The 72,089-nt window shown below is 39.1% G+C and overlaps 1 protein-coding gene across 1 annotated transcript; it reads left to right on the top strand.

The window, feature by feature from the left end:
- Positions 1–5,163: 5,163 nt before the first annotated feature.
- SLC17A6 (solute carrier family 17 member 6) lies at positions 5,164–39,247 on the top strand. The gene is made up of 12 exons (XM_009935999.2): positions 5,164–5,954; positions 8,873–9,125; positions 10,019–10,137; positions 26,597–26,711; positions 28,550–28,637; positions 28,739–28,825; positions 29,739–29,881; positions 31,953–32,102; positions 34,264–34,396; positions 35,111–35,221; positions 36,644–36,771; positions 37,114–39,247. The coding sequence occupies exons 1-12, from the start codon at positions 5,869–5,871 to the stop codon at positions 37,444–37,446; spliced, it is 1,746 nt and encodes a 581-aa protein (XP_009934301.1). The 5' UTR covers positions 5,164–5,868; the 3' UTR covers positions 37,447–39,247.
- Positions 39,248–72,089: the final 32,842 nt, after the last annotated feature.

Here is a 72,089-nt window from a genome sequence, read left to right on the forward strand (position 1 = left end):
GTAAAATAATTATAGATCAATGATATAACGATCATATTAATAAAATATAGGACAGAATGCTGCAATCCTTGGCTAAATCTCGTTGTGGGTAATTGCATCCCCCTCACCAAGTGTTGCATAGCTTTCTTGTGTACTAAGAGAGTCGTTTCTCCGGCTCACCCCCCAAGGTAGGTGCGTTTCTGTCTGTGTAGCATGACAGATGGCTTGAGGTCCTTCGGGATCCTTTGCATTTAACTCATGGGGCAGTACAGGAATTCAAAGGAACAGATGTTCCTGCAATATCTGGGAAGAAGATAAGCACCCCCATTTAGTTTTGAGATAAACATATTTTATACTGTCAGTTTTTTCCACAGATATACCAAAAAAACAGAAGCTTTTTAATATGAATATAATTGCTTTCATGCTTTTAAAGGCATTTGCTGTTGGGTGGCTTTTTATTAGATTTTTTTTTCCTAATCTAGTTGCTAATATTAAAAACAGCTAGATTTTAGACAGGAAAGCGAGGACAGAGGAAAAAAAATAAATATTTATGTAATGTAACAGGAAAATTTCCAGCCATGCAGTCATATACGGTAACTGCAGATCACCTAGTGTTGGGGGTTTTTTCACAGTGAAATCCACTATACTAGTAGAAAATCTCCTGCATTTCGAGTGCCATAATGGCTTTTACCACTAGAGGGCTGAAGCAGCAGCTTTAACAGGAGAACAAACCTGTGCTGCTATGTGAGCCCAGCGCACCTTGGGCTATCTGAAAATCAGGCATTGTCATTACACTTAACGCTATGAGTCTATATGCTTAAAACCAAGATACTCCTTAATACGAAAAAGGGCAGCTTTCAGACACTTTTATGTCTTTTTTTTCTTTTTTAAAGTGATTGTTTTTACCTTCACAGAAAGCAAATGCAACTTTCCAAACACCAGGGTTTGTAGCAAGTCATTAGAGTATTTCATCAGCTATATTAGTGCAGAGATTTCTGAGCAAATAACCTCCAATTTGGCTTAAAACTAGAAATCACCCTGAAAAAAATTATGTGCAACTTCAATCCTCTGTCCTGTAACATTTCTTGTGCTTGTTAGGCTATTGGTAGAGCAATGTAATAATGTTCCAGCAACTGAATGGGGCATCTGAAAGAGAGCAGCCCGATTTACAAGCTCTAAGCTGTCATATATCACCCTTAGCTGAAGTAGTGGAAAAGCTACATAACTTTGCTTGACAAAATCCAGAGTCATAGTTTATTTTGCCTCTGCAGCCAACTTCCTGCTAGATTTTTCTATTTGTCCCTGTGATCTTGTCCCAAAGTTCCAGATTTCTATTTCCAGCAGCATGAGCTGGTTAAGAGGGACCTTCCTTGTGAATGCGTATGTTCTGCCCAGACACATGCATTCTTTAGCATGTTTCAGCTCAGGCCTGTTCTCTTTGGGATGCAAACCAAGAAAGATAAACAATCTTTGTGCTGTTGTAGAGATGCAGAGCATCAAAAGTGTTGTCAACCCAACTTCATGTGGTTTTAGCTGGGACTGGGGAATCATTACAGGTTGGAGTGTAGGATTCAGCGTAGACACATCTTTAACGTGTCAACACGTGGACACGACATCTAAATCCTCACAACGCTTGGTTGTGTGATGTTTCAAGAGACTTGTCTAGTTGTTGCTGTGAATCATCATGACACTGGAGGATAAAACAAAAGCCCGCCTAAGTTGTTCTAGGGAGTGACCCTCACAAACTTCCCGGGAGAATGAGGAAGCTCCTGGTTTAAAGCAACCCCTTTGTCCCCCTTTTCTGCCTCTTCAGTAAAGGGCTTCGCACAAGATTTTATTTCAATAACTTTTTGAAATATTGAATATTTGTTTTCACTGAGAAAAGAATTTGCAAAGCTGTTGCTTCTTCAAGACAACCTTATTCCTGGTGGCCTGACAAGCAAGATCATTATTTTGGCATTGCTTTGGGATTTTGCAGTTCCATAGTCCCAAAGAAAGTGAAAAATTGCTTTGTTTTTAAGGTGACATCAAATTCCATTAGATTCAGTGGACAGCTACCATAAATAGGAATGAGAATTAGATCATAATTTTAGAGGCATGTTGATCCTATCCTCAGTCCCAAAGGACTCAGTATTACAGACGTGCATTTCATGGCATAACTAAGATTTTAAGCACATAATTTATTTCTGAAGGTGCTACTGGACCATTAAGAGCAGTTTTTTGTCGCCTTTGAGTAGACGTGGAAAACAATATCTCTTCAATTTTATCTGTGTGACCATATGAATTTAAAGTAACACATATATGATTATTTTTCAAAATGGATCATAAAATATATATTCATTTATTAGCCTTGCATTCATAACACTTGGGAAAGAACAAATCCATATTGCAGTGTATCAGCAGCAAAGATAAGGTCAAAAATTGTATTTAAATAATTTGCATTTTTAAATCAGTGGTATGTGTCACTGGTGAGAATTTTAGCTTAGAGTGTGGTTTGCCTCAGCAAGATTAAAACTTAGAGAAATGTATATTGCTGTGTTGACTTTGTAGTCCTTTAAATGGATTATACTATATTTAGACACTATTCTGAGGGTTATTGTGGAAAATTTTGAGAATAGATGTATAGCAAGAAGAAAAACCAAGCTAGGATCCACATGTGTATTTCTTCGTCTCTTTCAATTAACTTGTGGAAATAGCCCAGTCAGAAACTTGTAAAAATAACTATTTATACAAATGAAAGGGCAGGTAAGGACCCAATCCTTCATCCTTCACACAAGCAAAAGTAAAAGAAAATCTTATCAGGCAAAGAGAATTGTATTTAATTACAAGATCTCAGGATTAAACAATAAGCTCTGTGTGAAAAACTGCAGGCATCTGCAGCATCCTGCATCATACCATCTGATCCCACAGACATTCTTAGAGCTTTTTCAGAACTGCATTTTTGACTGGGTGACTTTTGATTGAATCTCTTTCCTTCTGGTCAATACGTGAACATTCAGCAGTGATATCTGGACTAGAATTTTCTGCATAATGTTCTGTTTCACCTGCCACTGACACCAGTGGAAGGAACTCACAGTGATTTCACTGGAGTTTGAACTAGGCCTTTTGTGAGAAGAGTCTGTCTTTGACAGGTACTCATTGTAGAAATAGTTATTGATAACACTTTTGATAACATAGAATAATGCTATATGTTGTTTCTTCTAGAAATGGCTTATTCTACCAAGGTTAATTAACTAATAAAGAGTGTTAAAAAAGCTGACAAGTCTGTACATGTTTTTTAACACTAATGGCATTAGCTTTCTACTGCTCTTATTAGTGCCTCTTGTGAAACCAAAACAGCTGAGCATGGTCAGGATGTGACTCCATAATATCTGGATGTAACATGTGATAGACATAAAATTTCTGCTTCAGATGGCTACAGCAACAGCCTAGTCACTATAGCGTTTTAATATACCAAGGTTGTTTGCTATTTTGCATATTTTTTCCAATTAAGGACTAACTAATTCTCCTCTAGTAAGAGTCTACACCCAGGAATGTCTCACCTGGCCTGTAAATTCATTGTCGTGTGATATGACAAATTATTTATCCTTCCCAAAGCAGTCATTGTTTACTTATTAAATGCTACTATTTTACTAATAATTCTTGGTGCTACTTCGTAGCCATAGCACCAAAAACATGCCAGTGCTGAGCTTTCTAAAAAAAGGACCAGAGCTCCTTGTATGTAGTGTGCAAATAAACAAAGCACCCTTGCCCTGCAGGCTTTACAGTCTCAAATTCCAGCTCAGATAAGTGCTCGGTACTTTACTGAAGGGCTTGCCTTGCAGAAAGCAATCCCATTTCATCCCTGCTAAACAATTTCCAGTGCCTGCTGCCCCTCAGAAAAATCTGTTAATACGGGTTTCCTTCCAGCATCTGCAGTGCCACACTGGAGCCGCGGAGCACTGGGAAGTTCCTTATGTAACTGCGCAGCCTCACATGTACTGGGGAAAAAATCCTTTCGGCAGCGTAATGGTGGTGAAGTTGCTGTGCTGAAACCTCTGCTGAAAACCACATTCAGTACCTACCAGGATTTAGAAATCAGCTCTGTGTTATGATGCTAATTAGCAACATTTTAATTACATATAGTTTTGATATATTTCCTACTCTAGTGCTTTGCAGTTCTTTTACAACTTTGAAAGGAAATATTGGAATTCTGCACAGATTAGTCTTTATAGGAATTTCAATATTAAAATAATTGGTCTTTCTTGTACAAACGTGCTTTGCTGCCGTAAAACTTCATTAACCCTCCACCAGAGGGCAACATCAGAAAAAAATATTTGTATAAATCCAAGAAGCAGTTTCTTTTAGGATATTACGGCTACAACACACGTTTTCATCAGTGAATCTTACTTTCAAAATACACTGTTTCCATTTTGTCACCAACTAGGCAAGTGAAGGAGCTTAATAATTTTAGAAGGATTTGTTTAGAGCAAAATTTATGCTTTCTTTAGTTAACAAATCTACAGAAAATTTAAGATTAACATGAAGCCTAAAAGAAATACCACAGTTATGATTTTAGAATGAAATACCACGCTTTGCATCTTCAAGCTACTTCAAAGTGATTAAAGTCAGGAAATTACTAGAATAATAATTAGAACACTAGAATTACTAGAATAATAACTAGAAAAATAATTCTGTTCATAATGTGCCCAGCTCATTGCAGTGCTGTAAATACCACAAATGAAGTCTAAATGTTATGCTGGCCTACTCGGAGGCGTGAAAGCAGAGGACACAAAACAGGCGGAAAATATTAAATGCCTAAGAGAAGGCAGTCGCTAATGGATGCCTAATATGATATAAAATAAGCTGTGCGAGTAAACACGGATAAAGAGATAAATACACCTTTAGAATGGGGGTTCTCTATTTATAGCCAGAGCAGCACTATTTGCGGTTCATGCCCTGCTTCCCCAGACGTGCGACGGACTGCGTGAAGGCCGTGCCCCTTCCCCACGCGAACGGTACAAATGGATCGGCGACTCTCGCCCCAGCGCGCAGCCAGCCCCCCGGCGCGGCCCCGGGATGGCCCCGAAGAGGGGCGCGAAGCCGCCCCCCCTCCACATCCCCCCGAGACGGCCGCGGGTGGGAGGCGGGGGCGCGGCTCCCCGCGGGCTGCGGAGCGCGGTCCGCCCCCGTGGGCGCGGCGCTGTCCGCGGTGCTGAAGGGACGCGGCGCTGTCCGCCGTGCTGAAGGGGGCCGGGCGCCCTGAGGGTGCCGCTCGCCGCCGCCGCAGCCGCCTCCTCGGGACGAGCCCTGCGCGGCCGCGGAAGGAGCCCCGCTGCGCGGAAGAGCGGGCGGGAGGGGGGCTCCTCGCCGTCTGCGGCATTCAGCCAGCGGTTCCGGGGCGCGGGGTGCTTCGCAGCTCCCTGCCCTCGGCGGCGAATCGCACCCCTCCCCCTCCAGCTCCGCAGCCGGGGATACCGCCAGCGCCACGCCGAGAGCGCTTCGGCACGCTCCCGCGCCGGGACCTCCGTCCCCTCCCAGCCGGGCATGGCCCTGCCGCCACCCGCCGCACCCTGCGAGGCCGAGTAGACTTTCTGACCGTGCCCGGCAACTCCGCGCTGCCGGGAAACCCGGGGGCCGCCCGCCGCGCGCTCAGGCTCCCCGCTCGCCGCCGCACTCAGGCGCGCTCCCTCCCCCCCCCCCCCCCCACCCCGGCTCCGCACGCCGTCTCCCCCTCGCACACACACACGGGCGCGCACGCTTCCTCCCGCTCTCCCTCCTCCCGGAGGTGCGCTGCCAGCCGCTTGATGAGGGGGAAAAGTTAAAGAGATGGGACCGATATGAACCATCGCCGCTCGTAGCGGTGCCCTACCCAGAGCAGAGCAGAACCCAGCGAGCATCCCTGCAGGAATGGAGTCGGTAAAACAAAGGATTTTGACCCCCGGCAAGGAGGGACTGAAGAATTTCGCTGGCAAATCGCTTGGTCAACTCTACAGGTAAGGCTGAGATCTCTTACCGGACTCTACTTCCCAGAAATAACTGGGAGCTTTGCCCAACGGCTAGCTGGGGAAGGAGGGCGAATGCCTCGGGGAGGTTCGCGGCGGAGGGGCCGGGGGCTGGTGAGATGCTGCTGATGTGAGCTGGAGCCTGGAAACTGGTGCTGAGGCTTCACAATATGGCACCCTCGCAACTTCGCTGTCTGATTCGTGGAGGGTGTCGGTAAACGTGTAGCGAAAGATTACCCCACCTTTCTCCCGCAAAACCGGGATCCCATCTTGAAATCATAATCAGGAGAGAGGGGCTCCCTGTATTTTTGTTCTGTGTTAATTTTGCAATGTGGTCGTAGGATCTTTGCCCCTGCCTTTACCAATCATTAAAAAATAATAATAATAATCTTTCCTGGTTTCGATTAGTCTCGTCCCTTGTGTAATTCGTCGTCAGAGGAAGATAAACATGGAGGTGTATAAATAATTGATATCCGAACGATTTTTTTTTTCTCCCGAAGCTGAAACATATAGAGAGATGTATTTAATTATTTATCAGTCTGCCTTGAGAAGCATCCACTGGTCTTATAAGTAATACACAGATGCAATTGCTAAACTGAAAGGCATCACTCAACAGTGTGTTTCTATGTGTACAGAACATTTCTACCGTCTAGGAGCCCTGCACACACAGGTAAAAAAGCCCAAATTCTCGCATACCTAAAAAGTCTATGCACTGAAGTTGACACACCGTGCCCCATCCAGTCTGGCTACTACTTTAGTGACCTCCAGGACGTTTGAGAATAGTCTGTGAAATCCCAATGTATTTTCGATCGTCCCCTCTGCTAGAAATTACCCCGAAGCTGGGGGTTTTATTTCCGAATTACAGATTAAAGATAACTGCGGCTTTATCTGCCGAGGGTAGGTCACGTAAAAGTCTTTTTTCCATACCTATGCGGCAGTGTTGGGCACAGGCACAAGGCTGTTCCACAGCATGAGTCACAACTTCTGCTGCCATTGGCAGGAAAGGGGACATATCAGTCAAGTGATAAAGGCAAAATTAAGGTTTGCATTTTAGTAGGAAGGGTACAATTTTGAAAAGCCGAAAGCAAACCCAAAGCCATCAACAAACGCACTGAACAGCCTACAGATTTTGGTCATATTTAAGTCATTTTCAACGGTCAGAAAAATAAATATTCATCATCCAGAATAATTGCTTAAAATACCATTAAGGAAAGAAGCCCTTTTTTCGTCCCCAAAGACTCTACAACATAGAAATATAACGATCATGCCTACTGCTTTTTATATAGTCACACAGTGAATAATGGAGAAACGGTGTCTGTATTTTCAAAAAAAAAGTCCGTTTGAACTCTCCCCTTGATTAACAAATGCGCGATTTACTCATCTTTTTCTACTCACGGGACTGAACTGTTTTGTTTCCGATTCTCAGAACTGAAATAGTTTTCCTGTCCCTTACGCACTGATTTCTAGCGTCTTCCCGCAGACGCGGAGCCTATTCAGGGAGAAAACGCTTCTACACCATCCTTTATTCGCACGAACGAATTCTGAAGAAAAACCCCACGCAGGTTTATTTTATTCACAACTTAAAGACATTTCTTAATGCTGCGGTGTTTAAGCGTGGAAATAATTCTCCCAGCAAAGAAAAATCGGGAGAATTTCAACTGAGCAACTAGTGGAGAATATCCCGGTATTTTCTCCAAAGCACGGAGAAGCTTTTGAGCCTTTTCCTGCTAATTGTTACTGCCCCATTAGCCGGATGAGTTAACCTCAAAGAGATGCTCCTCCGAGGAGAATTTCTGACGTGAGACAACACGCCCAGAGCAGGGGTGAGGGCAGCGGTAGGAGAGTCCCGAGTGTCGGGAAGCGGTCGCATATTCGCTCCTCAGGACGGTGGAGCTTGGATGGAAGCCGTTATTTTTTCTGTCTTTTAAATATCTCGATGATAAAAGAAGATGAAGACATTCGGCATGCGACGCTTGTTCGATAAACCCGGTCTTTCTTACTACTGACACGGGATTTTTAAAGCTTTTCCAACAAAGAAGAAATAAAACGAAATGTTCTAAGTTGCTTCCCGTGGATGGCAGGGGTTTCTTCTCGGTATTTTTCTGTTGATTCGAAATTGCCGCATCTAACCGTTCCCCTTCAGATTCCTGCACAGTGTTTTCTAGGAGACAGGGTTCTCGTGCTAAACCAAGGGAGCGGGGGCGTTGGGCTGGAGCTGGAAGCTGCCCTGGGAAGGTTAAACCTGCCGGGCGGCCGCACGCTCCCACCGCGGAGCTAAGCAGATGCGATCTGCTGGGAGGACTTCTCCGGAGCTGGCAGTTCTCTGCAGGCGGTCGTGGTTTCTTCCACTGCATGTGACAGCCATTTTGCAAATCTAAAATAAGTAGCAGTGTCGCTACACCCCTTCCCCTCCCTCTTTTTTTTCTGTTAACATTTCTTTTATTCCCAGACCTGAAGCGAGATGCACACCAAGCTCATCCCCCTTGGTGTTTCTAACACAGCAAGGAGGAGATAAAACCTTCTCCAAAGGACTGTTTCGGTTTCCATCCTATGCCTCTTGGGCTACTCAACATGGCGCCTCTGCAGTGGTTACAGATGATGTCTTCTTCATGCGTCCTACATAGCGAAGGAGAAGTCTTTAATGATAGATGAGCAATTCTCAGCTGGAGCTCCTCCCCGGGCTTCTGCGGCGGGGCGTGGGGGGGGGGGGGGGGGGTGTTAGGGCTGACTAATCGTGACTCCCACAGGTCACTGCCAGAGAACTGCTGAAGGTGAAGGGAAAACAAGGGCTGAGTCCTCAAATCACTCCAAACCGAGCCCGAGGGGCGGGGGGAGCGGTGAGCTTCGGGCTCCGGCTGCCCGAGCCGGTCGGGCGTCCAGGGCTGACTTTGCCTCCCCGGGTCGGGCAGGGTCCTGGAGAAGAGGCAGAAGCCCGGGGACACCATCGAGCTGACGGAGGATGGCAAGCCCGTGGAAATGCCCGAGAAGAAAGCCCCGCTGTGCGACTGTACCTGCTTCGGGCTGCCCCGGAGGTACATCATTGCCATCATGAGCGGACTGGGATTCTGCATTTCCTTCGGGATCCGCTGTAACTTGGGAGTGGCCATCGTGGATATGGTCAATAACAGCACCATACACCGAGGAGGAAAAATTATTAAAGAGGTGGGAACCCTTCCCTCGTAAATCCCGTGTCCTCCCAGTACAGCTCCCAGGTCAAGCACCTCAGGGCAGGCGAGCGGGACCCCCCACCTCTGCCCGGCCCCGCCGCCCCCCTTTGCAGCACGGAAGCCCCCTTCTTGAAGGAGAAAAAATTTCCACCCATTATTCCTATTTTTCCTTTTCGGTTCTCAACCTCCTTTTGCGGTACTAATTTGCGGGGACTTTTTGTACTATTTTTTTCCCATTGCCCACCACCTTGAAAAGCGCAGATATCTCGCAAAAATAACCGCAGGGCACGGGATGGAGAAGGAGGGCGTCGGATGAGGACTGCCCGCGGATGCGGGGGGGGGGGTCGGCGGTGCGGTAAAGTTTGAAAACACCGGGATGAAGGAATTTGCCTTGATAAAAAGGCGTTAAATGCCAAGACCCGTTTTAAAGCGAATTATCGCGCAGTGAGATAGAGGGGAATGCTAAATACGGTTGAGTTTCAAATACAGAAGTCCGGAGACAAACCAGCCCCTACTCTCGCAGACCAAGAAGTGGGTGCCCCCAGCTCCCCGGCCGAGCCGCCCCGGGCACTCGGGAGCGACCCTGCCCCCCCCGTGTCCCACGGAGGTGCTGGTTTTATTGCTGTTACCGAATTTGTTTCGCTGGTTATCTATCCGGTGGGCAGCTGGGGGGTTTGCTGTGGCGGGCAAAGAGCGAGCGGGTCCCGGTGCTCCGTATCCCCGTCCCGGTCCCTGTGCCCCGGCCATCAAGGGCCACCGCCGGCGTCAGAAATCCCAACCCCTCCAGCCCCAGGTATGAAGTTCCTGCGGGTGGATGCTTTATTCTGGCCCAATTACAGCCTTCCTCTTCTCTTTCTCTCCTCCTCTCCCGGTGCCTCGCATTGGAAGAAAGCGAAGTTTAACTGGGACCCCGAAACAGTCGGTATGATCCACGGCTCTTTTTTCTGGGGATACATCATCACCCAGATCCCCGGCGGGTACATCTCGTCCCGGCTGGCAGCCAACAGGTAACGGCGGCCCGGACAGCCGCAGGGCCCTGTCCCAGTCCGAGCTGGGGGGGGGAGCGGGTCCCGGCCCCCAAACCCTGACACCCCCCCCCTCCCCGGAGCTGGGGCTCCCCCGCAGCAACCCGCCCCGGCTGCCAGGGCAGCGGCGTTGAGCCGGGGGGGAAGGCTGTGGGCTGCGGGAAGGGGGGGGGGGCAGTGGTAAGCTGCCTGCCAGCCCCCTTCGGCTTCGGCGGGGGGAGGCTCGTGTTGGTTTCTTTTTCCTTTAAAAAGTCGTTGGAGGGGGTTGCGGCAATGATCTTCGCACAGCCCCTATTCAGAGGCAAATCCAAAGATTCATTATTTCATCAAAGCTTGAGAGATTTGTTTTTTTTTCCCGTGATTGAATGAAAGAATTTTATGATTTATGTTGTAATGAAAAGAGAAACCATCAGCAGGAATTTTCCATTAACGCACAAATGATTTTAGAATGGTAGAAAAACATGTTTCAATGAGACTTCCACAATGAAAAGAAAGTGCAGATGGTGCGAGGACTTAAGGACTCGTTTCTATGGTGTCTGGCAATTTTTCAAGCACCCTGGGTGCGATTCTACCTGTTAATTAGATCCACTGAGTATTCAAGACACATGAGGCTTTCACATCCATGCTTAATGCCATAGGCTCATCTTTTGCAGAAGTAGCGAAGGTCCTAGTGCCACTCTTCAAAACAATAACAAACCAAGTGCAAATGGATACTAAAACCAGAAATATCTACTTTTAACTCTGCTCAGGAGCGTGGGACATCAAAGGTAGGCCTGGATAGGCAGAGACGCTTTGCCTGGCGAGCAAGATTACTTGTGTTTGTTTGAGGAAGAGGGGGAGGAGAGAGGGGAGCTACAGAAAAAAAAGCTCTCTCCAAGGTAAATAACTTATAGACAGAGACCTACATTAAAAATGAGGAGTATTTGCTAATGGAGAGATTCTCTGTAACTGAGATAATCCTAATATCCCTCTTTTTAAAGCAAATAAACCAAAATAGAACATTTATTAAACTGGGGTATCCATTGCCTGTCTGTTTATAATTGCCATCTTTCTGATAACGGTTCAGAAACGTAAAAGGCTATTTCAAATAACAATTAACACCCAATTAAAGAGTTCTTTTCCTTTTCTTCCCCCTTTGAGCATTTTCGTATCTTCACACAGTCATTTGAATCAGTCCAGATTTAAAGTGGTGCAACTACAAAGATTTGCAAGACAATGGCAGGGACATTCCCAGGCAAACTCTGAAAGAAAGACACAACTTGGCATATGTGAATCCAATTTTCCTCTTCACAAACATTCACGTTTACAACAGTAAACGAAGACTAGTTCCAGTTATTAACCTGGGTGTGTTTTAATGCAGCAATTTTCACAGATTAGTGGTTAGTTATTACTGTTGTGGAAGCCTCTGAGACAACTCCAACACAAGGCAAATGGTTATGTAAATCACAGATTTAATTAAGGAACTAGGTATGACATACATGCCAAGAATTGCAAATAGTGTAAGAGGGATAGTGGCTGTGATTTATATTTAGTGTGTAGATAAAAATGGCAGAGTATAGCGTGCTGAGTGGTTAGATGTAGAGGTTGTTGAGGAGGTGAAAAGTCAAGTTAGTGCCTGAACAGTACAAAGAGATTTTGACATCTATACATTCAACTTGAAATGAAAAGGATGACTGTAGGGTAAAGCGGCACCCAAAATTGGGTGCAAGCCTTGATGTTCACATCCTTTTCCAGAAACTGCATGAGGAAAAGTCAGCCAAGTGAGTATGCAGGCCTAGAGGCCTACAGCACCAATAGAATATGAGCTACTATAGAAGTCTCTGCTGATTTACATGTCTCGTGCCACAGCCACAAGCGGTTCCTTCACACAGTGATAGAGAACAGCCAAGTAATTTTGTTTTTTTAAACAAACTTCACTGAATGTCTTTGTGGTGTCAATAGTTTCCTTTGCATTCAGAGTAATTCTGAATTTATACAGAAAACCAAAGTTCAGATGTGCTCTGCATAAAAAATAATAGACTCTAGAACAGCATCACCAGATTCAAGATGGTTTGTGAGAAACAGTCTTGTGCTCAAGAAAAAGGGTGATTTTCCAAGACATTTGTTCCCTGGAAGGAAAGGAGATCACGATCACATGGAAAAGACAGCATGAATGAAAAAATTACTCCAGGATGCGAAGAGGAAGGAAACTGGGAGGAAGGTTAAGGTGTGCTTTGTGAGCTTAATTTGTTATTGACAGGGAGCTGCTGAGCGTCTGGCACTGAGTTTGACTGACATTAAGATTCAGTCTAGCAACCAATTATCGAGATTAGGTTGACATAATTCAAAAGTTCTACTAAGGTATAAAACGTAAAAGAAATGACTCTACTGTGGTATCAAGAAAACCTTTCCACACATGGCGCATTAGGTTCAAGCTGGGCTGAAACCGTTTATTTTGATTCTACTCCTGTTTTAAAATGCTTACTGCCAATCAAGAATTAGCGACCCTGAGCTAACTGTCTAACATATTTTCTTCAACTGAGTCTGTTGATGGGTAGCATTTTACTGAAATCCTTTGTAGAACTCAAGGCTGTTGCTGCATGTTATTCTGTTCTGCCTTGACCCAGTGCTCTTATCACGTGTAGCTCTCCGTTATTCCTGACAGATCAGATTTAGTGATTTACAGATTTGCAAGTAGCAAATGGAGTTTCTCAGGAATTTACACTTGATAGCTTGTATCTCAATTTATCTCATATTTCATCACTGAGAATACTCTATTTTCAGATGAACACTGAGAAAAAGGCTTTTTTTAAAAGAGGTGTATATATGCTGCTGTAGTACCAACAAGGTCGAACAAAACTGTGTTCGAAAACTCCAGAGAACATTCAGAAACAGCACATCTCCCGAGCACTTACCTCTCAGGTGGTCAGTAGGAGATGGGCTAGTATGTTGCAAAGGTCAGTGCTCCTGAACACTTCAACCTCTGCTGACTTCTGCAGGAATAGGGAACCCTCAGTACATTGCAAGGCAACAGAATTTTTCAAAAGACACGCATCAGGCCTGAGGTGCCCCCTCATCTGCAACCGGTGAAGCTTAAAACTTGCATCCCTTGAGTAGTGTGTGAAAATAGAAGAGGATTCCCTTTTGCCACGAGAGGCTAGAGACCTCTTCTCCCAGAGGAGAATCTGCCTCTGGAAGGTGCTGCTATGAAAGCACCGTGCAACCCACCACAGCAGACTGGGGGAACAAAGGACGCGCAGCGCGGGGTCCCATGGGTAGGGTTTATTACAGCTATCCTTTTTCTCAGGGTTAAGTTCTCAATGAACAACGAACAATTAACCTTGCCATGGATTAAGCATGACATGATGATAGCAGAGAGTACTGAGCAGGCTCTAGTAGTTTAGAGCAGGCATCTTGTCACGTGGACATCCAGGTTTGCAACCGATCTAGGTTATTTCTCCTATTTGAACATACGTACAGTCTTAGACTAAAAACAGTGCCCTTCTCCCCAGGCTGCAGTACATTGGGAGCAGAATTCATGGTCCACGCAGAGATGTTTACGTAACTATCTTTATCAAGAGGAAATCAGCTGTGATTCAGAGCTTTTGAGACTTTAGGGGCCAGAACAGACAAGCAGATTCCAGAGACAAATCCAAAATAATATAAATGTTTATTTATTAGTAACAGTAAAGTGTTTCTGATTAGTAAGCAAAGTTTTTCCCCAAAAAGGGAATAAAGAGCGAGACTTTGGTTTTCGGGGCGGATTGTTGTGGATTCAATGCTGTGTTTTTCACTAAATCACAGTGGATTTTGACTAATGTGAGCAAGGTTTTCAGGAGGAAGGAACTGAGATGCTTTTGCACTGTTTAAAAGTATTTTTCCTTGAAAAATACAAGAAAAGAAGAAAATTCAAGTGTGATGCCCTAGTACCATGTATCCACACTATTTAATCAGATGAGCTATTACTCATAATGGCAGTTAATGGCGTTTAAAAGCACATAAATCTCATTTGAATGCTTTTAAACTACAGGTTTTAATGTCAGCATTACAGAGGCTCCCAGCAGAGGGGCTGTCATTATATGATTACGATACGATGTGAACAGAAAGGGTATGAAATGCTGACAGTCCTCCAACCCCACCTAGCCTTAATTTCCACTTAGTCCATGAAAAGAACTTTGGCTAGGGCTAATCAGAACTCATCTCATCTTTACAAATTTTAAAAAACAATCATCATTCTCAGTGACTAAAATCTTATTAAAAGAAGGAAAAATAAATTTGTACCTTGGTGGTTCTTCAACTCTATCACTCCAAATTTGGCATAAATGGAATGCAATGGCTAAGGTGTTTAAATGTTCAAGAACAAGGCAAGGAACGCAAAATTCTGATATGAAATTCGGAAATGTCATTTAATAATTACGTTTTTTTTTAATATCTGAACAACCATATTATAAAGAGATTTCACTGTTCCGATGCTTTGAAAACAGCAAACTGGAAACTGGTGCATTTTTTCTTGACTCTGCGCTCCTCCAGGAAGATTTATTCTGATAACTAAATGAGTTAAGAAGCACTTCAAACCTCAGGTGTATTGTGTCATTCCCAGCATATGCATATCTCTGCCTGTCTACTGTACAAAGATCCCGGGTTACCTGGGGTATTTGCATAGGTCACCACGTGCTGTGATGAAATCCCTTAATTTTGTGTTTTTGCACAACCAAGTGAGTGTCTGTAACTGGACTAGTGATACTTATCGCATTGGGAGACTAATGATTAACCGGCTAGTGTATATGAATTTTTCAAAAATACGATACTGCTGAATAGTCCTTAAACAAGACCTACTGTGATCCTCACATTTCGTCAGCCATTTTAGGAATATGTATAAAAACTGATAAACTTGTGGGTGCAAAAAGGACCAGACATCAGATGACGTATTAAATACCATTCGGTAAACCCGGTTCTGTTCAATACATACAACACTCCAGTGCGAAGTAACAGCAGGGAGTGGAGATCCACCCTGAAAAGCCATCATGCTGAGTGGCATCTTAAGCCATGCTGGACCAGAAACCCACCATGAGCTGCCAACATGATGCTCTAATAAGGAAGTCGATGTAATCCTGGGATGCTTCTTTTTCTGTTTAGTGCAGTGAGTGTATATAGGGGGATGACACTGACCTTGGATTGTTGTGGGTAATTTGGGTACATGTGTATTGATACAAGTGTCAAAAAATTAGAGATTTATTTAGAGATCTTTAATTGCTTAGAAGATCGTCATGTATAATTCCACACAGTGAAAGAAACAGCAAGAACTCTGTGCTGAGAATGTCAGTACATCAAATAGAATACTAGAAGGTAATCTGATCATGAAGTATGCATATAACTCCACTGGAAAAAATTGCTGGGTGTAAATATGTGCTTTAGTCCCAGGGAAAGATTTAACAAGAATCAGTAAATGACAGCCATATAAATGAAAAAAGCATAAATATTAACAGCACAAATAGCCACTACTGGTCCAACCACAGAAATTATATGATAGATTCTTCTTCTTTGGGTGTTAAATTCCTGCATTGGAAGTTATATTTTAGCTACTACAAAACATTTTTAGTACAGAGATGATTAAGCAAAACATAAGGGATAATCAAGTGAAACATAAAGATTAATGCCATAGCGACTGTCAGGCTAGGTAGCCTTAAAATTAAGCACTAGTTTTGTTTTCACTCTAGAAATGTAATAATTTTATTTAAATTAATGTTTCCTATTCCACATTCATGCTATTGTAAAGCTGCAGCTGTCTGTGAATAAACTACCTGCTGTGCTGTCACACATATATGGAAAGGTGTGAAACTGTGCTAGCTTTTACCACCTCATCTCAGGATCATTTAAATATCATTATATTTTAACTTCTGATACACTCGTTAAAAATTCTTCAAAAACCATGCTGGAAATCTTTAACAAACCCCTTGCCCTACCAAAAGCATTACCAAAATGCTGTGGCTGTGTTTTCTCACTGGTTTCCTAAGTGAACAGTTTAAATACCTGCTGTAATTCAGGAAAGAGTCTCTGAAATTAACGGGTCATGGTTAGATTGCACAGCATAGGGAATTAACTGCCAAGTTTTCAGTTTTATATTTAAAACACAAACACATGTTTTGACTGTATGTGCCAAGTACTCTTCCAAAAATAGATCTGCGATAATCACAAACTTTTTTTTGGTAAAACACAGCTGAAGGACACTTTTAGCTCATTTGTGTATACTCAAACATTAGAACTTTCTTACACAAAGAAATACAAAGGCCAGAATAGAATGACAATTTAAAAAACATTAAAGTCATCTTATCATTCTATGGTAATGATGTATAATTCTCATTATCTGTTAAACCACAAAGCCTGGCACTATTCTCCTTAAGAATCGTCACTATATAACTATACTAAATTTCTCTACAAGACAATTATCTCTCATCTGTGTTGAACTCTTCATCATTGTCACATTCTAGCCTGAATGAAAACATATAAATTAACCTTTTGCTTCAAATTCATCTTTGTTTTTAAAGTACCATTCATCCTGTTATTAAGGGCTAAATCCTGCTTCCCAGCAAGTAATCTGATAGGATTATTTGCATGAATAAACGGAATGATATTTCAGACAACTGTGTGTCAGTGCATCTCATCTCAGAGTCCCAAACATACTCACTCAAACTCTGCTGTTAGTGTGTCAGTGAAATCAGGATATTTCTCCAGAACTCAGCCTTAATGACAACAAGCATAAAAAATGTAAGGTAAAGGTATTTAGAAACACAAGTATAAAGATTTCCTAGAACTTTACATCTTTACATTTTTCTGTTTTAAAAAGAGAAAATATTCACTTCCCTTGAGCAGATAGATATATTATGTGCTTTTCTGATTTGCAGACAACGTATAATTCACAGCATGACCAGGGAATTTGTGCCTGGTTAGGCAAGAACCAGCTTCTTGACTTCTGAAGACATAAGCTGACCTTGTGCTGTCAGAGTGAACCCCCCAAGCTGTACTTGCCAACCCCACCTTTCATGTTCAGCTCAAAATCCTGCAGATTCGACTAGGCTCCGATCCCGGGCACTGGCATTGGGTTCATCTGCTTCCAGGCAAAGAAGCCAATATTGCACAAAAACCCCAAGATTATTTTGTCACCCATTGCAGGGTATTTTAAGCACCAGTCACCACAAGAAGGGGCCTGGGGAAGCATCTTGGGGTGGCTGGTACCTCTGCTCCCTCTGCCATATGGCTCAGGGTCCTTCCATTTTTCTGTCACGAATGATGAAGCTGTTTTCACAATTTAATGATGCAACAAGGGATTTGGATGGGGGTTTTGGTTGTTAAAACGGGGCCTCAGATGTGTGACAAAAATTAATAATGTATCCAAGCCCTTATTATACTAGATTAGATGGCGGGAGGTCGGCTTTTACATATTAATGCTTCATGAAGGGTTTATAATAGGATTTAGTATGAAGGGCACACAGGCACATCCCCCTCCTCCCTTGTACACATATGAATGAAAATAACCTGTTTTATCATGTTTTTAAAAAGCCAAAGAAAGCTGCTGTCCTAGGGCTTTCAGCCACAGACTGTTAGCAAAGAGGATCGGTTTTCAGTGATTCTCTCAAGAAGCGTGTTCAACCTAAGACTGGCACTTGGGAACAAGTGTTCCTTTCTAATGTCAAGGTAGCTTACACTGTTTTGCTGAGCAGCTGAGTTCATCAACCATTCCAATATTCATGGCATAATCCCAGCTTTGTTAGCCCTGTGTCATTTTATGCAAATTAAAGGCCCGATTCAGAAAAAACACTACATTCTCTCTATCATTTATGAAGCCATAAAAAATCAGGGTGAGCATTTCATAGGAATATGTCTGCAGTAGAGGAGTCAGGAGAGTCATCAGGAAATTAGCCTGTACCAGAGAAAAGTCAGAATGATGATATATGTCACTGAATATCTAAACAGCATCTCCCCATACCGGGTTCATTTTCATGTAGTCCATTTCAAGTACATAAACATAAATAGAAGTTGTCCCAAGAAGAGCCATCAGCATGATACAGACCAAAAAGACAACTAGCGTAAGAGAAATATTATCGGGAGCATTTGGGTTACAAAGGAGACGAACAAGTGACATGATAGGTACACACTTGAAAAACGTCATTATAGGTAATGTAAATATTCCAAATGAGTGGTTACTCACAGTTCGCAGTCAAGGAGGTAACCACTGACACACACCGAACAGCTGAAAAAATGCAAAAAATGTCACACTATGTTACCAAGAAAAAATATTCTTTAGAGAAGTCAGTAAGAGCATTATTTATAGTGCTAAATTTTTAACTTCCAAGAAACCCTCAAGTAAGTACATTATAGGCTAAAATATCATTTTCTCTGTTACTGAGAGGTACCTGTGTAACTCTCAGTTGACTCGTACTTTTGGAACTACTTGGACATAGAACGGCACTAAGGTACTAAATGCAGAGAACTGCATTTACTCTTGATGAGTTATTTCAGGACTAAGCATAAAGATTTCAGAATTTGGCCCTGCTTGTTCAGATACAACTAATAAGAGCAGGATTATGTCTGAAGTTTGGATTTATTTTTGCATTGGATCCTCCATGGATCCAAATCCTTTGAAATCAGTATCTGTAGAAAATTTGCCACACAGTTTACATCAAGATACACTAGAAGTTTTCAGACCAAGCTGATAAAGAAACTTATTTTTTATTGGGATTCTATCATCCAGATATGTCAATGCTGTCAAATAACTTTGCTCCCAGTTCTCTACCATGTCCTAAGCCTCCATGAATCCCTACTGCATCCCTACCTTGTAACCGGAGTTCCTTTCAGAGGGGAAAAGACTAATCCTCTCTGAAACAAAACCCATGTATAGTTCTGACAGTTAATTCCAGCCACTCTGTCCAACAGGTATCCTTACTCACCTCTACCTGCTTTGATACGTCACCCCAGTACGATACGCACACTGGATTTCATGCAACCACATGCTGCTCAGGTTGGTTGCGTAAAAACACCAATGTCACAGTCACTTTCTCTGAGGGAAGCTGCGTTTGCTTTGAGCAGTCCAGATACAATCAGCTGTAACGCATGGTCCATATGTCTGAAAACACTCCACAAAGAAGTACAGATGTAGCTTTTGAGACCAACACACAGCAGTTATCCTCTCAACGAGCTCCACAAAACTTTTTAAAGTTAAAAAATCTGGATGATTTCTTTGATAACTGTATTATGCATCTCTAAATCAGCAGAGACAGTTGAATTGCAGGTAATTTGAATGAGATGGTCTTGGTTTGAAACATGATCCAGCAGATTATGTGTTTAAAGAGCAAGCCATCCCAAAGCTAATGAGCTAGAAGGAATGAATCAGAGTTTTAGTTAGGCATACATGGATACAATGAGTTGTAGAATGAAACCACAGATTTCAGAGTTTCCCCAGCTGAATTCAAACAGGGGAGAGAGAGGGTTGGTAGGGTGATCAGATGAATGAAGAATAAAGGAGATGAGGTGAACAGGGCCTGGCTTGCTTAGTGAGACAAAAGGAAGAAGGTAGGATTGCTATTCGGATAAACTGCAGAGATTAAAACCGCTAAAATAAAACTGCATGGGTACAAGATATTTACTGGATGTAGGAAGTAAGAAGCTGGAAAGGCCTCCAAAATAAGTAGGGCAAATGCTAATTACTTCTGAGATAGAACCTGATCTGCTTATGAAAGGGTGATGTAATGTACTTGCTGGTAAGAGCAACGATGTGAATTTAATGACCCAGGAGTCTTTTACATTCAGCATCAATCGCAACGCTGCTGTCATCTGATGGTGCCCAAGTTCTTCATGAAATACACATTGACATATAAAAACCAGGTCTATCAACAGGCAATGGAAGGCATAGCCTGAAAATTGTTTAGGGGCTTGGTTTGACCTGTAAGAGTCAGCAGCATTAGTGGGGCTTGGAGCAGGCAGAAGGCTAATGGGCCTTTGTGGTACTGGTACACATGGACTTAGTTTCTGCACGCCATTTCACTCTGGTGATTGATCCAGCCCTTGCATAGTCCATTTTGCTGAAAGAGTTGTGAATATTTTGGGATTTGTTTATCTTCAAAGCTGGCTGATCAGCCACAGAAAATTCAGGTCTACAAAATGTTCATGTTCTGGATCGAAGTCTGAGAAGAACCTCATCACACCTCATATGGGTAGAGATACATTTTGTAAGAAGGGAAGTGATAAGTTCCCAAAATTTCTCTAGATTCAGTCACTGCATAACTGAAAGACAAAAGTAAGCTAAAAAGGATGGTCACAAATTGTCATTGCTAGCAACATTTGCAGAAGGAAGGATTCTGAAAAACTGCTGCATGCCTACAGGCATTCCAGCTAGCTCCTGTACTTTTTATCACTAGAAATTATGTTTTACTCAAAAAATGAAGCATTTAATCCAGCATTCAGCCTCACAGTTCCTCTCAGACACGAAATTCTTTGGGTTGTATAAAAATCTGACATAATCAGTTCTATGTTGTGTTGTTGGCCTTTTGCAGGAGGACATGTGTCAAAGATGAGTGATAGTAGGTAGAATCAGAGTAAAAGATAAATTTTAGAAATCTTTAACTGACAGAATAGTCTAAAAAGTCACTTTGTGTGCTACATGTTCAGCTGCCCAGAGCTGCCCCTGCTCTGAGACTCTCCCAGGCAAGCACTGTTCAAGAAAAAACACCAAAGGATAGTCAAGACCCAGTGTATTTTTTTACGTGTGTTTGATATGTCTTTGTTCAACATTTGTGTTTTCTCTAAGAAAAAGGAATGACAATCACCAGCTCACCAACTTGAATCCAAATAAATTTCCTTTTTTTTTTTAATGTCAGAATTTTCATCTCATCTTTAGACCAGGTTGGGAAAACTTTGCAAGGAAAGCTCTTGTTTTCACTCCTCCTTAGCTTCCACCCTTAGCTAACAGACGAATCTTATCTAAGACTAGTAAAAATGCTTATATTTGTTTACAAATAAAATGTTTGTTCAATACAGATACATCACCCAATGAAAACAATGCCCTCTATAATATGATCAGTATTACGGTAAAATTGTCTAGTGCAGAGGTTGTAAGTCCCAGAAATGAACATGGGCTACCTTTTCCATAGATTTCTGTTTACAGTCATGATAAAACACCTTATAATATTTCGATATAATTTACTGTGGCATCGTGAAATATTTTCAGTCCCCCTCCCTCCATTTCCCTAGAAAACTAACAAAAGAATCAAACTTTCTTATTCTGTAGATAGGTCTCCTATGAAATGTTGATCAGTGGCTTTTAGGAGGTGAAAAATATACAATTACAGTCCTGAATTAATTTGTTATTGAAGCCATTGAAAACTTCTTTTGGTTATCATGAAGAGTGATGTGAATCCTTCTATGCCTTCATAGTTCTCAATGCAAAACATTAAAATATCTGCAATCTTGTTTTGTAGTTGTCAGTGACCGATACTTAGTATTCTTTAATTATTTTGGATTTTAATGAAATGGCATTCACAATTCAGTGATACAGCATATATTTAAGCATCTCAAACCTAAAATATTTTATCTTTTAAATAAACATTAAAAAATGCTGATTTGAACATACAGAATTACTCCCTGATTTTATTTTTTTAAAGGATAAACTTTAGTTAATGTACTTCATATGCATTAGAAGACATATTATTTGATTTCCATAACAGTGTCGTTTTCACAAAGCTGGACCACTTATGCAGAGAACAGAGAGACTTAGATTATTGTGAAATTTGTCAATTATATAAAAAAAACCCATAAATAGAAATACTTGGGATTCAGACAACTGAGGAATTGACTGCCCCCCATAATACATATGAAAGGAATTTTAGCTTTATGGAATCCTTGTAGCAATTTTCACTCCCAGTCATTGGGGTAAAAGGATGCTTCCAACCAGGACCCCTCACTTTCAAATATCACATGAGTAACCCAATATGTCACCCATCTGGCATTCAGCATTTGGCACATATCTCTGCTCCCACTGTTCTCAGCTCCCTTTTTGATCTGGCACATCTTCCAGCCAAGTAACAATATCTATAATGCACTTCCATGCAGAATGCTCAAGTAATACAAAATGCCTGAAAAAAGTAGATGAGAATAGTGGGACTGCACAGATGCAGAGATGAGAAATCCAGAGGTGAAAACAAATGCATTTCTTTCTCTTTAGTTTGTCCCCAAAGAAAAAAATGAGCCAATTGGCTTGAAACCCAAAAAGATTAATTCCCTCTGCAATCCCATTCCATTCTAAGCATTTTTCCTGAATTGTCAGAGTCATTTCCTTCCTCTGCTCCCATCCCAAATGTCTCTTGGTCAAATATGATTTTGCTGTTATTACTACTTATATTACAGGAGGACTAAGTCACAGCTCATGACCTTCACATAATGCCAATGTCAGTAAAACACTGAGGATCAACGTTAGATTCTGTCTTTGGGGACTGAGTCTACCGAGTCTAGAAATAGATAAACAAAGCATAATTCTTTGTTTCAGGGCTTATTCTGGTCACTTCTGAAGGCCAGGATTTACCTATTTTTCCTTTCATTGACATACTACAACTGTATTTATTAATTTGTCATCTTCTGTATATGGTTATCTTCTTCCATACATAGTTACACATTTGCTGATTTTGGGTCAGAAGGGAATTTTCCCCCAAGTCTAGGGACTGCTGAAGGTATGTCAAGGCATTTTAATTTCACCTCCATTCCAGGGCCAAGAATGATGGCAATGTCATTGTCCTCTCCTGCTCTGTCTCTGTGGCATAGTGTAGTTTTCCCAGAGTTTACCTTCAATCTGCTAAAGCTCTTCATTTGTGCTGTGGCATTAAAACATGTTTTGTGGGGTTTGGAGTGTTGCCAGCATGAAATGGATGTTCAGGGATATCTCTGAATGAAAATTCAGCAGCACAGCTTCATGGATTTCCTAGGCTGAGCTCAACCCAAGGGACATGCAGCAAGGCTTGGCTGAGTCTGTAAGAGACCTGAGCTCTAGTGGTGTTTGTGCTTGAGGGACAAAGCCTGCTCCATAAGCCCGTGCCACTGCAGAAAGTGTGGCTGAAGAAATGCACAGCAGGGCATGGCATCTGTAAGACTGTGTATCCCATAAGGGCCATACTTATCCTTTCTAGGTGATATTGGAATATCAAGAGGACAAACAGATACATGTATAAAAAATGCAGTGGGATTTGGGATGGGAAGGAACACTCCTAAACAGGCTGGAAGTCTTATTTTAAACAGGGAACCATGTCTGTCTGAGAATGAACATAATCCATCTTCAGTTGCAATAAATACAGCTATGGAACCCCACATACTGTCGATTTGTCATGGAAACATAAGGATCTTCAAGAAAAATATGGTTTCTAACCCAAAGTTGGAGTTAACATTGCAGCAAGATTGAGCAAATGAGAATTGTCTGAGAAGCAGAAATGAAGCTAAAGAGTATAACAGGTCATAAAATCTCTAGCTTAATAAATATAACAAAAAGGTAAGCACGGAAAAAGAAAATCATAAGTTTGGGGTTTGATGTGTGGGTCAGTCAAGCACCTTAGAAATGCCTTAGGAACAACCAGAATATTCCATTTCCCAATTAAATATATTTGAATGTGAGCATCATTAAAATATATTCAGATTTATCATAGCTGGAAATAATCTTATTTGATCTAAATCATAATAAATTTACTTAGATGAGATATTTAAAACAATAAAATGGGAGGTTTGTACAAAACCCAGAACTCTATCACAACACTCTTTGGGGAAGAATAATTTAGTGTTTCTGGAGGTAAAATAAAAGTAACAAGACAAAAGAACATGAAGGAGGAATACTGATTATATTTATGGATGTGCATTGAGAGATGCAAAGCAAATGTAGGAATATGTATTTCCCCTTGACTAAGAGTTATAAAGGAAACTGACTCACTAAAACTGTCATGCACTAAATTCATGGTATCGCTTTTCATATGCATTCAAGAAAAAGGATAAAAAAGCCATTTCTGACAAGAATGATAATTTAACTCTAATTTATTCTACCCTTAAATCCATAGACTTTTTGGGTGAAAAACTGATCTGTTTTTGAGAAGTCTGTTCCAATAAAGCATAGTTCTGAGCAAGAATTGACTTACAAGTGGCATTGTGGAATTAGTGCATCATCTGCTCCTCAATGTAACTAAATGTTCACTGGTACTTGCATGTCTAAATACAGGCAAGATTTTCTTTGGGAAGATGTATGTCTCTGATCATTCCTCAGATTACATTTTCCTTTCTCTTCTAGAAGGAACAGACTCAAGGAAACAGCTTCTCTTTCATAAACACAAGAACAAAGGCAATCCTAGGAAAAACAGCTTTCAGTTGTTGCAAACAGAAGCTGATTTCAGATACAGGATTAAAAACCTAGATTAAATTTCCTCAAAGAAACAGTTACATACCATAACAATTTTGCAAATCTCATCCTTAGAAAGAGATGACATTTTTTAATATTCTATCTTAGCACACTTTTAACATGAACAGGGATTTAGAAGGAGTTGCACTGATTCACACTAGCTATGAATCTGCTCCAGCAAGTCTATGCACAGTCACAACTGTAAAACCGTCTTGCTGCATTAGGCATTTAGCTAAACATCTGTTTAGAAAAGAAATAGGAAAGGCTGCAAACCAAACAGTCCTTTCTTCCTGCTTACATCAAATAAGGAATTTCTCAAAAAACATTTAGGACCGTTACAATCTATTGCTCTTCAAAAACTGATAACAGGGACACCTAACATTCTAAAAGAATTTGTAAAAATCACAAACAAAGTTCCTGTGAGTCTCAAACTCTTCTCCTTAATAAATAAAGGAAAAAAGCAAATAAAAAACCAAGATACCATTGTAGTTTATGTGAACATATGGAGGGTATTAAAATGTAAGGATATGAATTGCATGTACTTTCGGAGTAGAATCTTACTCATAAAGAAATTAAAACTAAAGAGAGATTCAGGCCAAAGTAGTTCACACAGTGCAACACAAACACATGCACCAGTCAGGCCCAGTAAATGTATTGAACATGCTGCCAAACAAAGGCAGAAATGTGCTGCACAGCCAGCTAGATCTTGTTTAACACGGGATGGGGATCACAGGAAACACAATGAGAGACCAGATTTAGAACTATTTAACAAAGCTTCCTTACCATGCCAGGAAGATTTTTTTCTGCTGCCCTTTAATATTTGTCAAATAGAAGTGGAGTATGCTCGGTTTGCTATTTAAAGATTCGTATCAGGCTGTAATTCTAACTAGAGAATGTGAAACATAGATGTCATTGGGAAGAATTTTCATCCTGGAACTTAGCACTGCTTCCTGCTTCTTTAGCCCAAGGTCTGTTTCTCACTAACTTATGGCACTGTACCAATTTCTGAAGAACACATGCTAAGGTTAAAGGTTTCTGTCAAATCAGTTCCACATCAGATACTGTGATGTTGTCTTTAAGATGTCTCCAGGATTCGTCTTAGCATTACACAGTTTTGTGTAAAGAAAGTGGCCAGTCATTGCTACTGGCTTCATCCTTTTGCATAGTTCCACCGAAAACAAAATGGGGGGAAAGAAAGGATTATTTCCACAATAAAGAAATGAATGAACATAAATAAAAGATATAACAATGCTAGAGAAAAGGCTTCATTCTAAAAGGGGCAGACATTAATTGAATTTAATTAAAATTTAGTCAAAGCAGTGGAATTTTGAAAATTAAATCACTTCACACACTTATTTAGACCTTGAAATGTGCTTTAATTGAAGCAATTCTTAGGATGCTGTTGGGATCAAAATCAGCGATATTCAATGAGTAGCCCCTGAAAAACCAGCAGAAAGAATGATCTGTTTTCTATGGATATGTGTTTCCAGATTGATTAACTCTTGTGTCTAAGACTATCCCAGCTCTGTTTGAAATTCTTCCTGTTGCTTTGGCGTTTAGAACAGCGGATTCTCTTCTGCTTTGTAAGCAGTGAATGTATGGTGCCATCTTCTTACAATTAAAGCACTAATGAGAATCTCTGTTTTACTTGGCCACCTGTCTTAACAAACCATTTGGAGACCCAATTTCTAATTTCTCTACAGGCTGGCAAATTCAGTCAGGTTTGGTTGAAATAGATGTGAAAATAAAAGGAAAGAGTGGGGATTTATAGGGACAGTAAGATCTATACCTGTGATTGCATAAGACCTATTTCCTTAGGAAATTATGCTAAATAGATGTCTGTGTCCATGTTTGGTATGGGTCTTACCAGACAGGTTATTACACTAGATGGAAGTAGACACTAATTTACTCCAGCAGTTAGTATATTCCCTATGTAAAGAACATATGTTTAAATACATCTATATTGACATGTGAGTGTATGTAGAATAAATCAATTGGAACAACACTGAAGTTACTTCTTTTCCTTTTTTTTCCCCACCTTTGCAGAGTATTTGGTGCTGCTATACTGCTGACATCCTCCCTCAACATGTTAATACCGTCTGCAGCCAGGGTGCACTATGGGTGTGTCATCTTTGTTAGGATCTTGCAGGGCCTTGTAGAGGTATGGAAAAATTATAACTATAAGTGATAGATGCTTGTTAGCTTTTAATAAGCAATTGTAACTTTTCAGGGGAAACTAAAAATTGCTGTCAGTTTATTACTGTGTAATAGATTTCAATGTACGAATCACAGCTATTTGATTTTCCTTCATCTATAAAATTACACAGCGAAGTCTTCCCTTGCTGAGAAGACAGTGAGATATGTATTTAACACTGAAGTTTCACTGAAATCCTGTACTGCATAGGGTTTATACTGGTGCTATTCTCAACAGTTATTTGCTGTCCAGCCTCACAGATTAAATATACAATAAAGAAGTAAGTTTCTGTCATAGGCCCTGACCATGCTCTTTCTGGTATGAATGAGAGATTTGCCATGATTTAAAATAGGAAAAAAAATTGAGGCCCATTTCTAAATTTATTTGTTTGTTTGTTTCTTTTCTGACAGACAGATTTTTAGGCCTGTGATCGCTGGTTCTTTGTTCCTCAGGGCTACACACTTCTGTTGCATGAGCTGATTTAACTCCTGTACTTTATTGTATAAAGAGACTCCAAAAGAGGGTGCAGAATGTGCCTGAAAGTTAGGTAGCTGTCAATCAAGTTCTTAAAGTATACATGTATAAATATGGATCCATTATCCATTCCTGAAAAGTGATCTGTATGTACAGAGGTGTGCTTGCCTGCAAAGAGGAGAGGAACAGAAGCAAGTGGGTAGTCACAAAATAAAACAACTCTTTTAGACCCACTCATTCCTGTGATACTGTTCATAGGAATTGTGAGTGCAAAACATCCCATACAGGACCATTTGAAGAAGGTTTACAATAAATCATGACAATCTTAAGATTACGAATTTATATTTTTTTGAAAAATTGACAAAATGACTGAGATGAACATGAAATTGGTTATAGGACCTTCTTTCAAGGCAGAAGAATGTATTTTACAATCTTTTGATATTGAGACTGATAATCTCAGCATTTATGATAACCTCAATATTTGCAAAAAGTTATTGATTTTTCTACATTTTGCATAGGAAACAAAACATCAGATTAAGAGCAAAGTGAATCTATATAACTATGCACACATCATAATAATTCTTAAGCAGGAGTTTTGTGGAAAATTACTGTACATATCATACCACATTTTCTAAAATTTCAGCACTTCAAGATGTAATGTTTTTTGTTTGTTCGTTTGTTTTAGTGTTTCTATTTTTAAGTTCAAGGCTGGTTTTGAAGAGAGACCTAAAAAGTAACTGGTTTAAAATCAAACCAACTAAACATCATTCAATTATTTCCTTTGAGTGCTCAAGAATGTTCATTAAAGTCAAAGATAGTGAAAAATTCTCTCATAACATTGTATTTTTAAGCTCTTATTGATCTTATTTTCTAATTTTAGAGCAGTGGAACAGTAATCTGCATTTCCTAAATTATATTTTAAATGTTAGATCAAAAAATGTTAGAAGGCCACCAAAACAGAGAGTTGGAGAAATGAGCCCAGCATTAGAAAGACTCCAGAGGGTCTTGTTTTCATCCTTCCTTTGACTCTGGTAATTGTGCATTAAGATTCTTTCTTTTTAATTCTTTGCAATTCTTTCCTGGAAGAGGTGAGGGGAGAAAAAAGAGATAGTTATGTTTTATATCTGTTTCATAAGGCCTCATAAATGAGTTGGAGTGGTGCACAATTTTAATAGAAATTGAAGTTTTTCTATGGCTGTGCTCAGACTTTGCTAGAGAAAAGCAAAGCATTCTCAACTTCTTGTTTGTAGCAATTAAAAAAAAACAATGCAAAGACAATGAACTGAGTGACTGATCCGCATTAGCTAACTTGTGGCACACCCATTCCCCAGGGGGTCACCTACCCTGCCTGCCATGGTATTTGGAGCAAGTGGGCCCCCCCATTAGAAAGAAGTAGGTTAGCAACCACTTCCTTTTGTGGTAAGTAACTTTCTATTTTTGTCTTTCTTTCATTTGTCACGTAGAAGTATTTTGAGACTGATTTTTTCTCCCTTTTCATCCACACTCGTCTTGTTTTGTAGGTTCCTATGCAGGAGCTGTTATTGCAATGCCTTTAGCTGGGATTCTAGTGCAATATACTGGGTGGTCTTCTGTGTTCTATGTGTACGGTACGCATTTTTGCTCATCTCACTCCAGTATTGTATGGCCTTACTCTACCTTTTCTAAAAATGTAAAAGCTACCGTTAAGAGGCCAAGAAGAATATATGTGAGCCCATAAAGCTAAAAATACAGTCTAGAGAAAAGGAAAATGAAAGAACAGAATTTAAAGGAGAGAGTAGGAAAGCAACGTTATTAAACAAGAAGAGAAGCTAGTTCACGGTGAAACCTTCATCACTTCTAGTACAACTAGTGCAAACTGCTGTGCAGATCTATCGAGTTGCAGATCATGTAATGTCACTCTGTCATTTATAGAACTAGAAGTTTAGAGTACCTGCCCTGACTAGGATGTCCTGATTTTTATCTGAAGACCTACATAACTTAATTCACACTAGTTGTGCTACCTTAGCTTACAGTGATGGAAAAGAATGGCCGAAAGGAGTTCATTCTGCAGTGTAGAATTGGTGTGAATTAGAGGGAAACCTTACAGAAATTTAATAAACTACTCAGGCAGTGCATTGCTATGTTGAAAACAATCCCACAATCTTGTATTTAGCGAGTAAAAGAATTAGAGCAGTAATCAAACAACAGAGACTTAAAGCCGAATAGAACTTCATTTACAGTCTGGTGAAATGAAATGCAAGCCGTTTCGTTGCATTGCATTGTACAAATTAATGTTAAAAGATGAGTGAATATTCACTTACAGTGAAATCATTCTGTAAATGAAACAAAGATGACTTCACTGTGATCCAACTCTTCATGTATTTTGCACGAATGTCATTTGCAGGGTCTGAATGTTGGAATGACTCAATAGAGAAGCAGTAACAATTGCCATTTAAATTTGTCATAATTTTTCACATATTTTTGCTTTGTTTGCTGCTTTATTGTGCATTTCTTTTTAAAGCCTTTCTTTCCATTCCAAAGGGAGCTTTGGTATAGTCTGGTACATGTTTTGGCTTTTGGTTTCATATGAGAGTCCTGCAAAGCATCCTACAATCACAGATGAAGAAAGGAGATACATAGAAGAAAGTATTGGAGAGAGTGCCAACCTCCTAGGTGCAATGGAAGTAAGAATACTACTCACACACTTGTTCCCTATGAGAGAGTAAAAAAACCCCCAAAACCAAATCGAAACCACAACAACAAAAAATCCAACACCCTATTTTTCTAAAGACATAAAAGCATGCTTCAACCAATTGAACATTTTTGGGGGTGGGGAGATCTGAAATCTGCTGATGGAATTCTGAGTGGATATTGCTTCTACAAAAAGAGATTACAGGTTCCAGTTCTTCTAGGGGATCACTCATGCAATTTGTGCCTCTTTTTATACTCCAAAGTTTAAAAAAACCCTACAGCTACATTTGAAATTTCAGCTTTATTGGGACTCTCATAGTACCTTGGGCTCAAGTGGTTCACTTCCTTCCTATATAATTCCTTCTGGAAGGTTTTGCTCTTCCTAAAAGTAAAGTGGAGGAAAAGCACTACTCACTGTCTCTTGTGGTCCTCAGAACATCAGGGAAACAGCAAACCCTGACTATTCTAGGTTTCATTTGCAACAAAGACTGCAAGCTGCGACAGAGCCTGATAGGAGAGCCCTAGGAACATTCCCCATTATGGTGGTAATTTTGCTGGAAACATGCTATCAAGCCTCTCCCAATCTGACTTTGTTCTGTACTGGTTTAGTTTTCAAGAACTCCTGAAAAAACAGCAATGAACTCAGAGATTTCTTCAGCCACTTGATAATCCTATCACAATAAATAATAGTTTTCTTATTTCTCTAACTATTAAAAAGCTTTAAAGAAACTATTACCATGCTTACTAACTCAACATAGTGAAAAATGTTGGTTCCTAAGTCTTATTTCATCTGCTCAAGTTTTTACACCATCCATTCCCGGTTTACCCTTACTATGACTTTTCGTTATGTTTTCTAATTGGTCAGATCATTGGTTCTTGACAGAAGTCAGGAATAAAGCATTATTCTCTTCGTAAAAATTTTTGATCTAGATTAAATAGGGAACTGGAAATATTACAGAGTCATTTTTTTGATAGCTGGCATTGCTAGGTGTCCTTGAGGTAGTGTCTGGGTTGATAGTTAACAGCATTCAGCAGTGTTCATGGTTTCTTATACCTGGAAGTGCTTTTGAAAATCCTATGTGAAATAAGATATTTCAAAGGATGACTATATAGTCCTAACTTGGGCTGGATAATTTCTCTCTATTTTTTATTGTTGCTTTTCAATTAAAAAATTTTGGAAGTGATTAGTTTCTTACCACAGTATCAAGTTATCTTTTCTGGCTGGCTTCTTGTGAGTGAAGTCACCCTTAATTCTTAGCTCTCACTTATGTGTAATTTAATAGGCATACAACGTATTGCATATATCTATCTATGGGCTGGTTTTCTTTGAAGCAAAGCCGGTATTCAAATCAACAGTAGACCAAATTCAGCCTCAAACCTTGCTGAAATGATTTTCAGAAACTCGTGTGGGTCTGGATCCTGTATTTGGACGAACACAGATGGGCAGAATCCTGGGCTCGTGGAGAGGTGCTGAGACTCAGCAGGATTGTAGTTCTGTCCATCTGTCATTTTTTTTCATGATGCAATTCATTTTAAAAATACAATAAAACAAACAAAAAATATATTGACCAAGCAGTTTTAGCTCAGGCTTGATAATAAATTGTTCAGAAAGCTGAGATAAAGATTTAAATGCAAAAATAAATGCTTAAAATAAATCTGGATGAAATAGTGCAGTTACAGTGTAAAATCTGACTGTTGCCTTAGCTACAGCAACATTTTCTTTTAAAGACACGTTATTATTTTGGACTTAGTATGTTCATGTTTACACGATTGAGACAATGGCACTTTTACATGAGTGCTGTGATGCAGCTAAGTATCACTGAGTTTGTCCACTTTTGGATTTTGTAGTAGTTTTTACTTGCCTACGTTTTTCAAATAAATTTTGATCATCCAAATGTGGATGCATGTACTTTATGATAACTGAAGTCCCCAGAATTCAGATACATAAAGCTGTACGTATCTGAGCTTGTTGGAGTATAGGTAAAAATAACAGATAGAAAAAGGGAAGACAGAGAGTTGATAATGATCAAAATGTTGACTGGATTCCCCCTTTCTGTGTTTCAGAAATACAAAACTCCATGGAGAAAATTTTTTACATCTATGCCAGTCTATGCAATAATTGTTGCAAACTTCTGTAGAAGCTGGACTTTTTACTTGCTGCTTATTAGTCAGCCTGCTTACTTTGAGGAAGTGTTTGGATTTGAGATAAGCAAGGTATGTAAAAAGAATGTAAAGCTTTTATCTTAATCTAAGTAAATATCAGAGCTACACTGGTGGTATTTATTAGGAGGAGGAAAGAAAAGTGTTCTGCATCTTTATCATGGATTTACAAGTCTTAAATATTATCCCTCCCTGTTACTGTTCCCTTGACCAGTGCAAACAAGTGAAGTAACAATGACAAGGCATTGGGTGGGGGAAGGGGAAGGTAGGATGAGATTTAGTGATGATCTGCTCGGGGCCATATTGCAAAAAAGACCTTCAGTTAAGTGCTTGAAATCAGATCTTGCGTGGTATTAGGAAGGTGTCGAGGGACCCTTTACACTTCTGTCCCTGACACCCCAGGGGATGCAGGACCCCACTGAAGCTGTATGGAAGGCATTGACAAGTGGTTCCATTTTTCCAGGTGCATTTACAAAGCAGAGCCACCTAGTTTTAGGAAGGATAGTACAATTTTATCACCTTTCTATAGTCCCCTTTAATGTGGTAAGAACTACTCCCCCATTTTTGCTTAGAAAGTGAAAGACATGGTGCAAAATGTGAGGTGTAGGGATGATCTAAGATTCCACATTTTTCATGAGTTTTGGGTCAGACCTATAAGGTAAATATGGATACAGACAAACAAGCCTTTAGAGTGCATAGTAAGCTTTCTACTTATACAGGTTTCCTTCTTGTGAAAGCGATGGGAGCTTGTGCTTTTGCAAGACCTGTGTTCTTTTGATACTGCTGCAGGAGGTATAAAGTCACCCTAAATTGAGGTGCAAGTGACAATTACACGAGTAGCTTCCAAAGTGTTGCTGTATTATGGAGTACCATTGAAATTAATGTAACGCCATCCTGCATTGAAAGATGAGCTTCCATCTTTAGCTGGAGTTTTTTTAAGAAGTTTGCTATGTCTGAAGCATCATCTGTCGTGCATGCAATAAGAATGGCCACATCCTATAGAATTAATCTGAGCATTTTGTTCTAGGAGATTCTTCTTAGAGTCTATTCAAAGAAATGTGGAGCTTTGTAAACAACGACAGCAAAGTCCATTTTCATCTGCTGTGGATACAGATGCTCATAAACAAATAGTTATCAATCAATCAGGAATACCTCACAGCAACAACGGCAATACCATAGTTACCTATAGTTAATATCTGGCCTATCAGGAGAAATGCCTGTTAACGTGCAGCTAGCTGTCACAATATAGTTGGCCCATACACAAACTGCCGTTAAATACACACTTTCACAACTTTGACTGAAGAGTACAGAAAACTTGTTTTGTTTTTGGTCTTATGGTACCTGTCTGCTCTGCATACTGACATAACTTAAGCCAGACATAAAGCCAGGCTGATACACTGTTCAGATAGGAATCACGCAAAAATCCCTGGGTATAAGCACGTTTTCAGATGTACACAATAATCAGAATTCCCTATTGGAACAAAATGTCATGCGCACTAAACAAAACTGTCTGCAAGGCAGTTACGTCACCAGGAGATAGCAGGTGGCAGCTCGTGCCACACTCACTTTGAAGGAATAGTCTTCATATACACTACCATGTTTTGGGACAGTCATCACAATATTGCTGTGTTTTACTTTGCTAGTATTTTGAATATTGTCAATGGATATTTAGTATGTTACCTTTTCCTATGTATAGAGTTTCTCAGACATATTTTTTGCCCATGTGAAATTTGAAGCTTGAGGCAAAGTCAGAAATCAAAGGCAAATTGCTGTTGTGTATGTGAGGATGATCCACAGGGAATCTGTGTGGTCATGTTAGGTTTGCTGGGCAATGCTACGCCAAACACATCATCAACAGGAAGGTGGCAACTCAGTTCAACACATTTGATCATAAATTTTCTGAAAAGAAAGGGAAGAAGGGCTATAAGTCAGGGGGAAAAAGCCTTTGGCTTAAACATAAACTGTGAAAACAATCTGTAAACACAAAGTGTCACGGCATCAGAGATTCTGAAAACTCTGTCAGTCCTTCATAAAATACAATGACAACTTAAGATCACCATTTTTGTTCGTTTAATAAACCAAGTTAAGATTTTTAGTTTTAGCACATAGCCTGAAATTGAAGAGAAACACTTAATTTGTTGCTGAATACTTCAGGAAATGAAAAATTAATCTTTTCTCATGGTTTATACTCTGCCACTTCTAACGTTTATTTTAGGTGGGTATCTTATCTGCTGTGCCACATTTAGTGATGACAATTATTGTTCCTATTGGGGGACAAATTGCAGACTTTTTAAGAAGCAGGCAGATTCTTTCAACCACTACTGTGAGAAAGATAATGAACTGTGGAGGTAAGTCTGCCTATTTTATTAACAAGCTCCTTGTACAGATTCAATGTCCATATAGGGTGCTATCTACAATAAACAAACTGCATAGGTATTTGTACTTATGAAGTAATATTTTCTGCATTTTTTGTGTATTACAGGTGTAGTTAGTAAATAAATGCAAACACAATTGTTCCTATTCCCAGTTTCAATACGGATGTTTGGTATTTGAAAAAGCATTTAGACTGTTCAAGAAACAGATGAGCTTTTGGGGGGGTAATTTGCTTACCCTTAGCGACTCACTGAATCTTAGCTCCTCATGTAAACACCTGCTGCACAAGAGAGCCGAGACCGCTACCTGAGATTGCGTGTCTGACTTCGGAGAGGTTAAAGTCACATGAGCTGAACCCTGGCTGTGATAAGGGCTGAAAAATTCATAAGCAGGTTAAGTGTATATTCCCATTAGGGCTGACTGGAACAACCTAACCAAATCACAAGTATTTCTTTTCACCTTACAACTGACAGGAAGTAACAATAAATTAGCATACAAAGAGTAAAATGAGGATTATTTGAGATAGCAAGAACGTGTGTTTTTCAGGAATGAAAGAAATGCCTGATTATATTCCACTCTGAGGTAATGTTTTGCCTCTGTCTTCCTACGAAACATTACCATATCCTAAGGCCCACAATATTTGAGAGAGAGTGAAATCTGATGCCTGGTTTTCTTTATAATATCCCCAGGTTTTGGTATGGAAGCAACTCTTCTTCTCGTGGTGGGATATTCCCACAGTAAAGGAGTGGCTATTTCATTCTTAGTGCTTGCTGTAGGCTTTAGTGGATTCGCCATATCTGGTAAGATTATATTATTGTTGTTAGTAAACTATTTTATCTTAAGAGATAGAACATCTCATTTGGTTTTTATTCATAGGCAGTAATTTAAACAAAGCTCAGAATTCCAAATGACATTATTTATGAGCATTGCAAAGGAAAGTACAGTCAGTAACACATCCTTTATATTAGGTTATTTTTGTTTAAATACATCAATCTTTTCCATATTGATTGCAGCAAATTGGACTTTTTTTTCAGTGAGGTGCTAATGTACATCATAGATTTTTCATGGAATTAAACATATAACAGAAATGGACTGATATTATACGATATCTACATTTACACGTCTTTGTTTAAATATTGGCCTTTTACTATTTTTTTCCATGCTCTGTTAATGTTGCATTTTTTATTACTATAGGGCCTAATTGCTAGCAATTTTTTCCTGATTTAGAATTCAGCTCTTCCTCTTTCCTGCTGACATATCACCCCTTTGCCTTTGCCTTGCCCAGACACAAGTCATCTGGTCTTTCCTTGTTTTCCCACTGTGACCTTAGAATCCTCTCCCATGCTGGTTCCTTATGTCTAAAACAGGCTCTCTTTTCTTTTGTGCCAAACATCTCCACTCTCCTTAACCAAATCTGTCCTGAATCTCACATGTTCTGCAAGGTATCCTGCCTGTTTTGTACAACTGGAGAAGTATGTTGTACTTTCGCTAACAGTTATTCATATCATATTGCCTGCCTTTTCCCTCTGTTATCTTTCTGTCTCCAAAGATTTGGTTTCTGCTTTCACTTACTTAAGTGCTAATTTTGGGGACAATGAGTTCTGTCACTTCAGAAAGGCATGTGTTTTTTCTAATATTATTTAAATAGTTATGGAATAATTTTGAACAAAATTAAGCTGCTGGAAATGGAAGAGAACAAACAATTATAAAAATAATTAATAAATCATTTATAGATACTGTCTTTTTACTCCCTTTGTCTTATCACTCACGAACAGAAGGGAACTCCCTTCTGCTGGTCTGTGTGACAAGAAGAAAAATACAGGCAAAAGGAAAGGAAAGTGGTACGAGCTGGAAGAAGAAATTACATGTTATTTACAGCATGAAATATTCATAAATGTCACTACGCAAATATGAACCTTCTCCCTGCCTAAATAACTTCTGGGTTCTCCACTCCACACAGTCACTACTAGGATTTCTTTTAAAACTGCAATTTTGGGGAGAAAATAGACTTGGTATCCTTTTACAATTTATTTTTTAAAGGAAATGAAACCCTACAGTCACTCAAGGAATTTCTAAACATTCATAAGCCTCTTAGAGAAAAAGAAATGCAATTAAACAGCCCAAATATGTCATAGTAAAATTGTCAAGTGATAGCATTACTTTTCAGAACTGAAGTCATGCTCTGCTTTAGGTATGAATGTTTGCTGACCTTTGCATTGCAGGATTCAATGTCAACCATTTAGACATTGCCCCGAGGTATGCCAGCATCTTAATGGGGATTTCTAATGGAGTCGGGACCTTGTCTGGAATGGTTTGCCCTATAATTGTCGGAGCAATGACAAAGAACAAGGTAAACGGCAATACAGTTTTCAAATCTTCCTGTTTAATACGATTAGTTTCAAGAAAAAGACTTTTCCATAGTACAACTTGCCAGAAAATCCATATTAGAGTCTGAGACCTCCAGGGGACACCATCCAGGAACTTGTAAATTTGAAGCATGCTTCACTAGGTCAATGGTTTTGTAGGCTAACAAACAGTGATTTTTCAAAGGAAGAAATAAGTAGAAACTGGACGCTTAAATGTTTTAGTTGTGCTGACTGTCACTGTCTCAATCTGTAATTTAAATCTTTCCACTCAGAAGAGTTCGGTAAGTCTACGCACTAGTCTGATTCAGCGAATTTCTTCTTTGCAGACACGTGAAGAGTGGCAGTACGTCTTCCTCATTGCTGCTTTAGTTCATTATGGAGGTGTTATATTCTATGGCATATTTGCTTCAGGGGAGAAACAACCTTGGGCAGATCCTGAACAGACAAGTGAAGAGAAGTGTGGCTTTATTCATGAAGATGAACTTGCTGAAGAGACAGGGGACATTACTCAGAATTATGTAAATTACGGTACCACCAAGTCTTATGGTGCTACAACCCAGGTCAACGGTGGTTGGCCAAATGGTTGGGAGAAAAAAGAGGAATTTGTACAAGAGGAAGTACAAGACTCATACAACTACAAGCAAGGAGATTATTCATAACATACCTAAATATTGGATATATTTTGTAGTGTTTGTGATTAAATTCATTGTGATTGTTTGCACACAGAAATAAAATGTGGTATAAACATGTAAACACATATCAAACAGGAAGGTCTGACTGTAAAAAAAAATCCATTAAAGTGCAATCTGTATGAGTTGTGACATGTCATCACTTTCATTAGGTTATATTTGTTCTATAAACATTAGAGTTTTAAGGGTTTACTGGTCAAAACTATAGAGGCAATTAGATACAGTATACAAGAGCTAAAATTCATAACTACGGATTAAAGCACAACTAAGCAACCAAGTTGGCACATCTAATGCTCTTTTTAGAAAGCCAAAATTACTTGATCATTAAAAATGCACTTATATATTTGTTACACTGTATTGAATGAGATGATTGTGTTAAATACACACGTTTACTCAGTGCAATGTAGGAATTGTGTGTTAAGTCTAAGACAAGAGCTTTCTTACAGAAGAAAGGTTGAGTCCTAGGCATTTACAGAGGATTGATCCAGTTCCTTGAATGGTAATTGTATCAAGCCTAAAGAACAAATAGGGCATATTGTATGTTTATCGTGATTACATGCTGCAGGCTACTCTGTGATGAATAAAGGAATTATTTAGGAGTTTTATACTGAATGTTTGGGCACAAATTCTTATTTCTATTCTTTACAGAAGCTTATGAAATTATAGGCATTGTCATGTTCTTCCCTGCATTTATCAACTAATATAAAAACAATATATAATTTTAAGTCTAACTTTTCACGCAGACCGTCAAATCCCTTTACCAAAAAACAAGCTTTATTATTCTTTTCTTTGCAGTATATTCCAACTTTGTACTGGTGTCTTTAGAGAGAGAGAAAAAAACCAATATAACCTAGAAAAAGATATAGTCTTTTACAAAATTCCAAAGAGAAATTTACTGTGAGCAAGTAGCCCTACGAAAAAGGATGTATTTGTTTTGCAGAATATTTTGAAGCCAATAGAAGAAACAGAGAATAATTTAACCCTTATTCTTCCCTTAATAGCTTTCATATTTTTACACATTGTGCCACAGTTGTATACATAGATATAAGTTTATTGAAGATACTGTAATTTTAGAAAATGTTGCTATTTTAGAAATCCCTGAAATAAAAAAATGTATTTGTCTTTCAATTAAACCTAATAATAATGGACACTGAATATGAGTAACATATAAACTCACAATAAACCAAAGTGGCAAACAACTAGTGTTGGGCCGAAAGAAGCCAACAAGCATCACGCTTGTCTCTTTAGCAGAACTCAACAGTGACTGCAACATTAGTGTACCAAGCAATAAGTGCAATGCATTATGAAGTGCATAATCTTCTATACTATAGACTAACCTTCGTTTAGCTTGTTGTATATATTTGGGGTTGTTGGGATTATACCAAACTGAACCAAACTGGAGTTAGCAACACCAGACCACTTCTTAATACTCTAAAATGACAACAACGATCCATTTCTTAATTCAATCAAATGATTATTATTGTATGTAATAATCCACTCTGGATTCTTGGTCTGTTCATTGTATTGTGCTAGTGATTGGAAACCCTGCTACCGCAATATACAACTTGAGGATTGTTTCTTCTCCTTTTTTTTAATGCAAATCATACCTTGACCTTAAAGAAAAAAATATTTTGCTTTGTGCCTCAAAGTGATGTAAAATGTGACCATAGCTTTTGCTGTGTTTAATGAAAAAGATGTGGACTGTGTTACTTTTGTTGCTGCAAAAAGTGTTAATAAAATGCTCTATTTATCCTTTTATATAAAAAAGAAACATTGTAGTCTCTTGTCATTTTTTTAGATGCACTTTAATATAGATGACTAAAATTATTGTCATTGCAGAATAAATTCTGCTATTGACATGGAGGTGGTATCTTATGTCCCAGCTGGGAGGTATGCTGAATATCCAACGTCCTGCATTGCCTCCTCTCTCTCCAGCCATGCACAGATGTATAGTGGGAGAGGCAACTAACTCTGGTTCGCTGCTCCTCCTCCTGTAAGAAAGGCTGGAGTAGGCGTCGAAGAGAAAGGAGCAGGAGGATCAACATGCCAGCCAATGCAGCGAAACTGGGAAAGACAGACCAATCTGTGTTAGCTAAAGAGCTGGCACAGATCAGCATTCTCTAAAGCAAATAAAAAGAATCACAGACTGCTGTTCTTGGAATTTGTTTCCTTCCTTGCTCCTACAACAAGACTCCTTTAACTGAAACATAATGTTTCTTTCCGTCCATCTTTGGATAGACTCTACAGGAATCTGTAAATTCCACAAATCCTATAAGTAAGTCTTTTTCTAACAAAATTTTTACTCTTCAGTAATTTTTTTGCACCCTGTAGAAGAATATAGAAACACCAAACTGAACAAAAGGCTGCAAAACACTAGGCAGAGCAGTAAGGGGCCCAGTGTTTCTCACCAATAAACTAGTTATCATGAGATGCGAAGTCAGGTAACACAAAAAGTTACTGCTAATTGTTTTGATGAACTGGTGTGATGTTGCCATGGAAACATCCTGAAAGATTAAAAAGTGGGATAAATAGGGGCTATAAAAGTACAATTGTATTTATTGTCGTAAGTGGACAGCTCAGAAAATGAAAACTAATTAACAAAATTAAAATTCATTCTTCTTAGTTTTCAGCCTAATCTTACAGGTTCTCTATCTTTTGAAATTGTTTCAATAATTTTCTTTCATTAAATACAGGTAATTTTTTTTTCTTATTAGTTTGACACCTTTTATTTACTTTGAACAAGGGACAGACTTTAATGTAGGCATTAGACATTGCATTGTTCAGCCATGTACGACTCAGTGGGAACTCAACAATTGCCTTTAAATGATACACCACCTTAGGGTCCTCCACAATTCTTTTTCTAGCTCTCTGCTTCTGCTTGGACTCCTTTACTTACTCTTTAAATTGCAGTGCAGAGGAATTTGTTCATCTGGGAGGGAAGGGGAGCATGACGGGTTTCAAGATTTTTGCTTCTTCACAGACTCATATTCACAGAAAAATACAAGAACCAGATGTCAGAAACATGACTGAGAAAGAAGAAGGGGACATGGAGAAAACTGGGCTCTTGCAAAGGATGGCTGAGTGAAGACAAGCAGCAACACCTGGATCTGTTATAGGGAAAAAGAGGGTTGAGAGGACATGACCCTTCACCTAAACGCCTATATTTCTTCTCAGTAAATATGTTTATGTTTCCCCCTTGCTACTTCATTTTCATAAAGCATCATCACTAAAAAATACCTCTTAAGCCTCTTCTGAACTGTGCCCTCTCTGCCCAGAGGTTTCTCTTCCTCCCTCAGATTCAAGGACTAGCTCTGCAGAGGCGTTGCACTTGTATGGCACAGTGTTCATCTTTTGGAACTCTCAGCAGCTCAGATCATACCCGTTTATCAATCAGACCGTGTTCACAGTCACTAGATCATTTTGTCCTGTCACTTCTTTCTGGTCTGTTCCCCTGTTTGATACTCTCTGCTCACTTGCTACATTGGAAAAAAGGAAAGGAATTGTTACTCACAGTTTTATTTACTGGTTATCTATCTTTTCAGTGAAGAACAATAAGTAAAAGGAAGAGGTAGAATCCAGACTCCATAAAGTCATTAGAAAAACTTTGAATTTATGTGAGGTAGAATATCACCTCAAATGTTTAACTTGACACCCTCAAATGGTTTCATATAGATAGTATCACTCAAACAGTGACAATTTTTTAGATATTTGAACCTGCATTGGTCAGATCCCTTCTGTTAACACACACTCTTTTTTGCAGAGATAAAGCTGTCATAAAGTGCTCTTTGCTCTCAGAAGTGATCATGAAATTCAATGGACCAAATTTCATAAAAACACTTTTCTATGGGGGAAAAGAAAGCCTCAAGGTAAAGGTTGAATAACAGTGACAAAAGAATATCTGCAAATATGAATGAAGTCCTCTTTCAGCATGAAGCTACGAATAGGAATGAATGTGGAAGTCAGAATAAATGTCACAGTTCAAAGCCGTGCTGTTAGAAAGATAACATCACAGTCTTAGTTGCTGTCTCTGAAAGATGAAATGTTTTGTTCCTTTCAGGATAAGCTGTGAAGGAGTTTGAAGGCTAGTCCAAGTCTAGATTAACTACTTCACAGCAGCTGCTTTTGTCCTTATTTTGAATTTGTCTGTTTGTTTTGCTTGAATAAGTTTCATTGCACTTGGAGATATAAGAGTAAATAATCAAAGGAACTAGAACTACAGACAGCTATTTTAATTAGATGTCTATGCATATCCTCTCTGATCCAGATAACGTGTCTGATGTTGCTGTTCTAGCTTTGCTTAACACTTTTTCACTCTATTGTAAGCCGAAGCTCAGCAAAGAATGAAATCTATTACATATTCATATCTGTACAACTACTGAAGCTTGTGTACTTAGTTATGCTGAGGTTAAGTGCTTAGAAAGTATCTTCCATGTTTGAGAAATCATGTTACAAAATGATTGCTGGCAAATGCCCCCTTGGTAAGGCGTTTAACATTACAAACATAAAATCCTTGCAAATTTTGCTTTAGGTGAAGCCACAGTCTCTCAAATACCATGGGTGAGGCATTAGAAAACAATACAAAAAAAAGATTTTGAGTGAGAGTCCAACCTCTGGCAGGCTCTTCTCTATAAGAAAGTAAGTAGAGAAGAAGTATAAAAGGCAGATTTAATGTCAAACATAAAATATAAATAGAAGTTAGAAGTTACAGGAAATAAAGTGTTGCAGGAAATTTAAGGAAAAGCTTATACAAGAGCTGCCAAATTTCCTCACTTTTTTTCATGGCAGTAGTGAGAAATAAAAAGCTGCATATGAAATCCTAAATATCTGGTCCACCCTATCCTGAATCTAAGGTATGATCAGAAGTTGGCTCAGAAGTTGTTTACCACGTTCTAGCTGCACTCTGCCCTGTCCTAACCCAGTTTCTAACACGTTTCTCTGTCAGTGTCATAAGGGCACTTACAGGCCTGAATTGCCCTGAGCATCCTTCCCTGGCACGCCCCACTTGCACCCTCACCCATGACCCAGGAGTCCCATTTCAGCTCTGGCCCGGGCTTCCCTGTCTCTGCTCTGTGTCCTAAATAGAAGCTGGATCTAGGTTGCATCCTTGCCACAAGCCCTGCCTCTGGCCCAACTTCTGCTGCTCCTGAGAGGCCTCTCTGGATGAGCCCTGGACCTGATTCATCCCTCACTGTCTCTGGGACCGTCGGTGGAGCTAGCACCCTGCTCTGCCCATGATGCTCAGAACCTGTGGGACTGCACCCTGGTCCATAAGGGCACAACCAGCAGCTGGGTCACCTTCAGATTGTGATTCATGTCCCCAACGAGCTGCCCTTCCCCCTCTTCCTGCTCCCTGTGGGACACGTTCCATGTTGTGCAGGTGACAAACTTGCTAAACTTCACATAAGGTCTATTTGCAATCTTGAAATTAAGCACCTTTGTTGGTCCCTGAAGAAGCAGAATGGTGCGTAATGATACCATCATTATTTTCTTAACTTACAATGAAACATACTGGCATGTGGGGCAGGAGATCTAACCTGCTAGATACCAGAGCATACTGCCTCATTTGTAGTAGGTTTTGGATTCCTACTTAAGGTCTGTCTCTCTCACAGATGTACTCTGCCATCATGGATATACTCATGGTGCCAGTTTCCATTTCCAGGAGGAGCTATGTTTAATTCATCACTGTGTCTTGGTGGAACTGAATCAAGTTTTCATCCTTGCACCCACTACAGGTTTTCTTCACTGGACACAGGAAGCTACTACTACTATCCTCAGTCCTTCTGCTGGAGATGATCAATGTTTGCTTGCACTTTAACTAGCTTTTCAAAACTGATATTTCTTTACACTGCTCCCGGTTAGGCACTGTTGCGTGATGGCATGCTGTCTGCTCGCAAAAGTATGGAGAAAATGGTCTTCTTGATCTTTGCATTAACCAGTGTCAGAAGTTAAGACTGATGGTTTGCAAAACTGGCGATCAAGGCATTACAAAGACTAACACAAACTTGTACAACTGACAAGGAATTGATGATGAGGTGTTGCTTGTACCCTGAGGATCAAATGGCAGGTGTTATGCACGAAGAATAACGAATGAGATGAAAATCTGACATGGACAAACAGTACAGCTATATTTGGTTTAGCAAGATCCCAATTCATACTAAGTAGTATGAATTCATTCACATCTACTCTGACTGTGACACCTTGAACACTCAATATATAATTTATACATGTGCAAATTTACTTCCTACTTTTCTTTCAGAAAATACAGAGATTACATGTCATTAGCAACAACAAAATAAACTGGTTCACTTAATCAGCAATAGGAAGAATTTTATTTCAAATGGCAAACATCTTCTATGAGAAAGACAGCAGCTGTTCACAAAAAAGATGGTTATTAAAATTAATCCAATTGTAAAACTTCACTTAAAATTTAACATGAAACACGTTAGAGTATTCTTCTAGGTCTATATATACATACACATACAGGTAAATATAATATGCACATATATGTACATAATATATGGGTACTTGGAACAGTAATAGGAGAGAATTCTTAATGTACACAGAAAGATTTGAGTTTTCTTTTGACCTTATCAAAATCCTAATCTGTCTTCAGCAAGTTCAAATAGCACTTACGTAAGTCTCTTCTCAAAACCACTACAATCAATGATAGACATGGATATTAGCAACAAGTAACAAAAATTTTAAATCATACATAAGAAGTTTGGTTGGTTTTGTTCTCTCTGAGAAGATCCTGAAGTCTCATAGCTTGAGGGAACTTCAGAACAGCAGCCTAAATAAGGTCTGTAAAACTGGGTGGGAATATTGGCAGGAAGCACTTGGTGTTGTATTGCTTATCTTGACATTTCCACCATTACATTTTCCAGGTCACAAATGTAGAATAATCTGTTATTTATTTTCCCCATAGCAGGAACTTAGTATTTAGTACTTACTTAAGTTGATATAATTAAGGTTTAAATATTTCTAGAGGTATGAATGCCTAATAATGTTCCCCAATTTAAGGGATCTACTTGAATTCAGACTGTACTTTTTCAGAGCATCTCTGTTCTCTCTTGAAAAAGAAATATGAAAAAGAACTTTCCTTGAAGAATGGAATTTCTTTCACTTATTCAAATGGTTGCACGTCTCCTGCAAGGGTTTCAAGTTTCCTGTGCATCACACTTACTGAAAAATCTGAACTGATTAAGCAGGACATGCGCTGTAAAAATGATACTTACCAGGAAACGTTGGACATCATGCCATGCAGATGAATAGCACATGCACTGCAAAAATGTGTCAAGGTCCACACAAACAGTGTCTGGTTTAAATCAGTGTTCAGAAAGTGTGAGTGGATGGCTGGATGTCCAAGGCTCCAGATAGGGGAAAAAATTCCTCATACTTTGGAAAATATTTCTGATTGATACGAGGAGTCATATCTAGAAGAATCGAGATACAGCCCTACTGACTTCTTTACATCTCTCCACCTTTCTGAGCATCTGTGATGGTCAGCAAATCAAAGAGAGAGGTCACAATTAGGTCAAAAAAAGATGCAAAAAAACAAGTAAAAATTGTACTTGGAAGCAGACAATGAACTAGATAAAAAAGCATTTAAAAAAAAAAAAGGATAGCATTGTTAAAATTGGAAGATTGCCATTTAATTAAAGTTTGTCTTGTATAATCAATTAAATGTGTCAACACTGGATAAGTGCCATAGATGGCCATGAACTAAAGAAGTTTGTGAGCAGGGTATGATAATTTTCTTCAAGGTAAACATCAGAACAATAAACAGAACTGCTTTCAATTTTAATCTGGAAAGTTACAATGATATTTTCTTTTTTGTAAATGCTGCTTTATGGAATTAAAATAGGATCAAATAAAGACAAGGTCAACCAAAGCACAACTTCTTTCTCAGCTGTGTTTTTCTGTGCGGTTATGTCTGATCACAGGAACAATAAAGCACAAAGTGTTTATCCTGTAGAGATGAAGCACCAAATTACATGTGATGTATGAAAAGATGCTTGTTGGCATGTACAAGGCTTATGCAGAATATCACAAGCACGGTAAGTTGAAGACCACCTAGCTCCACTGTAGGAATCCTGAAGACAGTGATCCACAGTTATTTCTTGACTGGTAACGTGACGGTATACAATAGGATGAGACTATGAAAAGGTGGACCGGCTGTGCTTTGTGAGTTAGTATTCTCCATTGCATGAACATGCAAATCCTAATTACTGTTGACATATGCCCTTCAATAATAAAAATATAACAGTAATCTCAGTCTAAAGTCTAAAAGAAGGACTAATTCATACAACATATGTATACATCCTCCAAAAACTTTTCAGATCATTTCAAGCAATCTGAAAATGAAATATATTAAAAATTTAATTAAATATGTTAAATATTATTTTAAAAATATGTTTCAGAAAACATAACTTTGATTTTGTTTTTTGCGTATTTCTCTTATATCTCCATCATACCTACCAAATTAAAACCCAATCTTTCTTTCTTTTTCAGATATGGTCTGGGTCATGCCGAGAAGCTTAAAATTTGAATTTTTCATAAATTAATATACCTTTCTTATCAAATGAAATAATTATTTTTGTATGCTGAACACATTCAGTAATGAATGAGATGGAAATGAAAATCTGAGAAACCAGAATTACCTCCTTAGGCCAATTATTTCAAAGAGCATTTGTGTGTGTGTGTGCTTCACACAATTGAAAGGGTATGTGTTTAAAAAGCGTTTCCTAGTTAATTTATATTCTTGTCTTAGAATATCATTATTAGCCTAGAAACTTGTTCATACAATGCCAGCCTTACTGCAACCGTCATTTACTGTTTATATTGCTAAATGTAAATCCTCCACGTTTTATTTAGAATAAAATCCTTTGGGCCTTCAGTGGTTTATTTGTTCTTGTGCATTAATTTGGTTTGAGAGGACACGAAAACTACTTGGCAGAAAATATACAAGCTGAAATAATTACTGTGAAGTTGTAATATCACCACTCTTTTTTATTTAACTATTGGCACTCATTTAAGATGTATTCCCTAACTGATACTTCAATGCACAGACCGTGAAACTTTGGAGAATTGGGCCCTGTCCGCTATAAAACACCCAGTTCTGTTCCCTGCGGAGGCAATGTGTTTTGAAGACATTGACTTCACTACAAGGAAGAGAAACCAAGTTTCTCAAAATCGCCACTGTCGCACCCGTGACTGAACACTGTGCTACGTAACAGGCACACTGCATGCACTGATACTCTGTTCTGGAGCAGCCGCTGCCAGGCAGGAGGCAATCTGCAGTGCTGCTGCTCACTAGATTTCGGTCTATATTCCCATTTAACAGAATGGAAGAACCGAAACAGAGAGAGAGACCTAGCTGTATTTTCCCCAAACTCAGAGCTCCTGGTATTTGCTCGTTCTCTGTCGGGATGCAAGCTATATCTTCACAGGACTTTGCAGTGAAAGCGGATCAGCTCCAGAGTAGTCCTTGGCTACAGCTGCTGCTGCAGTGAATCAGAGCCTCAAATGTAAGCCTCTCATATTCCAGGCAAACGTTCAAATCCTTCTGTCGCTGAACTGATCTGTAATCTCCTGATCTCTTCTGTTTACTTAGCCTGTGTTGGTAAGACTATTTGAAGCACAGAGAAATGATGTCTTTATGGCACAGAGGAGAACTGGGGAAGGTATGGTTCCTGATCACTGAGCGATGCATCTGTGTCCACCCACCACAGTGCCCAAGTGATGGGTGTTCCAGATGTTCTACTTCCAGTGTCAGTTAGGCAATGCATCGGAATGAACACCTACACTTCTGTTGGCAGTGACTATGGTAAGTCACACAAGAAAGAGAATCCCAGAAAATAACAAAATGAAACAACCTAGAGGCATAATGTTGTCAGAAAAAATGCCTATTTGACTAATAAGTGAACCTGGAGGCACTGCTTGGAAATGTTTATTTTCTCTTTTGTTCTTGATTCATTTAATCTGATGAATCTATCACTTTCAGTTATGTTATGAAAATGAAACAGTGGATTGTATGCAAGTTGATTAACAGCAACATGTTGGTAGCATGACCTAATCATTCCCTGCAGGATTACTATTTCCTTTCTTGTTTCATTTCAAGATACTTCAGCTTTATTTTTCTGCAATGAAATTACAAATCATGTGATTCATCCTGGAATAATCTCATAAAAATAATCAAAAAGGCTTGCAGAAGAAGGAAAGTGTGAGAAAGAATGAGACAGAAAAGAGTCTTCCAGCTGACTAAGGGGAGAGATTTAAAGGTCACCATCAAAACAGGCTTCAAAACCAAACACCAGAAAAGACAATAAAATCAATTAGGAAAATTGTATTGTTGATGTTTGAAAGTTAACTGTCTTAATAACAGAGTATAGACACATTATGTATTCAAACACTTTTGGGAAACCTCAATGTCTTCCAAAATAAAAGGTCTATGCGATTTTTATTAGGAGCTCAAATTTATTTTAAAAACATTTTTGATGTGCATATGTTAGAGTTTCTGTGGACAAGAAGTATTTATAGGATAGCTTGAAGCCTGGCATCCCGTTAAGTGTGACTTCACTTCTGTTGCCTGAATAAACAACGTAGGACCCACAGAGACTCTGTCATTTGTGGCAAAATGGTGTTGATCTCCTGGGGAAAAATGCTGGAGTCCGTCACTTCATTTGTTGTGTGTGGTCATTAATTTAATTTGTGATTACTAGCAAAGTACAGGAAGATACACACAGATGAATTATTGATCTGCTTTTGGGCACTAATTAGAACAGGTTTACAGTTAATCTCTAAAGCACTCTTTATCTTGTATGCAATAAAAGAAGACCAAATTTAATTTGTCCTCTGTTGTTCTTGTGATTAATTGAATGTATGAAACCAAATCAGCATTATATTCCTAACAAGGCATTTGTAAATGAACATTCTGGTTTGCAGACATCATTCTCCTTATTCTATATCTGTAGAAAGAACAAAGATAGTCAGTAACAACTTTGACAGAAGGCAGGGCTTGGGGTAAATTTAGCTATATGCTAATACTTGATTTGCAGCACACAAAATGCTTTACTAAGAAAACATAGTAAAAATGAAAAAAAAATCCTACTATTTCGTAGTAGTAAGATAGTAGTTTATCGTATGATTATATACTGACAATGTCTTTCTCCTTTCCCTTTCTCCTCCCTCACCTCTCCGAGCCTGCGGTGTGACATTTACTATGGTGCAGCAGCCAAGCTGGAGCTCCACTGAGAGCTCCCTCTGCGACGGGGCCGTTGTCAGCTGTGGGCAGCGCTGCTGCAGGGCTGCTCCTTTCTCCCCTTGCCATGAGAAACAGCAGTTTCAAACAGCAGCTTTGGCCACAGACAGTTTGAAAGCAGGAGCCTGACTGCCTGTGCTGCCAGCAGAAATGTCATGTCACACTTGATCATTAGGTATCACTTCCAGGTAAGCAAAACTAGACTTTACAAAGCATCATCTTTCAGCAGGATCCTTTTGTACTAATTAGTTTTTATGTTATTTTTAAAGGCAACATGTTTTAGATGATCCTCCATTTTGATAGGACACAAAAAATGTGACACAATCTGTATATTAAACTGGAGAAATGAAGATGTCTACATGAAATAACAGTTCTAATTTGTTTATGTTTGTTACTTTAAAAACTCTGTTAATGCTACTGAAATTCACATTATGGTTTTTGCCTTAGCATTAACGATTACCTCACTACTTAGTACTGTTAGATTTGTTACACTTTAAAAAACAGAAAACCAGAATCTCTCCTTTTTCTCTTGAGGCGTAAAAGCAGGTTGAAGTCCACAGACAGAAGAATAAACACTCCTTGTAATTTCTCCCGCCTTCTGCCACCTCCAGATGATGCTCAGATACCAAGCTGAGCATGTGCAACATACACTTGCTAAAAATGCTAGTTGCTGCTCTGTATGTTTGTATGTATATCCATATGTGTGTGTATATAAAGATTTAAGACTGCAGAGACAAGTATTAACAGTTAGGAGACAACAGAATGAAAATTTGCATGCACAACCCTAATCGGCTCCTTTTCCATATATATTCTGAAACAACACACAATCAACAAATCTATTTTTCCACAAAATCTCCTTGTCGTTCAGCACACAAATAAATACCATAAACTAATGAGCAGCTATTGAATATGTTGTTTTCTCCTCTTTGTTCAATGTTATCACCTCATTTAAATACTGGTTTCAAGACAGAAAGATTAATTTTCTTATTTACTCTTCAGTAATACCCATCACTACAGTGTCCTAGTGCTTCAGACATTGATCTGCATTTCCTTAGCACCTATAGAAGAGGGTTCTGACTGCACGCTTAGGTAGAGAACTAGTAGAAAAAATGAAAATAACTAATTTATAGGGCACTAATTTGAGAGTTTTTAATCCTGATTTTTCAGAACAATTGACGATAAATAAAACTACCCAAGTTTATAATACAGTCTCCCATATTGGCTGCAGTTACGAATGCTCTAATGTCATCAATCAGACCTATCATCTGACCAAAATCAGATTGCATCATCTCACACTATCCTCCTGGAAATAAGAAATGCAATTATTTAATATCTATGAGAAGTTTTGTTTGCTTTGTTTAATAACCCTAGTTTCAATCTAGAAGTTTTGGAACAAGAAAAAAAGAAATTAGTTCATTGGGATGGCACTCAACAGTCTCAAATAAAACATCAGCTCTTTTGCTAGTAGTTTGCTAGCAATCTTCTGCCTTAGTCACCACACATTTTTCAACTAATGCAACAAGCCACTTTTATTTATCTATAGAAACTGTTTGCTGTGTAATGAATTAGTTGTTCTTGATAGCACAGTATAGTAGTGTAGTGCCCAATCCCTGGCCTGTGTTCCTCGCCTCACTCTCCATCAGGCCAAATCTGCAAACTGCAGTTACCAGTCCAGTTTATAATCTCAATTTCATTTGATTCCTTAGTTCAGAGGACCATTTGGGCAGCAAAATTGTTGTACCTAATCTACCTATATACTCACCTTTTTATGCGGTTGCTAAGAGCAGCTGTCATGGTTTACATCACCCACGGAATCTTTTTCACAGGGGTTCTCCTTGAGCTGGAGCCCCATGTGGAATTTGTTTCTGTGCATGCAGATAAATATTTTTGTATTTGAGTACGATGAAGTGGGCATTTTTTGCTAAATTTCAGTGGACAAATACAATGATTGCACATGCTACACTGGAGCCTAAATATTCAAAAGCATGCTTTCAAAAATGTCAAAGTTAAAAGTATTTCATACTGATTTAATTGTCTAAATAAGTAATTATCAATTTCTGGAAGGTTGGCTTCTTAGCCTGTGAAAGAATGTTTTTGTATGTCATGTATATTGCAGAAATGGACAGAAGTGAATGGACTATGTTGGTAGTATCAAAGCAAGAGGGTTGCAAAGAGATGGTTGCTCCACTTTGGTAGTGTACCTCTACTGTCTTGAGACGATGCAGGCAAGTTCAATACAAGTAAGAGCATCCCCCATACATCTGCCATTTAAATTTTGGAGGACTTCATTATGCGCATTTTTTATGAGTTCACACACATTGAAAAAAAAAGTCAGGCAAAATTCCAAGAAACAAATCAGTTTGAAAATGAATATAATGAAACTGCTGAGCTACTTTATGAAATAATTCTGCCTTCAAATAACTGGGTTATTTTTCATAGCTATTTACTCAAGAATCAAAGCCTGTATGTACATTTAAGCAAATATCAAAAAAAAACCCCTTCTACAAACTGAAACGTGCAGGAGTTCTGTCTAAAAAAGGTAACTCCACAAGGAGCCACTAGAGTATAAGAAATTTCACTTATTTGTAAATTCATGAGAAATATAGTTAGTCAAATCCAGACAATGAATTATGAATGGTTCTGAGCAAAGGGGGAAACTGTACATCCTGTACAACTGACAAAGAACATTATAGCAACCGAATACTGAGAAAAATACTGAATATAAAATAAATAGTAACAGACAACATGAAAACATTTTTCTATCTCAAAGCTGCCAATCTAGTGGTGAAGTATACAGTTTGAAGATGTTGTCCTTTATTTACATAAAGAATGAAATGCTACAGGCATGAATTCTGTCATCTATCTGTCTATGGTATTTCTGATGCCTCCCCATCTTTTAGTTAGTCATATCTGTTTCTGTAAATAGCTGTTTTTAAAGAGAAAAATTTGCCATTTTTAAGTATATAAAAACCAGAAGTCTGGCTACTATATTAGATAACAGCAAAGCAGAGCTGGCAGCATGATGTGCCAAAGGTCAGACTCTCAAAGTGTAGTTGCATACTTCTAGCTACTCCTACTTTTGCATACTTTTGACATGTGTCTCACATCCTTCATGTCTGATTCCTGGAAGCTGCCAGTCTACCCACTCCATGTCAAGTTGATTAGATATAGAATCACATACACTAGGGACAGAAGTTTGATGTGACAAGTATGATTTTCCTTTCAGCAAGCTGAATCTCTTTCAAGATTTTCGGATAGACTGCACTGGTATGATGAGAAATAATTGCCTGACCCAAAATTTTAACACAATTCAACATCAAACACGGCAAATGCGTCGAGTTTAGTTGCACTTGTATTCTCACAAGCACACATTTTCCTTATATGCTAAAAGCTTATTAAACAAAATCTTTCTCCCTTTTCTCCATTTCAAAATCTTACTGTCAGGAAGATCTTCCAAATCCATAGCAACCTGATTTTTAATCTGCACCACCAAAAACAAGAGCACATGCGTGGCTTCCTCCCCCTCCCCTCGGTCATATGCTCTGCTGACAAACTCAGCATTTGGAGGGGAAGGGATTAGTCACTGGAGCAGCAAGGGAAAACCAAGGATTCCTTACAAAAGAAGTGCCTTCAAACCGTGTGTCTGCTACTCATCACTCACTTCACGTGAGAATTCAAAAACACTAGGCATGTTTTATGGCATGTTGCCTTTTTAAAAAGAAAATTATAATAATGGGACCTCTCTGACAGCTGCTTCATGGTTTGGAATATGAATACCAGTCCCAGCAGAGGCAGATTAGAGGCCAAAGTGTAGAGGAATGGGGGAGAGGTGAAAGGTTATTAGCTTGAGACATGTGTCTCCAAAATATATCTTGCAGATCTTCAGCACATAGCTATGCTGTAATGTTTACATCATTTTTAGAGTTTTGGTTGGGTGCTCTTTAAAAGAGAGTATATATAAAAATGTACAATACATAGTCATTATACACATGATATACCTGAAATAACATTTAGCCATCTTTAGAAAAGATTATGAATCATAATCATAACGAAAAATTCATGTATACTACGTCTTATAATCAGGCAGTGCATTAATTACTTGAAGAGGAAAATCTTTTGACCAATTTTTTTTCTTTTGTTCACAAATTATTTTCATATTTACCCAAAGCATGCATCATTACCAAATCTCAATTTTTCTGCTGTGGTGTTTGCTATTCAGGAACAAGTACAGCCAACTACCAGTAATAATTAGCCAACTAATTTTACTACATGGACAGTCTAGGAACAGACACGTGCGGTCATCCCAGCAGCATAAGACATTGTACAGAGAACCTGTGGAACTGGCTGGGAGCTGCTTATCAAGACTGGGAAATAGGATACGCTATGAGATCATCACGAAACACTTCTATCGTTTCATCGCCTGATGTAGCACGTACGCAAAGCAGCCCATTAGAGAAAGCAAGCTGAGCATCTCTTTGTTCAGGCTGAGCCTCTTTTAGGATGACAACATATAGTACATGCTACCATATAATTTTACATGGCAGCTATGTACTGTCTAAGGATTTACACACCATTGACACTGTACAAAGAGAGGTCTGCTGAAATCTCACACAATATAATTTAGTTTTACTTTTTCCTTTTACAGATTCCCAATACCGAGCAAATATATAAAAATCATTCCTAAAAGAACATTTTAATTAAACACTTGACATTTGGGAAATACTTCTGTTGCAGATGCTTCTGAAATTTCAATTTGTGTATCTTTCTGTACATGCATGATAACGTCTTCCAAGGATCACTTGACACATTTTGCACTTATTTTGCACACACAATGTACACAAGGACAACATTGCTAAGAGCTCTGACGCTATTTTAAATTTTGCTTTTTCAAATTTTTGAAGTCCTAGCTTGCCCTACTTAAACAGCATTTTAAAGTACATTTTTGCATGAATTTTTGCAGTATTATAAAAAGCTATTCAGTAAAAGCTTTTACATCCAGAGAAAGATTCTTTTGTCACTGTGAACCTGCCAAGAGGTCCCTGCAGCACTCAGACTATGATCGATACTGTAGAAAACACCAGATACATCCAACTTCCTTTTTCTCCTTAAAGCATTAGCACGTAGCGTATGTAACTTGATGCTGAAAAACTCTGCTGTCTGCAGCCCCTGACAATCCAGTGTCATGTCTGGCTACTTTCAAAAGCTACATGAAGGTTACTTGAGTGAGAGGAGAAGATAAATATTAGTAGATTAATAGTAATATATTTTCCTCTAAATAGAATTCAGTGCAAGTTTGGAAAAAGAAATATATGTTGGGAAATATTAGAGACATTGGGGTAGAGTCAGTTACTGCATACAGCAGGCACTGTCAATATAACTAATTTAATCACTGGAACTAACTCAAGAAAAAACCCAGTTAATTGTGGTCTTATATAAGAAGTGACGTCAGTCTGTGTCTCAGTACTGGAAACTAATGCAGCCTTGTGGGGCTTTTAAATCTGGCAGCTGGCAGACTGTGATGTTGACAAGGAGAAAGACTAGAAGCAAAAGCTATTTTATTTTTAAAGTCAGAATGCTCTGTTCAAAGTTGGGAGAGATTCAACATTTTTTGGTTTTTTCTCCTCCTTGCCCTCTGCCAGTTTGGAATTTACATGGAGGCAATTGTTCGAGGTTCAGGTGTGGCATCTCTGGAACCTGGGAAACTTCAGTTTTGTTATCATCTTTTACATCTTTCAAGTGGCAGATATGAAATCGAGGTAATTCTGATACAAAACACTAGTAAAACAGTGTGAACACAGCATTCATGACAATGTTTTTTCTCAAAGGAATATTTGAGAAAAATGTCAGTAGTCCTTATTTCTTTATACTGCTTTTGGAAAATGTTCCTTGAGAATCTTTTCCATTATGCAAGTTGCTCTGTTATGTGAAATGGCCGGTCATTTAGCAGACATTTTGGAGATAGGATGGGGAAGGTGACAGCCTGAGAGACCAGTAAAGTTACTGGTCCAGCATTTCACTGTGTGGTCTCACTTCTGTGACCATGTAGAAAGGCTGATTCACTTATTGGGGTCCACAATGGTGGGAAGAAGAGCAGATAGCAAAGAAGAAAGATGTGGATACAATACAACTGATTTAGTATTTTGTTTCATGATGATGACAGCAAAACTACTGGTTGTTTATATGTTACCTGAGTGATCTCAAAGAAATCTTCACAGAGAAAAGAAAGCATGATGGTCTCTTACAGGTAGGAAAATCCAAGTATAGCAAACTGAAAGGACCAGGACATGTTTACTCAGTAAGCTACTGGCAGGGCTAGGAACAGCCCAGTTTCCAGTTCTAATGTACTATTGAACTATGCTACCTTTGTGGTGAAGAAGGAAAAAAATAGACACATACAGATATACTTGGATTAATTGGATTCGACTTTGATTAATTTCAGCACAATTTAATTCTTGATTCCAACAGAGCACTGACTCATCAGAGTCTGAACATTGTGGCTGAACCACTGGGAATGTCACTGAACAATACTTTCTCTCCATTTCTGTAAACAGGACTTCTGTAACATCAGGCCCTGGGCACTGAAGACATCCAGCAACTCACAGGATTGAAAACTAAGTCACCACCTTGAGCTCTAAATAATTTGACGGGGAAAAATATATCTCTGTCTCCTTCTGGAGGCTCCCTTCAAGGGCATAGACTTGTTTTTCCACTTATAAAAATTCTATTGTTCTCCTTTAAGCAATGAATTGCAAGAAACAAAATTTTACTGGGTACTTCAATAAACCACTTTGAGCTGCTTGTCCTTGCAGACATGCAACAAATGAGTAATAAACGCTCCTTGAAGGATCAGAGCAATTGCCAGTGAACGAGACTACATGCCACATCCTGCTGCTGCCTATCTTGGCAGCACTCACACATAGCAACTCTAGAGGAAGACATTAGAAATATTATAAATATTAGGGGAATATTACTAGGGGCATATACATTCCTAACTACATCTGTTATCTCCTAAAAAAACAACTACTGCATTTCAGGTTCTACACCTCTCGAAATGTGACATTTCAAAGAAAAATGCATGAAGAAGCACAGTAATCCTAGTGAGGAGATGCAATTTTACTGAATTTTCTGCATTTGTATTTATGAAAAAGCTTTAAACACTGCTTATATACTTTCCTCAGGGAATAAGATTCTGTGAATTCCTTTCTTTCAGAAATCTGTTCGTTTCTGCACAAATGTTACAAAAGAATATAGAATGCCTAATGATTTGTCATTGAGATAAATGAGCAAAAATGCTATTTTGTTTCTCGTTCCTAAGTGTAAGCAAGTATATTCCTCTGTGCCATAAATCACACATACACAAGAAGTCCAACCAATTTTTCAATAAAATATTAAAATATGAAATTAAATCCATTGGATTTAATGTGTAAGACATAAGCATTCTATCCTAAAGACAATGACAACACTTTTATCACAGTGAGTGACTGAGCTACACAAAACAAGGGCAGCTGTAACTTGTGTTGCCAACAACTTCTGCAGCTTTTTTGACCTTCCCATTGTGCTGTTCAGTAAAAAATGCATACAGGTAGTTACCATGGTAATCCCCACATCACATGATAATCTTCAGCTGTTGCAGAGATATAGAGCATCTTCTTAAAGAAGCATGCATAGATGCACATAGATAACAGACAATAAATTTGGGACAAACTTCCTTGTTCAGTACATCTTAAATTAGATCAGGTGTGAAAACAGCACAGAAAAGGTTATGTCAAGGCTTCCCAAGCTAGACAACTGTAACAGTGGGAACACACTTGCTTGTAACGAGCCCAGTGGGCACAAATAATTGATTAGATTTTAAAACCTTCAAACAGAAGTTGCATTACTTTCTTGTATGGTACAAAAAATATTGCATATACTTCATAAATAATCATAAGAATATAACTGATTATCTCCTTTGTAAAATAATCCTGAGCGCACTTGATCGATGATACCTGTATGAATTCAGTTAAACTCATACAACCATACAGAAATAGCAAAATGAATCTGATTCTGAAGATCTGGGGCTTTTTCAAACATGGACTTCCACTAGTAAAGGATGTGTTTTAGTCTTTGGTCACAACATAAACGCCTATGCCTGAACAAAATATCCCTGACACTCAAAAAAGAAAAAAGCATTTCAAGCTTAGAAGAATGACCTTGCCTTAGCTTCTACATCTGAGAACAGAGCTCTTTTTGTTTCTGAAGCAGCTTGTCTTCAACTGTGAAGCAATCTCTCCCTCATCAGAAAACTCTCTCTCTCTCTGAAGTCCTCATTTATGTTGATCTAAAGCAATGCCTAGCGTGTGACTAGGGAAGAACATGAAAGGATGGAAGAAATCTAATAATGCTTCATTAAAAGAGGTTTGCTTACATATGTGGGGGTAGGAAGGGCAGAAGATGGAGGAGGTAGCCTATCTATCCATCTCATCACTTTCCCTGTTTCGCTAATGCAACTACTGAGTTTTTGTGTGGTTCGCAACATGTAGAGCAGTGAAGCCCATTAGGCAGCCTTGTTGCTGTTCTCTGCACAATAGAGTCAAACACGGATTCCTCTTTTTGTATTTCACATGACTTGCAGCCTGTGACAGTGATCTTTCACAGAGTCTTTTTGCACATTGGGCCAGACATACAATAAAGAGTAGAAAGATGTGCTTGGTACAGAAGCCTGGCCTCTTCTCCCTTACCAACCATACAGAAACTACTCAATAGAAAAAGCTAAAGTGGTATTACCACTACTGTCTACCATCAGGATTTATCACAAATTTACAAGTACTGAAAATGGAAGTAAACCGGTGGATTTCTCCTGATGATCCAGTGGTTGCCTTTTAATCCTCAAAACATTGGCTTCTCGGCCAAATTAGCTAGATTTGCCTCACATCTCTGTATCTGATGTTTGAATCCATGTCTGAAATCTGCATTCTAGATGTCTCAAGGTCTACTAGCATCTCTATAGCAATTTTGACTCTATTTTTAAAAGCAAAATCATTAAAATTATTTCAAAAGCTACTAAAATTTTACACAGTCAGTTACAACGCTATACACTGCATTTGTGCATTCCACATGAATTTACCGCTACTGTTACTACTTACTCCACATCACCTGGTTAAGAACAATGATGATGAGATCCCATCACCATAAAAGCCTAGGACAACTTTGGTTTTTTTTCTAAGTGGAACCAATATTACATAAGCAGCCTGCTAGACACCCTACTTTTCACTCTTCAAGGCCACATAAGTTAAAGTTAGCATCTGGATTTAAGCCAGCACATGTGGTGATCACAGGTGTAATAGTTTAGTGTGAAAGCACTGCTGAGTAACTAATTTTTTCACTTTTCCTCAATTTTTAATTAATTTTAAGGAAAAAACATGCAAAACAGATGGTAGAGATAGTAGCGGAGTCCAGCTGAGAGGGCGTGGGTAATTTTAACTTGAAAGCCAAGACTTGTACTGTTTGACAAGTGAAGGCAGAGAGAGAGAAATAAAACATAATTCTAATTAGGGACAGGAATTAGAACATTTGAGTCTGTGTACAAGCAACTCTACAAGGAATGGAGCACTTCAGGTTCTACCAGCATCTGAAGAGAGGGAGGGGTTATGAGCACTTCATGCATGCTTTTTCCAACTTTTGAAAGTTTTTTTTTTTGCCTATTTTCTATGCCTACTTTCCATATCAGAGCAGACCTTATTTCTCCTGTTCATTGCCATAAGCTACTTACAGCTAACAAAACTTAGTCTCAGGAAAATGTCAAATATAATGAAAAAGAAAGAGGAAAAGTTATAAAAGAGAGAAAGTTGGCAACAAGTTCTCCTATGGGTCACATTCTCACAGGTTCTGCAAGTTCTTCTCTTTCATTCACTAAAAACCATGCTACCACCTCAGCTGCTTCTGCTGCTGCCATTTCTGCTCTGGTTTGTGTCACCAGGGTATTGTCCGTAAAAAGAACACCTCCTCAAGCACTGCATAATGTCAGTGCTGGCTGACAAGGTGGAAAAACAGCTTTACCCCTGAAAAACACCAAAAATGAACCACTGGGAGTTTATGTCTATTATTTCTTTACCATGAAGCAGACTGTGAAAGTAATGGAGTATAACGATGTTGATGAGGAAAGAATAAACTATTTATTATTGTAATGTGATGTTCAAGGATAATTTTGAGAATATTAGAACATACAACAGATCCAAAACCTGAGTAGTGTCTAGAAAAGAAGGTTTTGAGGTCCTCTAATATGAACTCCAACACTAAGAACCCTGAAGAAAGAAAAAATGCCATTGATTTGTCAGTCAGATGTAATCAGTTCAATGGACTTTTTTCTAGCTCTTGGAAAAACAGAGCGCCACAACTTACCAGAATAAAAATTAAGGTTATGATTAAAGTAGAAGCTAGTGGGCAAGTGACAAAAAATAACAGAAGGCATGTCAGAAGGTTCAGAGTATTTCTTTTAATTGCCTGTTGAGTCTGTATGTTGACAGCAATAGGTTTACACCTAGAGCAAAATTATTTTTTAAAAGAATGGAAAAAATCACCTACCAGCTAGAGTCCTACACAGATACATCTGAGAATCTTCACAGAGATTCCAAAGACCCTTTAGATTATACGTATCATACTGAGACTTTAAAATGAGCCACAGGGAACATTAAGGTACTAGTGACTGTAGGGAGAAAGTGATGAAAGCTTTCAGTTAAAAATGAGGGTAAATGGGACTTTCTATCCATCACGTACTGATGTTTATGTATATTCTCTAGTTGTAGAAATCTGCAAATCTGCCTTATCTCAATATCATTCAGTGGTAACAGGAATCTTGGGAGTGGCTGAAGCCTGGGGCAATGTAAGATAAGGACTAAAGCACAAACTCGTTTATAATTTTAAAAAGTTTAAATATCAGTTGTCTAACCATCTCCCCAAGGAGATCCTGGAACACCTTTCTGCATGGATGTTGAGGAGAAGAAAACTTCATAATTTTAAGATGAAACTTGATCATTTTATGGAAACGTGTATTCAGGTGGTTGTCTGAATAGTAGCAGAGTACATATGAGGATTCACAAGTTTATCTCTAGTCCTTGTAAAATGTAGGATTATTTTTAAAGGACCAAAAAAGATCTATGTGAAACATTCTTAATGCAGGCCCCTCAACACCACTTCACATCCATAGCATGATACTATTATTATTTTTTTTTTTTAGTAAGCTGCATTCTGTTATAGAGGTAATAGTATTTGGCTTTCTTTTACAGTGAGGCAGAACTGCTAAGAACTAATCATTAGGCTGAATGAGGTTTACTCTAAATGTTACTGACCAACTGATTATTATAATGCTATTAACTGGGCCTGCTAGTGCTTTGGAGCTAACATAAATGGCTTGGTTTGGCTTTCAGGTCTAGATCAAGTATGGTAATACCAGGCAGTTTTCAGTAACTGCCGTCTCAGACTGACAGGTACAACATTCTCGGTTCTTTTTTTCCCCCCTACGTTTTCTGGTTGTGAAAAAAAGATTTATTCTCTAAATAACCAAATGCATCTTCTAACTTTCAAGAATATCAAAAAGTCTGTGAGGATCAAGATGAATCATTTGACACATGCATATTTCAATGAACTTGTGGGTGTATGCCAGAATGTTTTACCCTTACTGCTGTTAACTTGCAGGCTACAAAATTATCAGGTATGAACATTATGTCATTGATTCCACAGAATCTTCACTAACAAAATCTGCCAGGGGATGACTAAAGAATTATTCTGAGATTTGGAGGATTTAAATGGAGCCCCGTGTTAGATACAGACTTCCCATGTGATCTCGTGCATGTCATTCAGACGTGATGCAGAAAATCTATGCTTTCTCCTCTCTCTGAGGGGCTTTGTTTCCAGTTCTCTCAAAACACTTGTCTAGTCATGAAGGAATAAGGTTTGGTTTAGGCACAATCTTTCAACTCATCTTTGCTGAAGTAGTTCCACGTGCAAGGAAAGTTTACAGAAGAACACAAGAATAGCCATACTTGTCGAGGCCACATAGCCAACTGCTTTGACTCCAACAACAAACAGAAGTGAGCACCTATGGAAGAGTACAAACAAGGCAGGCATATGCGATATTGCCCCTGTTAACAGTCTCCCAGCCTCTGGCAATTTTCAGCTTGGAAAATTCCCAAAGCCTGCTGGTATTTGTCTATTAAGTAATCCCCAAAGGATCTCTCTTCCAAATACTTGTTAGTCCCCTCTCGACACAATCTACTTTGTCATTCATAATGTCCTACAGGAAAGAATTTCACAGGTCTAACAACTTCCTTCTTGGTTTGGTTTGGTTTGGTTTGGTTTTTTGTCAGCCCCTGCTGCCCTAATTTGATGGCCCTGATTTCTTGTGCTGGAAAAGACAAATGACAGGTCATCGTGCTACTCCTGATTTTGAAGCCTTCTGTTTTGATCAAGTTGTCTTTATTTCCATGTTGAAGATCGCTAGCCTAGGCAGTCACCCTCTGTGTGGAAGTCTTCTTTTGAGTTCCTTTTCTCTGAAATCTTTCCAGTTTTAGTACATATTTTGTGAGGTCAGAGGACCATAACTGTCCACGATATTTCTGGTGTCAGCAAACCATGGATGTATTCAATGGTTTAATGCAGTTTTCTCATCTTCCTTTTCTAGTAATTCCCAGTGTTTGGGGTTTTTTTATCTTTGTTGAGCACTGTGTGCAGCATGTGTCTCTATACTATGATTCCAGTGCCTTGTTCCTAAATGGCAATGGCCATCTCAGAGCCCACCATATTGTGTGTGAAGGTGGGACAATCTTCCCCATGTGCAACACTTCACGCATAAATAAACAAAATTATTATACATAGATTATATATAAATAATTTACTCCAGAAATGAGAACCAGAAATAGTAACACAACCAGTGTCACATGAAGAAGAGATCAGATTCCTAATACCTGCTCCACTATATAATTAAATTTTTATATTATTTATTGATTGGAAATAAGAAGCATCTCTCACCCTTCCTAACTTTATGCTATCCCTAGGCTGTAGGCTCTCTCCCTTGCCTGAAACATGCCTGCTCTCTCTTGCAGACCTCCATCAATATTTAATTGTTCAAGTCAGTGTGGAACAGCTTCAGGCGGGAGGGACTGACAACATATTATTGCACAGTATTTTACTGGCTGATGACTAAAACTAGAAGGAAGGGAGGGAGAGAGAAACAGAAGGAAGGGGGGACGAAAGGAGGGGGGAGGGGGGAAGGAGGGTGAGACAGAAACGGAAGCGAAGAAAGAGGGAGAAGGAGGGAGGGAAGAAGTTAACATTTGTTAGACAAAAGAGGGAACTGCATTCAAGTCTATAGCCCACATTAGTCCTTGTACTACTGAGCTGTTCGATAAATTTTGGAGCACCTGCTTCTGCTATCTTTTGAAAGAAGATTGGCCTCACCTCAGAAAAAAGCTTCAATGCTTGATTGCCAGGGAGAATTCAGGACTGAGCTAAGTAACCGACCAGTATGCCTAACAGCCTTTGGATTCCTGGATAAGAGTTGAGTTCAGGCTATGTCCTTCTCATCGTCATTTCCTCTTGGCATTTTACGGTGCCTTGGTCAGTACTCTAGCCTTTGCACAGTCTCAGGGAATTTGGCTGTGGTTTCCATACAGTGGCAAAGAACACAAGTTAGGATCTGCCAGGTGTGGCATTGATACTGAAGGTCCCCTTGCCAGTGTAGTGTCTAAATCAAAATCAAATGGATTCAAGTTCAACAGAATCTGAAGTCCAGTCTTCAGAGTTATTAGACTCCCATTAACAGAAATAAAACGGTTAATTATTTTTTAAGATTTTGGAGTAAATAATTTTTTTTTAAATGACACCGAATTTCTCAAATGAACTGTACATTGAAACAAAGGATGAAGCCATAAGAAGGTATTTTCATAGACAGCACTTTCAGAGCTGTCATGTCAGTCAGTTCATTCAACTTCCCACATGTAAGGTTAGTATGATAAAGCTTTCGTTGATGCTTCATTTCTATGCGGATTTTACAGTATTTAGGGATATGGATTGTTTTATACTGTATGTACAGTACCTGGTGTAGTGGGGCCCTAATTACAGTGTTGGGCCATAGTAACTTGGGCAATATAGTGACCACCTGCTTCATTTATATATGAGCCTTTTTAATCGTCACTATCTACTTTTATGATGCTCTCTCTCACAGACAGAAAAATACATTAAAAATGGCGGTATTTGTGGACACCACTGCTGACGCGCTCACTTAAAATATTTGCTTCCCTAAATGTGAAGAAGAAACTTGAACAAAATTAGCAGTCCCTTAGGGTGCTTTGAAAATCCAGGCCTATGGGATTTATGTGTTCATTTCCCACTGAAATAAAAAGGAAATAGTCAAATACCCTGTGCAACTCTGAAAACCGTATCTTACGATTTATGGCAATGTCTAAAAAGCTAGAAGGGAAATTATTTCCTCAGCCAGAATATATATTACCGGTCTCCGTATTTAGCTGTATTTTTTCATTCTTCAGCAAACAAGAAAGTATCAGTAAGCCTACTTATTTTGCTTTTTAGTATTCCTGGCAAATACAGGATTGTTTTCATTAGAGGCAGAACTACTTTTGTTCAGCTATGCACTGTGCATTCTGTGCTAAGCTGTAATGCAAGCTAAAAGCTTTTCTTGGGTATGCAAAATAGTTTATTATTGCTAACAGTTACACACAGCCAGGTTTAGATGAAGAAATATGGCTGGATTTAAAGGGCACAAACCCTCCAAAGGCCTAAGAATAATCAATTCTTTAGGGGGTTCTGGAGCTTTTAAGTATGTTTCTGCAGTACAGAAATCTGATGTGGATTATAAAAAGAAAACAGTGCCCTAATAGCTTAGAGTATTATTTTACATCACAAAATTGTATAATTCATTGTGTATGCTCCATAACACGGGGCCAAAATCTGCCCTTCTATGCGTCCCCATTGATTTGAACATTATTTAAATTGTGTAAAACAGAAAGAAATCTATTGTAAAAATTTTTAGGCTGTAACATACTTTACTGTAATGCCATGTATAGTATTAGCATATTCTGTGCAACACAGCAGAGTTTTCACATGGGCCAAGTCTACCTCTGGCTCCAGAGGTGTAGAGGCTTCCTGGAAGTGAACCAGGGCAGTTCTATGAAATGAAGGATTACTCCTTTTGAGCACCCCCACCAAATTAAGGATCACTATATTTTAGTGCAGCATTTAGGCATGTGGAATCTGAGGATCCAGAATACAATATCTAATCTTTAATGTTCACAAAGCATTAGTCAGGCCTGAAAACTTAAGGGTTTAGAAAAAAAAAAATCATCATTTTCACGAGTTAAAATTTAGTTTAATCAGCTGTTCGCCTGTGCTGTGGTTTTTTTTGCTTTTAGCTTTCTGGATCATAACAATGTCATTACATTATGCTGTCCAGCTTTCTTCCATATGTACAAGAACTTGAAACTGGCTTTTTGTTAAATGAGAGTTTGTGATTCTCACGGAAGTGTCTGAATTAAGAAGCTAGTTCTTGAGCAAAGCTGCTAAGCATGGTTACACCTTTGCTAAAATGCTGACAGTTCAATAAAACATAGTTACCTCAGTGGTGCCTTTTACAGTTTGCCAGAGGGGACATACTTTGGCCATATTTGCTACATACATTAGGGTTCCATCTCTTCTTAGCTACCCTAAGAACGGAACTGAACCCCATCCACTCAAGTTGTTCCTAGAGCCGAGCCTTAAGCCTGTGATGCATTGTCAAGTCTGCCACCAGTGTGGCTGTCTGATATACTGTAGTCTGTAGGAATGCTAGGACTGGTAAAATATTTTTACAAATGATAAGTTCACTGTTTGCAGAGTTATATACAGATGCTTCAGGGCTACATCTTTGCGTATGCAGAGAAGCAGAAACAATACAGAGAAATTAATGCTGTCCATTGAAGACACCTTCTACGGAGCCTTTCTGTGGAGTCAGAGCTAGAGGTTTTTCAGCTTGCTTCCAATAGCAGAGTCCTGACATTAAAGAGTAGGGAATTTCTGGCAAGGGGAACTAAATGACATAAAAATGAAACTGTTGTTTAGAAAATATTTAATTGAAATATTTTACATAACAATGCACTTCTCTGCCAAAAGCTAAAACACTCTGATTTCACTGAAATATCATTTAGATGAAAAATTAAAAGAGGTGTCAAGGATAAAGCCTCCTGATTTGGCACTTCTGAACTGAAAGTCTGTAGTTTTTCTTACATACAGAGTGGAAGCAAAATAGAATGTTTCCAAACATCTCATTTTTTTTCCAGATTTTTCAGTTTAGAAATTCCAAACTTTAGATGGTATTCCCCTAAATGGAACAGGAATAACTACTGATAGCTTTCTTTTTTTCCACAGGGTGGATTTTCTGTCTTCTGTGTAGCATTCAGAATATTCCACCTTCTCAGAAAAGAATGACCATCTTTGGTCTACATCCTCTTTGGACGGGGTGCTGAGAAGCAATTAAACCCCTATATTACTGAGCTGCAACTTCCACTCTCCTGGGAGAATGGAAAAAACAGAGTGCCACATGAAGACAGTAACACATCCATGGTATGACCTTAAATTTCAAGAAGAGTCTTGATAACACTTTAAAAAATGACATTACATAAGGTAGCCATAAGAACTCTGCTACATCATATTAGATGAGTGTTTTGTTGTCTGGCAGTTCAAAGCTCAGAGAAGAAAAACAAACAAACAAACCAATAATGTTTTGAGCTATACTGAAATAATAAGAAAGACTCAGCCACCCAAAGAAAATAATTGTATAGCCTCATTGTAGTCTTGTAGACAGTTCTTGTGTGTCTTCAGCTTGCTCACATAATTACAGGCAGGTGGCACAAGGTCATGAAAGGAAACCTTTTTTCTCAATGTACAAAGAAAATATTGCTTGTTTGACCACCCCTATGAGTTCTAGCTACTTACTACAAATGAAAAGCACACATAAGGAGAATAAAGTCGTGTAGGTTTGTACACACTGCATGGTCATACAGCTAATAAAAAGAGATTTGTGGTTCAGAATAATTTCCATGTGTTTTTAAAAGTAAACATAGATTGTTTTAGAAATAATTCTCCAAATTTGAAAATAATTGCGAGTTATCCACCATGTATCCCTCTCTAGGTAAGCTGTTTACTAACTGGAATGATGCTAGAAGAAAAAGGCAAATGAGATTTGAACAACCTTTTTCTTTTGGTTGCAAATTCTAAAAAGTATTTGTTTTCCATTAGGTAGAGAGATTTTGGCAATATTTACTTCTCCTACGTTTTCTGCTTCTGTGGGACCAGGGTAGGTACAATGTATTAGAGCCCTTAGCATTTGTGCTTCTAGCTAAATTCATAGATGCTGGCAAGCTTTGCTCATTTGCCAGAATGCTCTTTGCTCTGCTTGGTTTCACAGTAGCTGGGAAACTGGTCTCCAAAGCCTATGCACACCACAGATATTTATGCATACAAAAGGATGGAAGCAAGATGGAAGCAAAAAGCTTTCAAAGAGGGGGCTGGCGGTTCCCATCTGGAGCTCTAAATGAGGAGCTTTAGCCTCACTCTGCCCCACAGGGGACATGCACACCAGTCCAATAATGTTCCTTATACATCTTGTTAAGCCAGCATTAGATTGGAAAATGCCAGTTTTCATCCACACACCACCATCTCCTGAGCCCTCAAGCTTGTCCTCAGGTCTCATAAAATACTTGCTACCACCTGTTTCCACCAGTATCCCCTAGAGTTTGCCATGAATTTAATTGCCTGCCAGTTTTTATGTCTGCTTAAACTACAAGACCTTTAAATAATTTATGTCCTAATTACTGTTCATCATTTTTTAACTAGAAGGCTCAATTCCATTCACACAAAAGAAAATTCATGGGATTCATTCTGAGGAAAAGCTTTCAAGGAGCCATATAAAAATAGCAAGCGTGATCACAGTTTTGAAAAATGGACTTTAACTTACTCTAATAAAATGTCATAAAAATATTAATCATTCCCTCCTGATAAGGATCATAGTCATTTTAGCACAGCTTCTATTAAATAAGTTCATAGTTCATGTGAAATGAAATACCTCAGATTTCTGGGAGACCTTCTTTATTTATCATCTCATTCAGGGCTACCATTCCACTTGCAAATTTTGTTCCTTTCTCCCAAGCACCAGGATTAAACCCAACTGATGTTTCAATCAATCTCAGCCAGCGCAACCTGAGGCTATCAAATTCATCTACGATAATTCAGAGCAGAAGCCTGCAATGCCTCTGGGCCACAGTTCAGAATTAAACTTCTCTTTTTTGAAAGGGAGAGTGATTTTTTTTTTCACGACTACAGTATTTTCAGGTACAAGCAAGTAATGCTTGAAGTTGCTTTATGATTTGTGGCAGGGCATCTTAGGGAGAGGGGAAATCATTCTAATGGAGTGTTACAAGTTTCTTGAGTTCAACAAGTTAATAGAAGACACATGTCTGGAATGATATTGCTGTTAGCATTTTGTCTGAGAAATATACACAAAGGAAAAACAGAAGATGAAATTATAGGACAAGGGTAGACTAAAGGCTTTTGAAGTTTTACTGTTGCTACCAGGAATAGCTGTAACTCTTTTACAGGTTTATGGTATTTCTGTTAAGTCTATCCTGGCCAATACTTTAAAAATCTGATTGTGTATCCATGCATGATTGCTTCTCTGCTTTTGCCCAACTGGGCCTATTTAACAAAGTAGAGGCCAAAAATTCCAAGGGTCTATGCATTCAGAAGCTCCAAAAATGAATCCCTTGTGAATTTGAAATATACTCGATTTTGTGGACAGAATTAGGAGTTGCAGGAGACATTGGTGATTAAAATGTTTACTTAAGAAAATAAAACTGCTAGATGTTGACCACTGCTGAAAACAAGAACAAAAATCATATGACTGATCTGACATATCTTTGCATAACTTTACTTAAATGCGTAGTGCTACGTTTATGAGTAAATTTGTCAATATATGGATATCCAAACCCTGGCTGTGGGCTGGATCTGACCCACCGATATAATTTAATGCCTGGTCTCCAATTCCCTCTTCTCAGGAAGCCCTTCAGGCGCAACCTATCATACAACCTCTCTGGCCTTCCGAGTCCTGAAGTGCCACATGCTCGATGAGATGCCACATTATCGGATGAGAGCAGTTTTACACGTGTATTCGTGAAACCAACGCTGTGTTTGCTATTGCGTGCCCTGGTGTAGGTGCATTGCATGCTGGTGCCTGTTGACATTTGGTCCCATAACAGATACCCTTGCTGTCATGTAACTGAGGGGAGGAGAATATATGGCTCTGCATTTTTGTCAGAACAGACTATTGGTATTTCCCTTTATTCAAAAGATTGGGTAGAACTGAAACAGTTGGGAAAAAAGACAAAAATCTTCAGGTCAATCCACTCAGTTGTGATCATCAGTCATACAGGAGATAAAAAGTTTTCCATCTAATTTTCTGTACACATTTTGGAGCAAAGGTGCTTCACAAAAAACCCCCCAAACCTAATCCCAGTACATTCAACGACTGCATATTTAGATTACAGAAGTCACTTCTCAGTTACCCACATTTATCTTGTTTTACTTGAATACCTCATCACATCTGAGCTTTGGCTAGTCTAGACTCTGGAATTGTGATTCAATTTTTCATCTAATACCAAAAAAAGGTGGCAAAGATTTCTGAGCCGATTTTCTTCCCCAGCTTTCTCCAAAGGCCTAGCAGATACTCTGCTTTCTCCCTTCAGGACAGGCAACATATGGAAATAATACGGGGCAGTTCTCACTCCAAGTCACTTTTACGCTTTTTGAAACCTGACTGTTCAGGCAGCAAAAGTATTTCGTGACACAACAGCTCTCAGCTACCATGTACTTGTTAAAGCAGTCAGTTGTTTTCAGCCCAGACGGAATAAATATAGTGACCCACATACTCTTTGGTGTGACAGATTGATCTCTCCTCGTATGTCCAGTCAAGGCATACCATGCCTCTATAAACCAGCACACAGCCACTGACGGAGGCTTAATACAGTGTAAATTCTCAGCACTGGGTGACAGTGAAGTCTTTTAAAGATAGATTCATGCTTTCCACCTGCTTCCAGAGAACTATACTTGTGCCAAAGGTACAATCAGAATCCCACTTTCACATCTTCTGCCCAGTCTTGGAAGTAGCCTGCCTGCAGAAGGATATTTTGCAAGATTTCAAACACACAGAGGGATTACTGGGACACTGCTTAAAGCTAGATAAAGAATTTCATACTTATTTCTGGTATATTCTCCTGATTTTTTAACATTAAAATTAAAAGGAAAGATTTTTATTGTCAAATTGCATGAAATACAAGGCTTTTGCTTTCACTGTATCTGTTTTAAAATCAAATAATTGTATTTATTACTGAAAGTATTGACGTGAATTCATAAAGACAAAGGGACTATATACAATCGATTTAGCAATGCTAATACTGCTTTGCCAATGTTTCATGCCAATAATTTTTGTATCAATAAGGGAAGTTCAGAGGATGTTGCTGTAATAAATTATTTTTCCTGAGAGGGATTAGAGTCCTCTGATGGTGCCCCATGTGTTGTAATAACCCTGGGCTACAACAGTCTCATCATGCTGCGGTATCCTTTGTTGATTTATTGCTTAGTTAATGATCTTCAGAGGGCAGGCTTGTTAATAATTTTAATTCACTCCACATATAGTTCAACACGGATAGCATTATGTGTACCATCACATTGTGAACTTCTAACAGCCCCAAAGACTGACCGAGCAGCAGGCCTCATTCACAAGGAATTAATCAATAGCTAAAGGATCCCGGTCAGACAGAGGAACACCCATTAGGACACAGGACTTGTGTCTCTTAAAGAGGCAGACTAAAAATCATTAAGTATTTCTTTACAGGACATAAGGCCATACACCTTTTCTTACACAGCAACAACAACAGAAATCTCACTAACTGGTTAAAAAGGTAGAACTCTCTGTAGATTACACTTTTAAAAGATGTTGTATATGATGGAAAAAATGGTTACTTACTTTGTGGTGCACACTAAATCTCTTTCAACAGAACTGTTCATGGGATACGAGTTGCAGAATCACAATTTCTGTAAATATAAAAGAAAAAGGTATGTACTTCAAGCTTACATTAAAAATACTGTTGTACCTTGAAAAGAATCAGTGAATTTGTGCAACACATCCCCTTAAGATATAAGGGGGTTTTAATGTTCCTCAGGTGAATTGTGTTTAATCACTGATTGAGAATTAGACCTTTGGCTAGGAAAAGCACTCAGCACATTCTGTGGGAGCTAATCTGTCATTCAGTTTTGCGGGTAGTAATCAATTGAAGTTTTCAATGCCAGAATCAGGAATGAAAAGAAAAGAAGCTGAAAAGAAGCTCATATGAATTCTCATTAAAGATAGTAGATTGTTGACACCATTGTTCTGCTTCCGCATGGAAATTTTCTTCTCTCAAAGTCTACTTTCTTTGATGCGAGACTTGTCATCTCTCTAACGAGTCTACTAACAAGTAAGCAATTTGTGCGTTTGCTCATTTGGTGTAGATGATTGCCTTAAAGGAACAGGGCCAAAATAGTTATTAGTTCATTTCTGTTTTATAAGTTCTATCTTGTTAAAACTCTATTTTTTTATTTATATCTTTGTGGGGTTCTAATGTAAAGTGTTTGGAAAGGGAAAGGAACAGAATCCATAACTAGTATTCATAGCTCGTTCAAATAGAATTATAGAATCGTTTTGGTTGGAAAAGACCTTTAAAATCATCAGGTCCAACTGTCAACCTAACACTGCCAAGTCCACCACTAAACCATGTCTCTAAGCGCCACATGTATACATTTTTTTAAACACCTCCAGGGATGGTGACTCCACCGCTTCCCTGGGCAGCCTGTTCCAATGCTTCACAGCTCCTTCAGTAAAGAAATTTTTCATAATATCCAATCTAAATCTCCTCTGGTGCAACTTGAGGCCATTTCCTCATGTCCTATCACTGGGTACCCGGAAGAAGAGACCAACACCCACCTCTCTACAACCTCCTTTCAGGCAGTTGTAGAGAGCAATAAGGTCTCCCCTCAGCCTCCTCTTCTCCAGACTAAACAACCCCAGTTCCTTCAGCCACTCCTCATAAGTTTTGTTCTCCAGACCCTTCACCAGCCTCGTTGCCCTTCTCTGGACACGCTCCAGCACATCAATGTCTTTCTTGTAGTGAGGGGCCCAAAACTGAACACAGTATTTGAGGTGCGGCCTCACCAGTGCCGAGTACAAGGGGACGATCACTGCCCTGCTCCTGCTGGCCACACTATTCCTGATACAAGCCAGGATGTCATTGGCCTTCTTGGCCACCTGGGTACACTGCTGGCTCATGTTCAGCCAGCTATTGACCAGCACCCCAAGGTCTTTTTCCCCCAGGCAGCTTTCCAACAGCTCTTCCCCAAGCCTGTAGCATTACATGGAGTTTTTGTGACCCAAGGGCAGGACCCAGAACTTGTCCTTGTTGAACTTCCTACAGTTAACCTCGGCCATGGGTCCAGCCTGTCCAGATCCCTCTGCAGAGCCTTCCTACCCTAAAGCAGATCCACACTCCCTCCCAGCTTGGTGTCATCTGCAAAATTATTGAGAGTGCACTCGATCCCCTTGTCCAGATCATTGATAAAGATGTTAAACAGAACTGGCCCCAATATTGAGCTCTGAGGAACACCACTTGTGACCGGCTGCCAACTGGATTTAACCCCATTCACCACCACTCTTTGGGTCTGGCCATCCAGCCAGTTTTTACTCAGCAAAGAGTACGCCTGCCCAAGACACAAGCAGCCAGTTTCTCCAGGAGGATGCTGTGGGAAACAGTGTCAAAGGCTTTGTTAAAGTCCAGGTAAACACATCCACAGCCTTTCCCTCATCCACTAAGCAGGTCACCTTGTCATAGCAGGAGATCAGGTTAGTAAGCAGGACCTGGCTTTTAGTTCGGTGGTGTAAACCAGCAGTGAATCCTTTCCATCTACCCAATTTTAGTGCCTAAGGCTTATATAAATCTTTTCTCCTTGTCCTCTTCACCTCTGTCATGCACTGGGTACCCAAAATTGCTATGCTACGTATGAAGCTCATGGGTAGGATATACACATACTCTGAATACTCTCTACCCACAATATAGAAAAAATATTCTAGAAATTTTGTCATGCAAGATTGTGCAAGTACGCGAACGGAACTGGCAGCTATTCACGGCCATGAAGTTTCAAAAGTACGAGAGATCAGAATGGTACTAGCCCATTGTCAATAGTAGCAGAATTCAAGAGCTGACCCAAGATAAAATAATTAACATTGATATTGTCCTTGTAC

This window comes from Opisthocomus hoazin, chromosome 7 (genome assembly GCF_030867145.1).
Source record: "Opisthocomus hoazin isolate bOpiHoa1 chromosome 7, bOpiHoa1.hap1, whole genome shotgun sequence".
Lineage (NCBI taxonomy): Eukaryota > Metazoa > Chordata > Aves > Opisthocomiformes > Opisthocomidae > Opisthocomus > Opisthocomus hoazin.

Excerpts from the sequence above, each read along its gene's own strand:
- SLC17A6 (XM_009935999.2), top strand. The coding sequence starts at position 5,869 with ATGGAGTCGGTAAAACAAAGGATTTTGACCCCCGGCAAGGAGGGACTG. Across the intron at positions 28,826-29,738 it reads TTCTGTGTTCTATGTGTACG|GGAGCTTTGGTATAGTCTGG; the intron begins GTACGCATTTTT and ends TCCATTCCAAAG. Across the intron at positions 36,772-37,113 it reads GAGCAATGACAAAGAACAAG|ACACGTGAAGAGTGGCAGTA; the intron begins GTAAACGGCAAT and ends TCTTCTTTGCAG.